The sequence below is a fragment of the Rhinoderma darwinii genome, chromosome 12, assembly GCF_050947455.1.
Source record: "Rhinoderma darwinii isolate aRhiDar2 chromosome 12, aRhiDar2.hap1, whole genome shotgun sequence".
In the NCBI taxonomy this organism is placed as follows: domain Eukaryota; kingdom Metazoa; phylum Chordata; class Amphibia; order Anura; family Rhinodermatidae; genus Rhinoderma; species Rhinoderma darwinii.
In genome coordinates, this window is record NC_134698.1 from 11429451 (window position 1) to 11501539 (window position 72089).

Here is a 72089-nt window from a genome sequence, read left to right on the forward strand (position 1 = left end):
GAAATGTGTTAACCCCTATCACCCTAGAACAATAACGACTTTAGCCACACCAGAACAGCAGGAATCAAAAGTATTAACCCTTAAACCACCCTAGACTCTATTACCCTTATAAAGTAATATGTCCCTGTGCCACGAGTCCATGTCTCTTTCAATACACAACATTATCCTGCTGGCCTTAGAAGCAGCTGATTGACATTGCTTTCTGTTATTTAGTCTATGATCTAAAAGTACACCCATATCCTTCTCTACAAATGACTCTCCCAGTCTTACTCCCCCTAGAACATATGATGCATGCAGATTATTAGTACCCAGATAAATTAATTTACATTTATCCACACTGAATCTCATTTGCCAGGCGGTTGCCCGTCTTTCTGAAAAGCGTCCTGGCTGTCACTTATAGTCCTATTATCTGTCACATACTCCTGTATCTAGTCCCCTAAATGGATATTCTGATTTCAGCAAGTAAATCTTGTTGGTTTTCTAAAGAAAAGTTATGCAAATTTCTAAAATATACCTGATTATTATTATTAGTAATTTGCATAACTTTTCTTTATACAATAAGGGGTATAGAAAAAAGACCACGGCGCCACATAGCGTAACTCAGTAGGGTAAACTGATGGAGTGAATAAATACCATGCTCACCAGAAAGCTTTAGGGTAAAAGCGGTTAAACCACGAGTGCTGCTGCCAGATCCAAAACCGGTTGCCGAAGGAAACCGCTGATTTGGTAGTAGGTTAGTGGAGAGAAAAACGGATCTATCTCGGCGCTGCTAGGTGGTACAAGACGATGGAGAAACAAGTAGTCTCTTGTGATATTGCTGAAACTTTTTATTGCAGTAGCAACGCGTTTTGACGCCGAACTGGCGTCTTCATCAGGCATAAAAATGTTTAAAACAGGACAGTATATATACACACACCACTGAGTGGTGATTGGCCCAATTCAGATGAGGCAGAGATTGACATGAAAAAAACCGCCAAAAACACTTTGGGGGTCAAAGTTCAAATTAAATAGGCAAATAACAAAGAAAACAATGTGCACTGAGGTTTAGGTGATAACCATAAAAAATAATAATACTAGAATCAAACATAGTTAAAATGTGTAACGGAGGATAAGTCGACAGGGAACAGCGTGTCACATCTGGATTTCGGAACTAATGAAAGATCGGCTTTTTATTAAAAAAGTGTGTATATATAGAAGAAGTATCTAAAACAGTGGTAGGACGCCAAGGATGGGTGTTTATTTTTATTTTTATTACTTGCTTTTTACTTTTAAAACCTCTCGGGATAGTCTGTCAGTTTCGGATTTTTATTGTGTAGAAAGTTGTCAAGGGGACCATGTAAACTACGGTGGCCGGTGGGGACCAAAATTGGAAAGCATGAGGTGGAACGCATGTGGTGGAACGCACGGTGGCCCGCATGATGACCCGCATGATCCGGCAGGTTAGTGTGGACGACATCGGAGAAAAACGAAAAGCTTCTGCTGGGGATAACCAGGTAGGGAAATACATCGTATGACATTAGTATGTGTGTACATGGGGGGTGTGTTGTTTTGACTTAAAATGTCCGGGTTTTGAATATCGGGAACGTAGTTAGTAGTATTTCCAGGCAAGTTAGCTATAGAGACGTGGAGTCTAGATGCTATTGGTATAGTTAATCCAAGCTTGATTCCGAAATATCATTTAGGCCCCTTGGATATAGTGTGTCCATTTTAAAAATCCAATAATTTTCCCGTTGTTTCAGTTTATTGAACCTATTTGGGACATCAGGAGGGATATGTTCTATAGGGGTGATGCTGATTAAATTAAATTGACATTTATGTATCTGGGCAAAGTGCCGAGACACACTATGTTTCACAAAACCTGTGTTAACGTTAAAGCGGTGGTTATTGACCCGGGTTCTCAAGCATTGAGTGGTTCTGCCAATATATTGTAGTTGGCACGGGCATTCAATAAGGTAAATCACATATGAACTCCCACAGTTAAGGAATGTTCTAATGGGGAAAGATTCATTGGTTACCGTGGATGTATATGTGTGTTTTTTATTACAGATGATGTTGCAACATAGGCAACGGGAATGACCACATTTATAGGATCCTTTCAGATCGGACATAAAATGCGTGTTGGATGACGATTGTTTTTTGATCCTACTGGGGGCTAGAATATTTTTAAGATTTAGGGACCGCCTAAAGGTGATGTTGGGTTTAACCGGGATCAGGTCTTTTAGAAAGGGGTCGCTCTTAATAATGTGCCAGTGTTTTCCCAGAATTGTCCTGATAATTCTGTTTCCTTTATTAAACGTTGTAATGAAATTGGTTTTGAAATTATTAGCAGGTACTGTTTTTTTGAGGGACGGATTTAGGCAGGAGTGTTGTGTTAATTCAGTGGCTTTTGTTCTTGCGCCTTCTATTAATTTCGGGGGAAAGTGTTTATCGATAAACCGTTTTTCTAAAACATTACATTCCTTTTGATAAAGTTTCTCTGTACTGCAGTTTTTCCTGATCCTCCTAAACTGTCCAAAAGGTATATTTAGGAGCCACGGGCGATAATGGGCGCTTCTGAAATCAATGTAGCTGTTAACATCAACCTGTTTGAAATGGGTTTGTGTGATGAATTGGTTGTTAACTTTATCATGGCTGAGGGTAAGGTCAAGGAAGTCAATGGAAACTGGGGAAAATGTGTGTGTGAAGGTTAGTTCGAAGGTGTTGCTGTTAAGGTTTTCAATGAATTGAGAAGCTTCCTCGTTGTTTCCTTTCCAGATTATGAATAAATCGTCTATATAACGCCTGTAAAGTAAAATGTTATTCTTGAACTGATGTGGGCTATGGATATATGTATTTTCGAAGGCACCCATGTAGAGGTTTGCATAGGCTGGTGCAAACCGAGTGCCCATGGCACATCCTTTTACTTGATTGTAAAATTTATTATTAAAACTAAACGTATTATGGTAGAGAATGAATCTGATACAGTTGATGATAAATTGGACTTGTGATTCAGGGATTGTAGTGTTGGATGATAAGAAGGATTCTGTTACTTCAATGCCTTTATTATGTGGTATCTTGCTGTACAGTGAGGTGACGTCGGCTGTCAAAAAACTGATTTGGGATGTGAGAGGATCAAAGTTGAGGTTATTCAGGTCTCTGATTAATTGCGCTGAGTCTTTGAGGTATGATGGCAGATTGAGTACTAGTGGTTGCAGGTGAAGATCGACAAAATGGGACAGGTTACTGGTGAGGGAGCTAATTCCAGATATAATCGGGCGTCCTGGGGGGTCAGTAAGTGACTTATGAATTTTGGGTAAGTGATAAATGAAAGGCATGTTTGGAAAAGGAACGGACAGAAAAGCTTTCTCTTTTTTAGTGATGAGACCATCGGTGTCGGCATTATCTATGAGGTTTTTGTATTCTGATATGTACGTGGATAATGGATTAGAGGCAAGTATATGGTAGAATGAGGTGTCACTTAGAATTCTTGTGGTTTCGTGGAGATAATTTGTTTTATCTTGGATCACTATGCCTCCTCCCTTATCTGCCGGACGGATGAAAACTCTCCAAAAAAATGCCGACATTGTCATCCGTCCGGCAGATAAGGGAGGAGGCATAGTGATCCAAGATAAAACAAATTATCTCCACGAAAACACAAGAATTCTAAGTGACACCTCATTCTACCATATACTTGCCTCTAATCCATTATCCACGTACATATCAGAATACAAAAACCTCATAGATAATGCCGACACCGATGGTCTCATCACTAAAAAAGAGAAAGCTTTTCTGTCCGTTCCTTTTCCAAACATGCCTTTCATTTATCACTTACCCAAAATTCATAAGTCACTTACTGACCCCCCAGGACGCCCGATTATATCTGGAATTGGCTCCCTCACCAGTAACCTGTCCCATTTTGTCGATCTTCACCTGCAACCACTAGTACTCAATCTGCCATCATACCTCAAAGACTCAGCGCAATTAATCAGAGACCTGAATAACCTCAACTTTGATCCTCTCACATCCCAAATCAGTTTTTTGACAGCCGACGTCACCTCACTGTACAGCAAGATACCACATAATAAAGGCATTGAAGTAACAGAATCCTTCTTATCATCCAACACTACAATCCCTGAATCACAAGTCCAATTTATCATCAACTGTATCAGATTCATTCTCTACCATAATACGTTTAGTTTTAATAATAAATTTTACAATCAAGTAAAAGGATGTGCCATGGGCACTCGGTTTGCACCAGCCTATGCAAACCTCTACATGGGTGCCTTCGAAAATACATATATCCATAGCCCACATCAGTTCAAGAATAACATTTTACTTTACAGGCGTTATATAGACGATTTATTCATAATCTGGAAAGGAAACAACGAGGAAGCTTCTCAATTCATTGAAAACCTTAACAGCAACACCTTCGAACTAACCTTCACACACACATTTTCCCCAGTTTCCATTGACTTCCTTGACCTTACCCTCAGCCATGATAAAGTTAACAACCAATTCATCACACAAACCCATTTCAAACAGGTTGATGTTAACAGCTACATTGATTTCAGAAGCGCCCATTATCGCCCGTGGCTCCTAAATATACCTTTTGGACAGTTTAGGAGGATCAGGAAAAACTGCAGTACAGAGAAACTTTATCAAAAGGAATGTAATGTTTTAGAAAAACGGTTTATCGATAAACACTTTCCCCCGAAATTAATAGAAGGCGCAAGAACAAAAGCCACTGAATTAACACAACACTCCTGCCTAAATCCGTCCCTCAAAAAAACAGTACCTGCTAATAATTTCAAAACCAATTTCATTACAACGTTTAATAAAGGAAACAGAATTATCAGGACAATTCTGGGAAAACACTGGCACATTATTAAGAGCGACCCCTTTCTAAAAGACCTGATCCCGGTTAAACCCAACATCACCTTTAGGCGGTCCCTAAATCTTAAAAATATTCTAGCCCCCAGTAGGATCAAAAAACAATCGTCATCCAACACGCATTTTATGTCCGATCTGAAAGGATCCTATAAATGTGGTCATTCCCGTTGCCTATGTTGCAACATCATCTGTAATAAAAAACACACATATACATCCACGGTAACCAATGAATCTTTCCCCATTAGAACATTCCTTAACTGTGGGAGTTCATATGTGATTTACCTTATTGAATGCCCGTGCCAACTACAATATATTGGCAGAACCACTCAATGCTTGAGAACCCGGGTCAATAACCACCGCTTTAACGTTAACACAGGTTTTGTGAAACATAGTGTGTCTCGGCACTTTGCCCAGATACATAAATGTCAATTTAATTTAATCAGCATCACCCCTATAGAACATATCCCTCCTGATGTCCCAAATAGGTTCAATAAACTGAAACAACGGGAAAATTATTGGATTTTTAAAATGGACACACTATATCCAAGGGGCCTAAATGATATTTCGGAATCAAGCTTGGATTAACTATACCAATAGCATCTAGACTCCACGTCTCTATAGCTAACTTGCCTGGAAATACTACTAACTACGTTCCCGATATTCAAAACCCGGACATTTTAAGTCAAAACAACACACCCCCCATGTACACACATACTAATGTCATACGATGTATTTCCCTACCTGGTTATCCCCAGCAGAAGCTTTTCGTTTTTCTCCGATGTCGTCCACACTAACCTGCCGGATCATGCGGGTCATCATGCGGGCCACCGTGCGTTCCACCACATGCGTTCCACCTCATGCTTTCCAATTTTGGTCCCCACCGGCCACCGTAGTTTACATGGTCCCCTTGACAACTTTCTACACAATAAAAATCCGAAACTGACAGACTATCCCGAAAGGTTTTAAAAGTAAAAAGCAAGTAATAAAAATAAAAATAAACACCCATCCTTGGCGTCCTACCACTGTTTTAGATACTTCTTCTATATATACACACTTTTTTAATAAAAAGCCGATCTTTCATTAGTTCCGAAATCCAGATGTGACACGCTGTTCCCTGTCGACTTATCCTCCGTTACACATTTTAACTATGTTTGATTCTAGTATTATTATTTTTTATGGTTATCACCTAAACCTCAGTGCACATTGTTTTCTTAGTTATTTGCCTATTTAATTTGAACTTTGACCCCCAAAGTGTTTTTGGCGGTTTTTTTCATGTCAATCTCTGCCTCATCTGAATTGGGCCAATCACCACTCAGTGGTGTGTGTATATATACTGTCCTGTTTTAAACATTTTTATGCCTGATGAAGACGCCAGTTCGGCGTCGAAACGCGTTGCTACTGCAATAAAAAGTTTCAGCAATATCACAAGAGACTACTTGTTTCTCCATCGTCTTGTACCACCTAGCAGCGCCGAGATAGATCCGTTTTTCTCTCCACTAACCTACTACCTTTATACAATAATTAAGTTTTATTTGTTGAAACTAAAATACCCTTTATACAGCCCCTCATATATTTTTCCAACAATACAAGATAGACATATAATTACATAGGAAAGTCCTCGATCACCTCTCCAGTAAAGGCCCAACCTTTGCACTATGCTAGTCTGTAAGTATTATCAATAAGGGTACCGCAATAGCTGAACTAAGCTCTTTGAGGACTCATGGGTGTATGACGTCTTGTACTGGTGATTGATCGGCATATTTATCTACAGTCAGCACCTATCTAGCTTATATTTTCCTTGGCATCCAAACAATAAATGAGGACTTACCCAGCTGAGCATATATTTCTCCAGTCTCACTGTCCAGCATCTTCACAAGTCCTCTGTTGTCAACAATGGTAACGCATTCAGTCAGCGGAAAGGCTAGTCTCACCGTTGTGTTACCACCATAAGAACGACTAGCACTGGATTTCATTTCAAATTCTCCATCACCTAAGGTGTATATACAGGAGTTGACAAAGGAGGATTTGCCATGTCCTGCATAACCAAATAACTGCAGGAGAACTCTCTTGTAGCCATTCACCGCCAAACAGTTCTCTTCAACCTTAAATTTCAGGATTTTGTTTCTCTTATCTTGGCCGTCCATTGCTAGAGAAATGTTGTGATGTCCTGAACTTCTGTCTTCGATCACTCACCTTGTGCACAGTCGGCTTTTATACAGTTTTACTTTACATTCACTTTCATATTTACTAAGCTGCTGTTCACTCCCTCCGGTGTTTGGAATTGTTTAAAGAGGCTCTGTCACCAGATTATCAAATCCCTATCTCCTATTGCATGTGATCGGCGCTGCAATGTAGATAACAGTAAAGTTTTTTTGTGTTTTTTTAAACGACAATTTTTGGCTAAGTTATGTGAAATTTTATATTTATGCAAATGAGCCTTTCTAATGGACAACTGGGCGTGTTTTCTCTTATTTCCAACTGGGCGTGTTTACTTCTTTCACTGCACAATCACACTGTGCTGTGGATCATGCTGGGCTGGAAGAATGTAGGACACTGATTGGTCACTGATTGGTCAGCCTCATACACTCCTCTGTACAACACCCAATTGCTAAATAGTAAAAACACGCCCAGTTGTCCATTGAGAAACTCATTAGCATAAATCTAAACTAGCTCATAACTTGCTCAAAAATGATCGTTTTTCAAAATAAAAACCACTGCTGTTATCTACATTACAGCGCCGATCAGATTATGTAGGAGACAGGGCACTTATAATCTGGTGACAGAGCCTCTTTAAATACTTGTAAAGTTACTCAACAATAATAGTTTTCTCGGTTTGTTCTTATTGACCCATTTACCCGCGCACGCTCGGGCCCGCTCTTAAAGGGGCAGCGCGCGCACCGGACTTTCATGATTAATTAGCCCATAGTACCCTGGACTATAAGAAGAGCTCGGCCCCTTCCTCCCACACCTGAGCGTTGTTGTCATACCCTAAGTTTGTCTATGCAAATGCTCTCCTAGTGTTTCCCAGTTCTCAGTGTTCCCTTCTCCTGTATCCCATGCTATCCTGGTCTAGTGCCGTGCTGAGCTGAAGTCGTGCTGTGCTGTATACCACGCCTGTCCTGCTTCACCACGCCTCACGTCTACCTGCTGCCTAGTCCCAGCCGAGCTTGCCTTGCTACTGTACGAACTAGAGACTAACCTGCGCCTCGACTGATATGTGGACGGTTTATCTACATTCAGTGGGGCTGCGGGTCATCGCCCCGCAGTACGCACACGCCCTCAAAGGTCACAGGGTGGTGTGTGTGGAGAGGGAGGGTTTGGGCATAGACCGGATATAAATAGGACAGGGAATCTCTCAGCACATTGACGTCAGACGCTAGGAACGGGCGTTGTTTCCGATTTCCCAGATGGGAAGCTTGATTTCTTGCCACTGCAAGCATGCTTTTACTGGAAAGCATCTTTCACAAAAAATAGACAGCTACATAAATCTTCAAACAGCCTCCAATGAACCCGGACGAAGCTGCTCTGTTGACCTATCTCCCCTGAGGAATCATTTGGTCAGGAGGAAACGCGTTGGGAGAATATTTACTTATCTACTATTTAAAAAAGGCTCACCACCATCTTGGCATTGGACATAATTGATGGAGGACTACTAACATCAGGAAAAGGGTAGGAGGGCAACAGCCCAAAAAAATCTTAATATTACCCCCATATGTATTTCATGCCACTTAAGAAAATAAACAAATGTGGTGAAACCTAGAGAAAAGAATAACAATAAAAAATACAGATTTAGAAACCTTATAAGGGGGGACTCTTTGCTGTCTTTAAAAACGTGACAAGAATGCATATCATAAAGAATATATGAAAAGTTGCATGCAGTATTGGCACATGAAATCCGCATGTGCATATGTCACTTTATTACAAATGTTTGTTTTTTTTTAAAAAACTAGTAAAAGTTATATTTTATATACACTCTGGATCTATTTTTTTCTTTTCTAATATTACGGAGAACAAATTTATAATTATCTTTGTCCAGGTGGTGGACTTCAAATACCACCAATATTTATTCTATGATATATACTTAGCAGTAAACCACCAGGGATGTTCGGTATTTAGCTTTTGACCACCAAGTATAATACAGCATGCATTAAATGGGTTATCCAACCATATCACGTATGCACAGGATAGGTGATAAGTGTTTAATCGCTATGGGTACCACCGCTGGGACACCCACCACTCAAGAGGACATTTATACTCTATGGGACTGCCAGAGATAGCCGAGCGCTATACTCATCTCTCGTCAGCAGTCTAATAGAGAATGGATGGAGTGGCAGCGCACATATGTGACCTCCTGCTCGTTCATACAGGGGACTTAAGACCCTTATCCTCTTTATCAGTGGGACCCCCAGCGATCAAACACATATCACCTTTCCTGTGGATAGGTGCTGAGTTGTGGTGAGATAACACCTTTAACCTAACCCACCCTAGACCACCAGGGATATGTTTTAAGCTCTAAACCAACCTTGACCACTAGGGGTGTGTATTAAGCTCTACACCACCCTTCACGACCATAGATTATATGTATTTGGTGCTAAACCATCCTACACCACTAGGAACATAACGATAAAGCCACACCAGAACACTAAAGAGGACACGATATGTAACAATATTAATAAATATACTATTGTAGGATTAGCAGATTTAATTTAGCTTCATCTAATGTCTACTTCAGTGTAGCTATTGGGTGGTTCACTTTCTTTCTTACCGTTTTTGCGTGTTTTTTTTATGCAGTATCTAGGCCATTATGGAAAATGAATAGCGATTCAGAACCACCGGCTTGAGGGGGGAGACATGGAAGGAGTTGGAGATCTTGAGGATGGGAGGCAGCCGAAGCTTGTAGATGACGGGGTTGATCTGCTGTAGGATCTCGAAGGGTCAGAGGAACCTGGGAGCAAATTTGTATGATGGCACCCTCAGTCGGATATTCCTAGAGGACAGCCAGACCTTCGTGCAAGGGAGAAATTGAGGAGGTTCTCTTCTCCTTGTGTCTGCCTTCCATTTCATGCGGTCGACTGCCAGTAGGATGGAGGATCGAGTCTGCTGCCAGATCTGCAGGAAGTCCCTAAAAGCAGTGTCAGCTGCTGGTACCTCGGACGTATCGGGTATCGGGAGAGGAATTCGTGGGTGTTGGCCATAGACCATGAAGAACGGTGTATTCCTTGTGGACTCGCTGGTGTGATTATTATATGAGAACTCAGCCCACGGAGCAGCTGCACCCAGTCATCATGCTGCTTGGAGATGAAGTGGCATAAGTAGTTCTCCAAGATTTGATTGATCCTCTTGACCTGACCATTTGACTGAGGATGGTAGGCTAGGGAAAATTAATAGAAATATAATTTTTAAAGCAGATCTTTTAATTAAATATGCTTCTCTGTTTAACCCGTTAGTGACCGCCAATACGCCTTTTAACGGCGGCCACTAACGGGCTTTATTCTGATGCATGTGCCTTTTTACGGCACTCCATCAGAATAAAGTAAACACAGCAGGGAGTGTCAAATCTCCCTGCTCTCAGCTGCTAGAGGTAGCTGAGGGCTGGGGGTGTACCTGCTCTGCCGGGAGAGATCGATATAAGTATCGATCTCACCCGTTTAACCCCTCAGATGCGGTGCACAATAGCGTGCACCGCATCTGAGTGGTTTTGGAGAGAGGGAGGGAGATCCCTATCTCTCCCACCGACACCCGGCGATACGATCGCCGAGTGTCTGTGTCTCCCATGGCAGCCGGGGGCCTAATAAAGGCCCGCTGGTCTGCCTGGAGCAAATGCCTGCTAGGTCATGCCGGAGGCATGACCTAGCAGATGTCTGTCCGTTTTAAATGGACAGGCATTAAGTAATACACTGCAATACAAAAGTATTGCAGTGTATTATAATAGCGATGGGAGAATCGCATATTAAAGTCCCCTAGTGGGACTAGTAAAAAAGTAAAAAAAAGGTTAATTAAAAAAAAATGTGAAAAAAAAAATGAAAAACCCAGCTTTTCCCCTTACAAAATGCTTTACTATTAAAAAAACAAAATAAAGTAAAATAGTTAGACATATTTGGTATCGCCGCGTCCGTAACGACCCCGACTATAATTCTATTACATTACTTAACCCGCACGGTGAACGCCGTAAAAAAATGTAATAAAAAACTATGGAAAAATTGCTGTTTTCTGTGAATCCTGACTTAAAAAAAATTTGATAAAAAGTGATCAAAAAGTCGCATCTACTCCAAAATGGTACCAATAAAAACTACAAGTCTTCCCGCAAAAAAAAAAGCCCTCATACAACCACATCGACGGAACAATAAAAACGTTACGGCTCTTCAAATATGGAGACACAAAAGCAAATAATTTTGAAAAAAAAAGCCTTTTACAGTGTAAAAGTAGTAAAACATACAAAAACTATACAAATTTGGTATCGTTGCAATCGTAACAACCCGCTGAATAAAGTTATTGTGTTATTTATATCACACGGTAAACGGCGTAGATTTAAGATGCGAAAAAGAGTGGCAACATTTTTTTTCTATTCCCCCACAAAAAAAAGTTACGTTAATCAATAAATAATATGTACCTCAAAATGGTGCTATTAAAAAATACAACTTGTCCCGCAAAAAACAAGACCTTATACAGCTATGTCGACGCAAAAATAAAAAGGTTATAGCTCTTGGAACGCGACGATGGAAAAACGTAAAAAATGGCTTGGTCATTAAGGTTTAAAATAGGCTGGTCATTAAGGGGTTAATGGTAACTTAGTATGGAGACAGATACACTGCACTATTAGCACATTTTGTTTGGGCTAACAGAGCCTAAGAAAGAATACAGCAGAATCATAGTTAGCAATCCACTGTTAAATGCACAAAGCCATCCCCGGCCCCTCGCATCAGTGACTGGCGTCCGCCTGTATATATGCAGATATGCATCAGTGGTCAGTCAATGGTGAGGGAGAGCTTCCCTCATGAAAAATCTAGTTTGGGATAATAGTGCAGTGGACCTGTACCCATACTTTGCTGTCTATTTTAATCCGATATTTTTTTATTCAATTTTTTAATTTTTAAAATAAGGCACAAAAGAAAAACAGCAAAACAAGAATAAAATGTGCAATATCAAAAGCGAATATACTTCTATGACTTGTCAAAATCCATATATATTGCTAGTAGAGATGAGCGAACCGGGACAACCGAACCCGGTTTCGGTCTGAACTTCCGGAAAAGTTCGGTTTGCAGCGAATCCGAACTTCACCGGGTTCGGCCGAACCCGTTTTGACCGAACCCGGTCAAAAACATTATACAAATCGGCAGCCACTTGTCTCTATCAATCACTGATAGAGAAAAGAGGCTGCTGATTAAAAATAAAATAAAAAGCATTTCATACGTACCCGGTCGTTGTCTTGGTGACGAGTCCCTCTTCTTCCTCCAGTCCGACCTTTTCTGACGCGGCAGCCTGTGATTGGCTGCAGAGGCCGCGGCAGCCTGTGATTGGCTGCAGCGCTCACATGGGCTGCATCGTCATCAAGGAATGTCGGGCCGGATGTCGAGAGGGACGCGTCACCAAGGCAACGGCCAGGAGACCGGACTGGAGGAAGCAGGGAGTTCCCGGTAAGTATGAACGTCTTTTTTTTTACAGGTACTGTGATCGGTAGTCACTGTCCAGGGTACTGAAACAGTTACTGCCGATCAGTTAACTCTTTCAGCACCCTGAACAGTGACTATTTAGGGTATGTGCACACACACTAATTACGTCCGTAATTGACGGACGTAATTCGGCCGCAAGTGCCGGACCGAACACAGTGCAGGGAGCCGGGCTCCTAGCATCATAGTTATGTACGATGCTAGGAGTCCCTGCCTCTCTGCAGGACAACTGTCCCGTACTGTAATCATGTTTTCAGTACGGGACAGTAGTTCCACGGAGAGGCAGGGACTCCTAGCGTCGTACATAAATATGATGCTAGGAGCCCGGCTCCCTGCACTGTGTTCGGTCCGGTACTTGCGGCCGAAATACGTCCGTCAATTACGGACGTAATTAGTGTGTGTGCACATACCCTTACTGACGTCGCCTAGCAACGCTGCCGTAATGACGGGTGCACACATGTAGCCACCCGTCATTACGGGGCCTCATGCACACGACCATAAAAACACCCGTTATCACGGGTCGTAATTACGACCCGAAATAGCGGGCCCATAGACTTCTGTTAGTCACGGGTACCTTCCCGTTTTCTCACGGGAATGTGCCCGTGCCGTTAAAAAGATAGAACATGTTCTATTTTTTTATTTTACGGGCCGTGCTCGTAATTACGACTCGTAATTACGAGCACGGCCGGCCACGGGCAGCCGGACGCTTTTGCGAACCGTGCTGTCATTATAATTATAGCAGCACGGCCCGTAAAATAGAAAAATAGAACATGTTCTATTTTTTTAACGCCACGGGCACCTTCCCGTGAGAAAACGGAAAGGTACCCGTGGGTAACAGAAGTCTATGAGCCCGTTATTGCGGGTCGTAATTACGACCCGCAATAAAGGGTGTTTTTACGGTCGTGTGCATAATGGGAGCACGGCTCGGAAAAACGAACGGGTGCTCATCTCCTGAAATACTCTGTGCTGCCTTAAGCTCTGTGGACAGGTCAGGATCCTGTTTCTTTTAAATGCTGTTAGGGAACCCGCTCGATCCACTATATAAGGCTGCGCTACAGTGCAGCATTTAAAAGAAACAGGATCCTGACCTGTCCATAGATTTTAAGGCAGCACAGAGTATTTCAGGAGATGAGCGTGCAGATTCAGTGCTGCTGTGAACTCTGCTCTTACCATTACGTAGCTCTGTCTGTTACCTCTCCTCCACTCCTGTCCTCAATAACACCTTCACATGATTGGCAAGTCACCACCCCGCACAAGATCCGCATGCTCATCTCCTGAAATACTCTGTGCTGCTGTGAACTCTGCTCTTACCATTACGTGGTGACTTGCCAATCATGTGAAGGTGTTCTGGAGGACAGGAGTGGAGGAGAGGTAACAGACTGAGAGCTACGTAATGGTAAGAGCAGAGTTCACAGCAGCACTGAATCTGCACGCTCATCTCCTGAAATACTCTGTGCTGCCTTAAACTCTATGGACAGGTCAGGATCCTGTTTCTTTTAAATGCTGCACTGTAGCGCAGCCTTATATAGTGGATCGAGCGGGTTCCCCAGCAGCATTTAAAAGAAACCGTGTTTGTGTATATATGTGTGTTTGGGTATGTGTCTTTGTCTGTTTTTGTTTTTATATGTGTGTTTGTGTATATGAGTGTGTGTTTATGTGTGTGTGTGTTTGTGTGTATATATGGGTGTGTTTGTGTATATGTGTTTGTGTATATGTGTGTGTTTGGGTATGTGTGTTTTTGTTTGTATATGTGTTTGTGTATATGTGTTCGTGTATGTGTGTGTATAACTGTGTGTGTGTTTGGGTATGTGTGTGTTTGTTTGTATATGTGTGAGTTCGTGTATATGTGTGTGTGTTTGTCTGTTTATGTGTGTGTGTGTGTGTGTGTATATCTTGTTGTGTTTGTGTATATATGTGTGTGTTTGTGTATGGTTGTTTGTTTGTGTGTGTGTGCGTGTATATATGTGTGTAGGTGAGTAGAAGTATTGTTATTGTTCACATTGATAACTGTTTTTTTATGTTGTTGCAGATTTTGATGTACCGATTGGACTACATCTTCGATTCGTTGGACTACTGCGTAGATCTACGTTTTTTCAAATTTTAATAAAATGGTTAACGAGGGTTTTGTTGGGGATTTCTTATTTCAATAAAAAAGAATTGTCTTTGTGTTTTTTTTAAACTTTATTAGTGCCTAGATAATGGCAGTTGGCTGATTGACAGCGTCCATTATTAAGGCGGTACTTAGTGTTAGCCGGTGCAGAGGCTAGCACTAAACACCCATTATTACCCCGGTACCCACCACCACCAGGGGTGCCGGGAAGAGCTTGGTACGATCCAGTACCCGACCATCTGTTGTGATGGTCGGGTACTGGGGCGGGCGTAGGCTGGTATTATGAGGCTGAGAAGGGCCAAAAACAGTGGACCTTCCCACCCTTGTAATGCTAGGCTGCTGCTGCTGTGTTGTATCGGGCTGGTTATAAAAATGGGGGGGACCCCCACGTCGTTTTTTTTTTTGAATTTAACAAATTTAGCAATAGACGGGTCCCCCACATTTTTAATAACCAGCCATATACAAGGCCGCAGCAGTCTGGCATTACATGGGTGGGAAGGGCCACTGGTTTTGTCCATTCCCAGGCTAATAACACTGTTGTATCTGGCTGGTTATGATAAATTGGGTGGAACCCCATGTCTGTTTTTAATAAAAAATTAAAATAAATAAATAATTTAAAAAAATGACGTGGGGTCCCCCCCACTTTCATAACCAGCCAGATACAACACAGCAGCAGCAGCCTAGCATTACAAGGGTGGGAAGGTCCACTGTTTTTGGCCCTTCCCAGCCTCATAATACCAGCCTACGGCCGCCCCAGAGCCCGACCATCACAACAGATGGTCGGGTACTGGATCGTACCTGGCTCTTCCCGGCACCCCTGGTGGTGGTGGGTACCGGGGTAATAATGGTGGTTAGTGTTAGCCTCTGCACCGGCTAACACTAAGCCTCGCCTTAGTAATGGATGTTGTCACTCAGACAGCGGCCATTACTAAAGTGGTAATAATAAAATTTGAAAAGACAAAGATATAGATAAAATATTTTATTGAAATAAAGCACCCCCAACACAACCCTCATTAACCATTTTATTGTAGAAAAAAAAACCGTCATCTAAGTAGTCCTCGAAACCGACGTAGTCCAAACACCAAACCTGTAAAAAAATAAATAAAAAAAAATGAAATAAAACATGTCGTAGGCTTAGATTCAGTTTAATGTGTGATACTGACTGTTATACCATGTATAGAAGCCTGCCGTGAAGTTGACTTAGATACAGGGCGCCAGCAGACAGTATCATACATGGCCATACAGACATATATACAAACAAACATACATACATATATACAAACATACATACAAGCATGCACATATATACATGCAAATATACATACATGCAAACATACACACATATATACATGCAAACTATCATACATACATGCATACACACACACACACATGAAAACATACATACATACATACATATATACAAGCATGCACAAATATACATGCAAACATAAATACATGCAAACATAATTACATACATGCACATATATATAAACATACATGCAAACATACATGCAAAAATAAAAACATGCAAACATACATACATACATACATACATGCAAACATACATACATACATACATGCAAACATACACACATGCAAACATACACACATGCAAACATATATACATGCAAATATACATACAAACATGTATACATACATGCCAACATACATGCAAACATACATGCACATATATACATACATACATACATTACAACATACATACATACATACATACATGCAAATATATACATGCAAATATACATACACACATGCACATATATACATACATGCCAACATACATGCACATATATACATACATGACAACATACATACATACATACATACATGACAACATACATACATGCCAACATACATACATACATAAATGCAAACATACATACATATATATATATATACACACATGCAAATATACATACAAACATACAAACATGCATACATACATACATACATGCAAACATACATTCATGCAAACATACACACATGCAAACATACATACATACATTCATGCAAACATACATACATACAAATATACATACACACATGCACATATATACATACATACATGACAACATACATACATGACAACATACATGCAAAAATACATACATGCAAACATACACACATGCAAACATACATACATACATGCAAAAATATACATACAAACATGCACATATATACATACATGCCAACATACATGCAAACATACATGCACATATATACATACATACATACATGCCAACATACATACATGCCCAAAAATAATAATAATACGTTCATACTTACTTTCCTCCTGTCCGGCCTCCAGCGATGACGTTTCATCCATGTCGCCGCTGCAGCCTGTGATTGGCTGCAGAGGCGGTCACGTGGGATGAAGCGTCATCCTGACGTGCGTGACCGCCACTACAGCCTGTGATTGGCTGCAGCGGCGAAAGGGATGAAACGTCATCGCTGGAGGCCGGACAGGAGGAAAGTAAGTACGAACGTATCATTTTTATTTTTTTATTACATTTAAATTGTATTTTCCGCGTGCCGAGCATGTACTGTCAAGGTTGCTGAAAGAGTTAGTGCAGCCCATTAACTATATCAGCACCCTGGACAGTAGCATGCTCGGCGCACGGAAGTGACAGGTTCGGTCCGAACCGAACTTTTTTGTGAAATTCGGCGAACTAGCCGAACTGAACTTTTGATAAGTTCGCTCATCTCTAATTGCTAGATTAGGATATATTGTAGAAAAAATTCTCTCTATATACATATACAGTGAAGGAAATAAGTATTTGATCCCTTGCTGATTTTGTAAGTTTGCCCACTGTCAAAGTCATGAACAGTCTAGAATTTTTAGGCTAGGTTAATTTTACCAGTGAGAGATAGATTATATATATATAAAAAAAAAAAGAAAATCACATTGTCAAAATTATATATATTTATTTGCATTGTGCACAGAGAAATAAGTATTTGATCCCCTACCAACCATTAAGAGTTCAGCCTCCTCCAGACCAGTTAAACGCTCCAAATCAACTTGGTGCCTGCATTAAAGACAGCTGTCTTACATGGTCACCTGTATAAAAGACTCCTGTCCACAGACTCAATTAATCAGTCTGACTCTAACCTCTACAACATGGGCAAGACCAAAGAGCTTTCTAAGGATGTCAGGGACAAGATCATAGACCTGCACAAGGCTGGAATGGGCTACAAAACCATAAGTAAGACGTTGGGTGAGAAGGAGACAACTGTTGGTGCAATAGTAAGAAAATGGAAGACATACAAAATGACGGTCAATCGACATCAATCTGGGGCTCCATGCAAAATCTCACCTCGTGGGGTATCCTTGATCCTGAGGAAGGTGAGAGCTCAGCCGAAAACTACACGGGGGGAATTTGTTAATGATCTCAAGGCAGCTGGGACCACAGTCACCAAGAAAACCATTGGTAACACATTACGCCGTAATGGATTAAAATCCTGCAGTGCCCGCAAGGTCTCCCTGCTCAAGAAGGCACATGTACAGGCCCGTCTGAAATTTGCAAATGAACATCTGGATGATTCTGAGAGTGATTGGGAGGTGCTGTGGTCAGATGAGACTAAAATTGAGCTCTTTGGCATTAACTAAACTCGCCGTGTTTGGAGGAAGAGAAATGCTGCCTATGACCCAAAGAACACCGTCCCCACTGTCAAGCATGGAGGTGGAAACATGTTTTGGGGGTGTTTCTCTGCTAAGGGCACAGGACTACTTCACCGCATCAATGGGAGAATGGATGGAGCCATGTACCGTCAAATCCTGAGTGACAACCTCCTTCCCTCCACCAGGACATTAAAAATGGCTCGTGGCTGGGTCTTCCAGCACGACAATGACCCGAAATATACAGCCAAGGCAACAAAGGAGTGGCTCAAAAAGAAGCACATTAAGGTCATGGAGTGGCTTAGCCAGTCTCCAGACCTTAATCCCATCGAAAACTTATGGAGGGAGCTGAAGATCCGAGTTGCCAAGCGACAGCCTCGAAATCTTAATGATTTACAGATGATCTGCAAAGAGGAGTGGGCCAAAATTCCATCTAACATGTGTGCAAACCTCATCATCAACTACAAAAAACATCTGACTGCTGTGCTTGCCAACAAGGGTTTTGCCACGAAGTATTAAGTCTTGTTTGCCAAAGGGATCATATACTTATTTCTCTGTGCACAATGCAAATAAATATATATAATTTTGACAATATGATTTTCTTTTTTTTTTTTATATAATCTATCTCTCACTGGTAAAATGAACCTAGCCTAGACTGTTCATGTCTTTGACAGTGGGCAAACTTATAAAATCAGCAAGGGATCAAATACTTATTTCCTTCACTGTATATGTATCCTAATTAATTATTTTTTATATTTTATATAGAACCTTGTGGATAAACAATCAAATCTTTTGTAATTTTACAGCTAACACCCAAAATGTAGATTAGCAATAGGTGGGGGGAGGGAATTGTTGATCTTATGTGAACTCTTCTGACTCACATTCACAGAAAAACAGGACTCCTAGAATACCGTGGGTTCATTTTACTCAGAGAAAGACAGCAGAACCGGGAGCTTCGTACCTTATTTTTGAACTGGTTAGCAGCAGTGTAATGGCTGTGGGCCGTCAGGCTCACTCACCTCCTGACGCCCGCAGCCATGGATCTGTGAGCGCTGGCCCCAGTCTCCACCTCAGGAGACACCAGCGCTCACTTCCGCTCACCTCGGCCGGGTCCCGTAGGGTGCGCGCACGCTCGGGCCCGATCTTAAAGGGGCAACGCGTGCGCACCCGACTTTCATGATTAATTAGCCCATAGCACCCTGGACTATAAGAAGGGCTCAGCCCCTTCCTCCCACGCCTGAGCGTTGTTGTCATACCCTAAGTTTGTATATGTAAATGGTCTCCTAGTGTTTCCCAGTTTCCTGCTCCTGTATCCCGTGCTATCCTGGTCTAGTGTCGTGCTGAGCTGAAGTCGTGCTGTGCTGTATACCACGCCTGTCCTGCTTAACCACGCTTGACATCTACCTGCTGCCTAGTCCCAGGCGAGCCTGCCTTGCTACTGTACGAGCTGCCAGAGGTACCCTATACGAACTATAGACTGTAACCTGCGCCCTGTTGGCCAGCTGCCATACCGCCAAGGCGGTATGGCCCAGTGGGTCCACGAACCCAACGTGACAGTACGCTCAGGCCATGGACCCTGCTGGTCGATCCAAGACCAGGATGACGTCACAAGAGATGCGGATGGATATGCTGGACCTCCGGTCTCGACAGAACCAACTCCTCCAGGCCTTGAACATTTTCGCACGTTGGCAGGAGGCACAAGCTGCCGTTCCTCCTACTACACCTCCTGGCAGTGTTGATCCCCGTTTTTCTTTGCCACTTCCTGACCGCTATGATGGAGACACAGGTACCGGTCGTGGATTTTTGAACCAGTGCCAGATCCACTTCAGCCTGTATGCAAGGGCATTTTCATCTGATGGCGCAAGAGTCGCTTTCATCATCTCTTTCCTCACTGGCAAGGCTCTTGCATGGGCGAATCCTATCTGGGAGAGACAAGGACCAGAGACCTGTGACTTCCAGGGCTTCCTCCGGACTTTTCGCATGGTGTTTGAGGAGCCTGGACGAGTCTCACCTTCAGCGGCTTCCTTGCTAAACCTACGCCAAGGAGACACCTCCGTGAGCGAGTACGCCATCCACTTCCGCACCCTGGCGGGAAAACTGTTGTGGAACAATGAGGCCCTGGTAGCTACATTCTGACAGGGTGTGTCTCCTAAAATTAAGGACGAACTTGCCGCTCGAGATCTACTGTCTACCCTGGATGACCTCATCCTTCTGTCCGCCCGGATTGATATGAGGATCCGAGAACGGCTCCAAGAGGCTCGTTGGGAGGGAGGCCTTCCTAGTCCAGTCCCACCCTTGCTGCAACCTCTGCTGTTCTCAGGTGCTGATCCTCCTAAGGAGTCTGTGAGGATAGACCAGTGTAAGCTATCTACCCAGGAGAGACAACACAGACGCACTTCGGGACTCTGTCTATATTGCGGCCTCGGAGGCCATCTTGTGCGTCTGTGTCTCCAAAAGTCCCAGAGCCTAGGGTTGCTAGGAGAGACAACCTTGGATAAAAAAGCACTTCCATCTAAATTGTCCATACCAGTGACCATGGTGTCCAGCGAGAGAACGCATCAGGTCTCTGCATATCTGGACTCTGGATTCGCTACTAATTTCATTTGTAGAGACCTGGTGGATCTTGTTCAATTACCCACTACCCCTCTGGAGAGGCCGTTGACCGTTGCATCTGTGAATGGACTTCCTCTGCCAGATCCAGTAATTGCTGTGACCATGCCGCTGAGGCTCTAAGTGGGAGCTCTTCACTCCGAGCTGTTATCGTTGTTTGTCTTGTCCAAGGCTGTAAAACTGTGTGCTGCTGGGCCTGCCTTGGCTCCGATTACATGCCCCAGTCCTGGAACTCTCGAGAGGTTCTCCATTGGGGTCCCGAGTGTCACAACCGTTGCCTGGGACAGATTCGTTCGGCTCAGCCTCCTCTGCCTCAGTCATTGGCAGGATTGCCTGGTCATTATTCTGCATTTTCGGATTTCTTCAGCAAGAGAGAGACGGAGACGCTGCCGCCACACGGGGCATATGACTGCCCTATTGAGCTGATTCCTGGTGCATCCCTTCCCCGTGGTAGGGTACATCCTCTCTCCTTACCAGAGACTCAGTCCATGTCTGCCTATGTTAAAGAGAAATTGGGGAGGGGCTTGATACGGAAATCCTCCTCTCCGGCAGGAGCTGGGTTCTTCTTCACTGATTTCTCCCATCTCTAACCTCACCAAGAAGGGCATGAACTCCAAGGTGTGGACTCCTGAGGCAGAGTCCGCATTCAATAGCTTGAAGAATGTCTTCACGTCAGCCCCTACCCTTCATCATCCAGATGTTTCCCTACAGTTCTCGTTGGAAGTGGACGCATCCTTTGTCGGTGCTGGCGCACTCCTGTTCCAGAGAGGTTCCAAGGGCAAGTCAATGGTAAGTGGATATTTCTCTAAGCTCTTCTCTTCCGCAGAACGCAACTACTCGATTGGGGATCGGGAGTTACTGGTCATCAAATTGGCTCTGGAGGAGTGGAGACATCTACTAGAGGGTGCAGCTCATCCTATCCTAATTTTTCCGGACCACAAGAACCTCACTTATCTCCAGACGGCACAACGACTGAATCCTCGTCAGGCCAGGTGGTCGCTGTTCTTTACCAGGTTCCAGTTTGAGCTCCATTATCGCCTGGCTGACAAAAATGTGAGGGCCGATGCCTTGTCCAGGTCTTTCGAGACAGAAGACACCATGGAGATTCCACAGAACATTACTGATCCATCTTGCATTGTCTCTGTCAACCCCCTGCAAGTTGGGGACATTCCTCCAGGGAGGACTTTTGTGCTCCTGGCTCACCGAGGGAGAATTCTCCGCTGGGGACACTCCTCTAGACTGGCAGGTCACGCGGGGACCCGTAAGATCCGAGATCTGATTGCCCGTCATTTCTGGTGGCCCACGCTGCCCAAGGACATTTTGGACTTTGTTTCCTCCTGCTCAGTGTGTGCAGCTAACAAGGTCGCTCACTCCAGACCTGATGGTCTGCTCCAGCCATTGCCTGTGCCCGATGCTCCCTGGCAGCATATGGACTTCATCACTGACCTGCCTCTCTCTGCGGGATGCAGTACTGTCTGGGTGGTGGTGGATCGATTTTCGAAAATGGATCACTTCGTTCCTCTGACCGGTCTTCCTTCTGCTCCTCAACTGGCCAAGCTTTTCATCCAACACATCTTCCGCCTGCACGGCTTGCCGCAGCATATTGTTTCTGATCGGGGTGGGCTTCAGTTCACCTCGAAGTTCTGGAGAGCCCTCTGCGAATGCCTAGGTGTAAAGTTGGACTTTTCTTCAGGTCGAGAGGATCAATCAGATCTTGGAGAACTACATACGCCACTTCATCTCCGAGCAGTATGATGACTGGGTGCAGTTGCTCCCGTGGGCTGAATTTTCTTACAATAATCATACCAGTGAGTCCACAAGGAAGACACTGTTCTTTATTGTCTATGGCCAACACCCACGAATTCCCCTCTTGGTGCCTGATACGTCCGAGGTACCAGCTGCTGACATTGCTTTTAAGGACTTTTTGCAGATCTGGCAGCAGACTCGATCCTCCATCCTGCTGTCGGTCGACCGCATGAAACGGAAGGCGGACACAAGGAGAAGAGAACCACCTCAGTTTCTCCCTGGCATGAAGGTCTGGCTGTCCTCCAGGAATATCCGACTGAGGGTGCCATCTTACAAGTTTGCTCCCAGGTTCCTCGGACCCTTCGAGATCCTGCAGCAGATCAACCCTGTCGCCTACAAGCTTCGGCTGCCTCCTACCCTCAAGATTCCCAACTCCTTCCATGTCTCCCTTCTGAAACCGGTGGTTCTGAACCGCTTTACCAAGACTCCTAGCCCTGCGGTTGCCTCCAGCGGCTCTTTAGATACTTTTGAAGTTAAGGAGATCTTGGACACCAAGAAAGTAAGAGGAAATACTTTTTATTTGGTGGATTGGAGGGGGTTTGGTCCTGAAGAGAGGTCCTGGGAGCCAGAGGAGAACCTCAATGCTCCTGCCCTTCTGAAGAAATTTCTCTCTCACTCTGGTCCCAAGAAGAGGGGGCGTAAGAGGGGGGGATACTGTCATGCTCATGGTCGCGGGCCGTCAGGCTCACTCACCTCTTGACGCCCGCAGCCATGGATCTGCAAGCGCTGGCCCCAGTCTCCTCCTCAGGAGATGCCAGCGCTCCTCCACTCACCTTGGCCGGGTCCTGAAGGCCCCATAGCACCCTGGACTATAAGAAGGGCTCAGCCCCTTCCTCCCACGCCTGAGCGTTGTTTTCGTACCCTAAGTTTGTCTATGTAAACATTCTCCTAGTGCTTCCCAGTTCCCAGTGTTCCCTGCACCTGTATCCCGTGCTATCCTGGTCTAGTTCCGTGCTGAGCTGAAGTCGTGCTGTGCTGTATACCATGCCTGTCCTGCTTCACCATGCCTGACGTCTTCCTGCTGCCTAGTCCCTGCCGAGCCTGCGTTGCTAGTGTCCGAGCTGCCACAGGTACCCTATACGAACTATAGACTGTAACCTGCGCCCTGTTGGCCAGCTGCCATACCGCCAAGCGGTACAGCCCAGTGGGTCCCTGACAGTGGGTCCAGCCCAGTGGGTCCACGACAAGCAGGCAATGTCTAGTGCAGAGTTTCTCAACCTTTTCAGGCTCGAGGCACCCCCGGAAAAAAAATAAAATCTTTAGGGCACCCCTACCAAAAACTGTCTACAAAACAACAAAAAACAGCTAAAAACAAGTGCTACACTCTTAGGGTATGTTCACACGGCGTTTGTTTGCGTTTGCGTTGTTTTGCATATGGTCTGATGAAGACGGCAGTTCGGTGTCGAAACGTGTCACCCCATCAAATTTAATAAAACTGAATTACGCATTACCTACTGAGGACGTCTTAATTTGTGATGAAGTAGCGCTTTTTGGCTTCCACTTTATTCTGGACTTAATCCAGAACTATGCGATGGAACCCTGTTGTCCCACCGGCTAGGAAGCAGCTGCAACTACATCAATTAATGCTTCTAAACAGTGTTGTGCCTGGACATCGCACAACCTGCCCAGGTGAGGTTTACACCTACACTTGTATTGTCTCTTCCAAACTGTATTGGGATTTCTGCACCGTGGGGCGCTTTTCTCTTTAATTTTTTACAGATTATCAAATGGCATACACACATTGTCCTCCACCGACACCACCCTGAGTTGCAACATTCTTAAAGATGTTGTTTCTTAACAGCTGATTTTGCCGGGGAACGCCATGAGTAGCAAGACATTAGCCTTGTAGCGTGTTATACTTGATTTATGTAGTCTGCTGTAGAAGGATGGCTCCCACCCCTATCGAGGAGGCATCGACTTCAAGGAAAAATGGCTTGCTGGAATCGGGGTGGTGAAGAACCGGAGCCGTAGAGAAACAGGTCTCCAACACGGGGGTTAGATCCTTGCTGAGTTAAAGCCGTGAGGAGGGTGAGAAATCCAGGATAAATTGTTGATAGTAGCTGGCAGATCTGGGGAATCTCTGAAGCATCTTAAAAGGTGTTGCCCAGGCACGGACAACTGATGACCTATCCACAGGAAAGGTCATTTGTATATGATCGGTGCGGGCACCGGATGTCCATGCCGGAAGCAGATGGCTCCAGTCACAGAATAGCGGCTGAGCTGCAGTACTGCTCCTAGTCAAATGAATAGGAGCAGAGTTGCTTTTGTGCAGCACGGCCCCTATGCAATGGTCGTAGACAACTGCCTCTGGCTCCAAATACTGCATGCCCTTCATAACATTCGGCAACCGGAGCAGCTGATCGGTGCGAGGTCTGGCTGTCGGACCAGCACCGATCATATACTGATGACCTATCCTGTGGATAGTCATCAGTTGTGTCATCAGCTGTCAGTGCGTGGACAACCCCTTTAAATCCCACTAATTGGGGACACTTTTGGGTGACAGACTTTTTCTGGATCCATTCGAAGTCCCCCTGTGGAAATAATGTATCCAAGGAATGGAAGTTCCTGTCTTTCAAAAATTCACTCCTTCAATTTGGCAAAGAGGGAAATATCCTGTAAACAGTCTAACTTTCTAGAGGAGATGAGAATATCATTTAGACCAGGGGTGCACACTTTGTTCTGTCTGAGGGCCATATTCCTTAATTGTAGCACTCCCAAGGTTCACAATAAAACGTAAAGGTTATTTCCATCTGAGATACTTATGGAATATTTGTTGTAAAGTGAAGGAAAAAATGAACAGGGATTTTCTGGCGCTGTCACACAAATAAAATGGACATCTTGTGACAACTTCTGATACCTTAGGCTAAAGAAAAATATCTAATAAAGCGTCACCTTGTGTCCAAGCATCAACATTACAACCAGCTAATTATATCTAAAATAAGTTTTACTCTGCTCACACAGCTCCATCTATCGGTCCACTACGAACATTACATTGTGAAAGTGGTCTACGTACCTTCTCGATTCAAGCTAAGCTTTTGGTCACACATAGGCTTCTGTAACTTTAACCCCTTGGGTCCCAGATCTGTCTTCTAACTTTTAAATCACTAATCTATATTTTGGATGACATCATATATCACTGAGATTTTTTATATCTTATATTTAATATGAAATCAAATCAGTCTCCTCGTACAACAAAACCAGGAGAGTGCATTGGCATTTATGGTATATCCAGTGGAACACTCTAAGTAAATCTGATGTACTGTGTTATGCCGAGTGCCACAGGGATTCCAATATAGATCAGCAGTCATGGTCTGCATTAGGTATAAGGCCTTATTCACACGGACGTGTCCGTTTTGCGCACGCAAAAGGTCCGTGTGGCATCAGCATATGGTGCGTGGCTGCGTGATTTTCGCGCAGCCGGCATCATTATGACACTCTGTTTTTATGTTTACAAAGCACGTGGTGCTTTTCTGTTTTCATTCATTCTTTTTACTACTGTAGCGCGCATCATGCGCGGCACCCGGAAGTGCTTCCGTGTGCCGTGTGCGACTTGCACGCATCGATCGACTTCAATGGGTGCGTGCTGCGCGAAACACGGGCAAGTATAGGACATGTCATGAGTTTTATACAGCGCACATACCTTGCGTGAAACTCACTGACAGTCTGATCGGCACCATTCACTAACATAGGTCCGTGCGACGCGCTTGAAAATCACGCGCGTATCACGGAAGTATAACACGTTCGTGTGAATAAGGCCTAAGACTAACAATTCGGCCCTTAAAATTGCTTAAAACAGATTTCATAAACAGAATTTCAAGGTCTAGTCAACACCTTGAACTCTTTGTCATGTTCCTCAGACCATTTCTGAACAATTTTTGCAGTGTGGCAGGCGCATTATCCTGCCGAAAGACGCCACTGCCATTAGGGAATACCATTACCATGAAGAGGTTAACTTGGTCCGCAGCAATGTTTAGGTAGATGGTACTAGTATACGTGCGATATGCAAATAAACAGGCGCATATACCTATAGATGAGTGATGTGTGAATGAGATTTTAAGGACACAATCCCCATTCCCTAGGGTCATTCCGTACATTTATTTTTTTTAATGGACAGTGAAGTGAGGGACTTCTCCTGGAGCCGTCTCCTACAGGAAGGAAGGGGGGGGGGGGGTGCCTATGTGAAAGGGGGCTGTGTAGCACTACCTACAGGGGGCAGTGTGGCATTACCTACAGGGGGGCATTGTGGCATTACCTACAGGGGGGCAGTGTGGCATTACCTACAGAGGGGGGGTTGTGTGGCATTACCTAGAGGGGGGGCTGTGTGGCATTACTTACAGGGGGGGCTGTGTGGCCGTACTTACAGGGGGTGGGCTGTGTGACACTACCTACAGGGGGGCTGTGTGGCATTACCTACAGGGGTGGCTGTGTGGCACTACTTACAAGGGGGGCTGTGTTGCACTACCTACAAGTTGGGCTGTTTTGCACTACCTACAGCGGGGCTGTGGCAGTATTTACAGAGGGCAGTGTGTGGCAGTATCTACAGAAGGAAGTGTGTGGCAAAAAAATTACAAATTAAATTCATCCGATTTTAAAATGGACAGGGAAAAAGACGGATGCAAAATGGGTCAAAATCGGCCGTTGAAAACGAAAACACAGCCCGGAATGGATGCAAAACGGCCAACACTCGGACCCTGTCGTGTGTATAGAGACTTAGCCATCAATATCTGATTGGTGGTGGCCCGTCTCCCCGCTGATCAGCTGTTTTAAAGGGGCCGCGATGCTCGTACCATCGTTGCTTTCCAATCATTTCCTTTACTGCTCACACTGTGAATCGAGGACACACTTGTAGCGGCGGTTCACAGTATTACAGTATACACTTGAATGGTAGAAGGCTGTAATACTGTGAACCACCGCTACAAGTGTATCTGCGATTCACAGTGTGAGCAGTAAAGGAAATTAAGTGGAAGCAGCGCTCGTATAAGCACTGTGGCCCCTTCAAAACAGCCGATCTACAGGGTGTCGGTCCCTGACCGATCAGATATTGCTGGCCTATCCTGAGGATAGGCCATCAGTTTTTGTGGACTGGAAACGCCACAACATTTGTAATGGTCGTATGGTGTCACGAATCAGCTTTGGAATTTTTTTTCTCTAAAAGCCAGTTTGCGCACCATTCTTTGTAAGCACCACCTTGCGCCCAGCGTGTAAGAAATGTGCACATATTTGGTATTGTTGAAGTCGGTAGAAGTTGCCAAATATGTATTCAGGTGTGTTTACTCAGTGGCATGCACCAGATCTAAAAAAAAAATCACCTAAAATCACACATTCACATTTTTCCCAATTTTATTTTCCATTTTTCCTTCCATATTTAAAAAAAAAAGTAAAATACACTACCGTTCAAAAGTTTGGGGTCACCCAGACAATTTTGTGTTTTCCATGAAAACTCACACTTATATTTATCAAATGAGTTGCAAAATGACTAGAAAATATAGTCAAGACATTGACAAGGTTAGAAATAATGATTTCTATTTGAAATAATAATTTTCTCCTTCAAACTTTGCTTTGGTCTTAGAATTCTCCATTTGCAGCAATTACAGCATTGCAGACCTTTAGCATTCTAGCTGTTAATTTGCTGAGGTAATCGGGAGAAATTTCACCCCATGCTTCCAGACGTCCCTCCCACAAGTTGGATTGGCTTGATGGGCACTTCTTGCGTACCATACGGTCAAGCTGCTCCCACAACAGCTCTATGGGGTTGAGATCTGGTGACTGCGCTGGCCACTCCATTGCAGATAGAATACCAGCTGCCGGCTTCTTCCCTAAATAGTTCTTGCATCATTTGGAGGTGGCTTTGGGTCATTGTCCTGTTGTAGGATGAAATTGGCTCCAATCAAGCGCTGTCCACAGGGTATGGCATGGCGTTGCAAAATGGAGTGATAGCCTTCCTTATTCAAAATCCCTTTTACCTTGTACAAATCTCCCACTTTACCAGCACCAAAGCAACCCCAGACCATCACATTACCTCCACCATGCTTGACAGATGGCGTCAGGCACTCTTCCAGCATCTTTTCAGTTGTTCTGCGTCTCACAAATGTTCTTCTGTGTGATCCAAACACCTCAAACTTTGATTCGTCTGTCCATAACACTTTTTTCCAATCTTCCTCTGTCCAATGTCTGTGTGCTTTTGTCCATATTAATCTTTTCCTTTTATTAGCCAGTCTCAGATATGGCTTTTTCTTTGCCACTCTGCCCTGAAGGCCAGCATCCCGGAGTCGCCTCTTCACTGTAGACGTTGACACTGGCGTTTTGCGGGTACTATTTAATGAAGCTGCCAGTTGAGGACCTGTGAGGCGTCTATTTCTCAAACTAGAGACTCTAATGTACTTGTCTTGTTGCTCAGTTGTGCAGCGGGGCCTCCCACTTCTCTTTCTACTCTGGTTAGAGCCTGTTTGTGCTGTCCTCTGAAGGGAGTAGTACACACCGTTGTAGAAAATCTTCAGTTTCTTGGCAATTTCTCGCATGGAATAGCCTTCATTTCTAAGAACAAGAATAGACTGTCGAGTTTCACATGAAAGCTCTCTTTTTCTAGCCATTTTGAGAGTTTAATCGAACCCACAAATGTAATGCTCCAGATTCTCAACTAGCTCAAAGGAAGGTTAGTTTTATAGCTCCTCTAAACAGCAAAGCTGTTTACAGCGGTGCTAACATAATTGCAGAAGGGTTTTCAAGTGTTTTCTAATCATCCATTAGCCTTCTAACACCGTTAGCAAACACAATGTACCATTAGAACACTGGAGTGATGGTTGCTGGAAATGGGCCTCTATACACCTATGTAGATATTGCATTAAAAACCAGATGTTTGCAGCTAGAATAGTCATTTAGCACATTAAGGGTATGTTCACACGTAGTCAACAAAAACGTCTGAAAATCCAGAGCTGTTTTCAAGGGAAAACAGACCCTGCTTTTCAGACGTTTTTTTACCAACTCGCATTTTTCGCGGCGTTTTCACGCCGTTTTCGCTGCGTTTTTTACGTCCGTTTTTGGAGCTGTTTTCATTGGAGTCTATGAGAAAACAGCTCCAAAAACGTCCAAAGAAGTGTCCAGCTGTCAAACGACGACGCGTAAATAACAGGTCGTCTGCACAGTACGTCGGCAAACCCATTCAAATGAATGGGCAGATGTTTGCCGACGTATTGTAGCCCTATTTTCAGACGTAAAACGAGGCATAATACGCCTCGTTTACGTCTGAAAATAGGTCGTGTGAACATACCCTAACAATGTATAGAGTGTATTTCTGATTAATTTAATGTTATCTTCATTGAAAAAAACTGTGCTTTTCTTTCAAAAATAAGGACATTTCTAAGTGACCCTAAACTTTTGAACGGTAGTGTATATCTATTATTTTTATACACAATATGGAAGCCCAATATGTTCTGAAAAAAACAAGACCAAATACATGTAGGTTGGAAAAATAATAGAACAACAATCTGCTTTTATATTGGCACATGGCTAAAACTTAAAAATGGGCCTGGTCAGGAACTGGTTAAAGGATACGTTTTAATTTAGCCACAGCCTCTTTTTCTCTTATAGTTATTATCATTGTGAACACCAGGTGGGGCTCTGCAATTGAGGAGCGCTTGTTCTTTATGTGATTATTTTTATTTAACCCCTAAATGCCGCGCATTTGTGGCACAGATTTCCGGCGCAGATTTCCGGCGCATGATGCTAATTTTCAAATCATGGCAAATCTGCAGCGAAATCCGGCACTTCTGAACTCAAATCAACTTTGGCCTAAAGGACTGAATTGTTCAAAATGTCTTGGAATGCTGAAGCATTAAGATTTCCCTCCTCCACCAAAATTTACAGCTGGCACAATGCAGTCAGGCGGGTGACGTTCTCCTGGCATTCACCAAACCCAGACTCGTCCATCAGACCGCCAGATAGAGAAGCGTCACTCCACAGAATAGGTTTCCCCTGCTCCAGAGTCCAGTGGCGGCGGCTTTGCATCGCTCCATCCACTCAGTGTAAAAATAAATAAACATAACTGGTATTGCCGCGTCCGTAAATGTCTTAACTATTACAATATAATGTTAACCTGAATTACTGTTTTCGGTCACCTCACTTCCTACAAATAGTCTCATGTACCCCAAAATGGTACCAATAGAAACGGCAGCTCTTCCTGCAAAAAACAAGCCATCACACCGCTCAATTGACGGAATAATAAAAAAATTCTACCTCACAATATGGCCATGCAAAACTAATTTTATATTTAACAACGTTTTTTCCTTGTAATCGTAATAAAACATAAAACAACTATATCAGTTTGGTATCGCCGTCATCGTATTGACCTGCAGAAAAACGTTAACATCTCGTTTTTACCAGATGGTAAACGACATAAAAAGGAAAACCCAAAAAACAATGGCGGAATAGCTGTGTTTTTCCTATTCCACCCACAAAGAATTTTTTTTCCAGTTTCCCAGTACATTAAATGTTATAATAAATGGTGCTGTTAAAAAATACAACTCGTCCCTTAAAAAACAAGCCCTCGTACGACTCTACCGACGGGAAAAAGAAAAAAAGTTATGGCTTTTGGAACGTGGGGTGGAAAAAACGAAAGGGGAAATCCGAAAAATGGCTGCGGTGGGAAGGGGTTAAATGGCACACATTTTTTAAAATGTAACAGCGGGTTTTTTTCCCCATTTTTAATCCGTTAGTGACCGCCAATACGCCTTTTCACGGCGGCCACTAATGGACTTTATTCTGATGAATAAGCCTTTTTACGTCGCTGCATCAGGATAAATAAACAGAGCAGGGAGCGTTAAGTCTCCCTGCTCTCAGCTGCCAGACGTAGCAGGGGGAGTCCCTGATCGGCCGGGTGAGATCGATATAAGTATCGATCTCACCCGTTTAACCCCTCAGATGCGGTGCTGAATAGCGTGCACTGCATCTGAGTGGTTTTGGAGAGAGGAAGGGAGCTCCCTCTCATCCCACTGACACTCGGCAATAAGATCGCCGAGTGTCTGTGACTCCGATGGCAGCCGGGGGCCTAATAAAGGCCCCCAGGTCTGCCTGTAGAGAATGCCTGATAGGCTATGCCAGAGGCATGTCCTAGCAGATGCCTGTTCGTTTTAAACGGACAGGCAGTAATAGACTGCAATACAAAAGTATTGCAGTGTATTATAATAGCGATCAGATGATCGCATATTAAAGCCCCCTAGTGGGACTAGTAAAAAAGTTAAAAAAAGTTGGATAAAGTTAATAAAAAAAAAGTGAAAACAAATGAAAAACCCAGCTTTTCCCCTTACAAAATGCTTTACTATTAAAAAAACAAAATAAAGTAAAAAAGTTACACATATTTGGTATCGCCGCGTCCGTAACGACCCCGACTATAAATCTATTACATTATTTAACCCGCACGGTGAGCGCCATAAAAAATAATATTAAAAAAACAATTGAAAAATTGCTGTTTTCTGTGAATCCTGTGATAAAAAGTGATCAAAAAGTCGCATCTACTCCAAACTGGTACCAATAAAAACTACAAGTCTTCCCGCAAAAAAAAAAAAGCCCTCATACAACTGCATTGGCGGAAAAATAAAAACGTTACGGCTCTTCAAACATGGAGACACAAAAACAAATAATTTTGAAAAAAAAGCGTTTTTTACAGTGTAAAAGTAGTAAAACATACAAAAACTATACAAATTTGGTATCTTTGCAATCGGAACAACCCGCTGAATAAAGTTATTGGGTTATTTATACCACGCGATAAACGGCGTAGATTTAGGACGCAAAAAAAGAGTGGCAACATTTCTGGGTTTTTTTCTATCCTCCCCCCGAAAAAAAGTTAATAAAAATGAATCAATAAATTATATGTACCCCAAAATGGTGCTATTAAAAAAATACAACTTGTCCCGCAAAAAACAAGACCTTATACAGCTATGTCGACGCAAAAATAAAAAAGTTATAGCTCTTGGTACGCGACGATGGAAAAACGTAAAAAAAAATACCTTGGTCATTACGATTTAAAATAGGCTGGTCACTAAGGGGTTAATTTAGTGTTTTGTTTTTTCACAGGCCTGCTACGCTTGGGAAAAAAAGAGATACTGACTATAAAAAAAAACCGCCACAAAGCAAAACGCAGTGCATGTAGTGCAGTTTATATTTCACAACATCTGGCCGCACTAAAAACACCATTAAAACTGTTACAAAAAACATGCAAAAACGCGGTGTGTGAATCCGACCTTAGAACGCAGCATTCCAAAAGGCGAAATTTTGCTGCGGAGACCCGAAGAGCCCCGATCATGAAAGGGTTCATAAACATTTCGTGAAGGAGCAAATAGCAGGGAACAGAGGTCAGACAGACACACAGAACAGAAAAATTGCCAAAACTGCGCTGGGATTTTCCCGGCTATTAGTCATACAAGGAGTTCAGATGTCAGGCAGCTGCTGATTTCATCACAGAGGAGGGCGCAGGAAACCCAGAGCTGTTCCGTTCTAGAGCCATTATTTCTGTGCTGAGCCTGTGGGCGACTCGTCGTGAGCCCTGTGTCTGGATCACCCTGAGGGGGCACCCAACATGATGATTCTACCTCCTGGGGATGTGGAGGTGCTGCAGCAGGTGGGATCTGGAGGGTTTGGACTTGTATACAGAGGATGGAGCAAGCTGCTGAGGAAGGAGATCGCACTGAAGATGATCCAGGGGTCACATGGGTAGGTAACAATAGTATATATATTTATGCTGCGTTTTAGTTGATCTTCCACTGTGGCTTTTTTCCATTGAATTCAATGGGGAGGCAAAACCCGCAACAGAGAGCCGTGTGTTGTGACTTTTGCGGCGTATTCACAGCGATTACGCCGCAAAAGTCGCAACTACGGAAAAAGAAAAGAAAAAAAAAACATACTTTGTATGTGTTTCTTCGTCCAGTCCGGCCTCCTGGGATGATGTTGCATCCCATGTGACCGCAGTAGCCAATCACAGGCTGTAGCGGCGCGCCGCCATAACAATGGCCTAGGTAAGTATGAGCGTTTTTTTACCGCTGCTTTCCGCAGTGGAAAATCCGTCTGACAAAACGCACCACAATGTGGTGCGGTTTTTCAGACAGAATGTATTGCGGGTTCCAGGTCGGACACTGCTCAGTTTTTACTCGGCGTATCCGTCCCGTGGGAACCCGGCCTTACGGTGTGTATTAAGATGTTGCATTTTTACTGCTTTTTTCGATGCAGTTGCGGTTTGGGTCTCATATGTACAAAACGTGACCGCTTCTAAAAACCACAGCTAATTACGGTAAAACAGCGAGTGTTTTTTTTTTTTAAATGCGGTTTCCGTCGCACTTTCATCACAGTGTCTAATTACACCCTTAGGCCATGATCACACACATAGTTTTGATGCAGTTTTTGAGCAAAAGTGGATCTTCGTACATTTACTTCCTTTTGGATCCACTTCTGACTTCGGCTCAAAAACTGCAACAAAAACTGTGTGTGATCATGGCCTTAGGACACTTTCACATGAGCGTAATACGGGTGTTTTTTTTGCGCCCATATTACGGACGCCACACCCAGACCTATGGCGCTCTTACATCCCTTCTGATAAACCACGGGAGGTCAGGATGTTGCGTTGATAAATCGGGGCAAAAAAAAGCACCCGTATTGTGCCAGTGTGAATAAGGCCTTAGGCTGATATTTCTTGCCAAATCCAATTGATTATTTTTAGTAAACAGCATTACAACTCCCATTCCTGCTCTCACTTTCATTGCTTTGCATGGGTGTCAGTCTTTACTGCAGTGCTTGCATTCTATTCATGAACAGAGTTATGGGACATTGCAGATACAGATAGAAGTGTGTGTGAGACTGAGATCCAGTACATCAAACAGCGAGATAAAAATCGGAATTTTGCATTACTATCTTTTGCTTTGTATAATTTGGTTGAAAAAACATTGTGGTTGTAGCTGGACATTGAATAGGAAATTGACTGTTTATGCAATCGCAGGAAATTCCCAGCATGAACAGGGCAGAGAATTGTTTCCTCATGAGTCAGTCTTGCAATCTTTTACAATGCGCAGAAGTAAAAATGTGTTGGAGTAAATAAACCACTTTCACTTTCGAGCGCACAGGAAGCTGCGGCTAAATAAAACCGAATTGCAGAACACGATATAGAAGGAAGGAAATGAAGCAGCAGCCAAGAAACGTGTGGAGAGTCACGTCACCGAGATACATGTATTACCTGCAGTACCTCTTTTTACACGATAATTAGGACCCACGCACGCGGCCGCTATATAGACTCAACGCACGCGGCTCTGCTGTCTGCATGAAAGAAGATCTGTCGCCTCTCCTGACATGTCTGTTTTAGTAAATACTTGTATTCCCCATGAAATAACAATTCCAGAGCATCTTTCCTTAGAATTCTGCATGGTGTTGTTCCTCTGTTATTCCTCCTGGAAATGTATGAATACATTGACAACTGGGCATTACCATTCTTGTCCTTATAGTCTAACACTGTCAGCGCTGATTAGATAGTGTTTGGGTATGTGCGCACACAAAATCAAAAATGTCTGGAAATACGGAGCTGTTTTCAAGGGAAAACAGCTCCTGATTTTCAGCTTTTAAGCAAACTCGCGTTTTTCTATAGAGTCAATGAAAAACGGCTCAATAAGTGACATGCACTTCTTTTTCGCGGCCCTTTTTCAAAATGGGCACGTACAAAAACACCCCGTCGGAAAACAGAACGCCGTTTTTCGTATTAAAATCAATGGGCAGATGTTTGGAGGCGTTTTTTTTTTTTTCCAAAAAACGGCCGAAAATAAGCCGTGTGAACATACCCTAAGAGTGTTTAGGGACAAGACCCATTGAAAAACGGCTGCTGCAGAATTCCGCTACAGAATTCTACTGTGGACTGTCCGCAGCTGAATTCAACAACAATTCTGCCACGTCTGAACGTGGCCATATACATCTCACTGCAATGGCCTCGATTGGAGGTAATGCCGATCCTGACTTTTTTGACCCGATCAGATACCATCATCAATAGTAAAAGTGCCATCTAAGTGGATTACAAGGGCACCTAGGTCTGTCATGTTTGTGAGCCTTGAGTGCTATTAGACGACCCAACATAGGCCGTGTAAATGAGTGCCGATCAACGGGACAGCTCATTGATCGGCGCTCGTTTGGTCCTTTCACAAGGAGCAATGCATGGGTACTAGCGATCGTTACTACGATCGCTCGTCACCATACATTTCTATCATGTCGTCAGCACATGTTTACACAAGGAGATTGTGCTGCCGACAACTACAATATTTATTGCTGCATAAATTATACAATCAGCCGATGAACAAGCAAACGCTCGTTCATCGGCTGATCGTTACCCTGTTTACACAGGACAATGATCGGGAATGATTGTTCATATGAATGCACGTTTGCCCGATAATTGGCCAGTTTAAAGGGGCCTTAATAGGTTTGCTGGTCAGTGATCCAAGCAAAAGCAGTAAAAGTGAAACGTCCCCATAGCAATTTGAAAATGTATTGTTACAATATTTTTACCCAAGCTTTGTGTGCTGACTGCTATTAGTTACGGGCCTTCCAGTGACATCAATGACATTATTTTGGCCCATATACGTTAGCCTTATTAGTGTTGTTTAAAGGGGCATTCCCATTTTAAGCATTCATGGCATAGTCACAGGAAATTACATAAATGCCTGAAACACGCGGGTCCCACTATCGGGAGAGCTTTCATCCGGTGACCCGTTTGGTAATTGCCAGCTGCTGCAGTCTCATCCCAGATTAAGGGACAGTTGGCCATTTTGGAGTGATTCCCTTTCTATTAAAGACGAAGGCCTAATGCACACAAACGTATTTTTGCGGCTGCAATTCACCAGCAAATCTGCGGGTGAATTGCGGTCCCATTCATTTCAATGGGCCCATGCGCATGACCGTGGTTTCCACGGTTCGTGCCTAGCCCAGGAGCCTGGACCACAAAAAAACGGACATGTCTTATTACGGTCGTGGTTTGCAGTCCAGGCTCATAGAAAAAAAATGCACACGGCCATGTGCAGGGTCCGTGATTTACGGGAGGCCCGCGGGTGACGCTACGCGGTCGCCCAACCCGAAAAGCACGGCCGTGCACATGGCTACAGTCGTGTGCATGAGGCCTAAGGAAGTTAGGGAAAGGGGCGAGAGCTCCAAAAATAATATTTATGCTAAAGCAAAAACCGGGGTGTGCCTTCTCCCCATTAATCGGAAATATATGCCATTTAGTGTTCTGATGGTTATCCGGCCCATATGTATTACTCTATTCTTTTATTCCAGCTCCAACTTGGAAAAACTGGTAAAGGATCTAAAGAAGGAACGAGACGTAATGCAGAAGGCCAGCGACACGTACGTGCTCCGTCTCATTGGTGTGTATGAGAAACCTGAAGGAAATCTTACTGAATATGGACTGGTCATGGAGTACATGCCCTATGGTTCTTTACGGTCCCTCTTTGACAAAATTTTTGATGTTCCCTGGGCCCTGAGGTTCCAGATTCTCGATCAGGTGGCCCTGGGAATGAACTATCTCCACAGCCTTGACCCACCAATCATCCATCGTGACCTGAAACCCTGCAATGTACTGTTAAACAAGAACTTAGATATACAGGTAACTACCCAATGCCATGTTACAAAGCCTATGCGTGATGAGTGGCACATACATACATTTCTAGAAGACCTTAAATCTATGGTGGTAATGGAGGTGCAGATAGGGCCATAGTATGTTCTGTATAAATTTCATACAGGATTTTAGTATTCAGCTTTAGCCACCTTATAAAGTAAGCATAGAAACATACCACCAACTAGCAGTATATATGGTACACGTATGATTGGACCAGGTATGGCCTGAGGGAACAAATTTAATAAATTATTGGGGCATGGGTTTTCCCAAGATGTCTTAGACATGTAGATGCTGTATGGTAACATGATGCCACTTGCTGCCAAGCAAGTCTTACTGTGCTCAGCCACTTCCACCATATCCAAAAGATGCTTGGCGAATGCTGAGGTTTAGGAAATGTGTAGACCACTGAAGAATAGTAAACTTGTCAAGTTCCCAGATCCACAACTGTTTGTTCCTGTTGACCATATGTTTAGAGCCTAGGTAAACAGATATGGCGATGATCTCATGGTGTAGCGTTGGGTCATGACATGCTTCTTTCAAAGCCATGGCCTGTTCATCCTGGCTCAGTCTCTCGCATGAGGACCTTCGGATACCGGTGGTGGTTGTAATGGACCTTCGGATACCAGTGGTGGTTGTAATGGACCTTCGGATACCTGTGGTGGTTGTAATGGATCTTATCAGTGTTTTACAATGATGCCGGTACAACACCAACTTTCATTGTTTTTTACACATTTTTATCTTGGAGAACCATTAAGAGTCACCTGGTACCTAGATTGAGAAACATTACTATTGAAGATTGTGATGATAATTATTCTTCTATATAAGATAAAGTTGATATGTCTATTTTCTGTCTTTCTTAAGATCACAGATTTTGGATTGTCAAAGATTGTTGGGGCTACTAGTTCGGCAGCTCCTTCATTTGCTGGAACCTTGTCATACATTGCACCAGAATCTCTGAATGACATCAACTATCATCCTGTCAAATCTTATGATGTTTACAGGTAAGAGAAGTCTGATATTGGGACTGGAAATTAAGTCCCCCAACCAAAAACATCCTATTACTGTATACTTATACATGCAGCTGCCTGAAGGCAGACTAACCGTTGGCACTTGGGTGGATGGATTATTATATAAATCTCCTAAAGCTGTAATCTGTACCGACCACGGTGTCTCCCCCATATTCCTGCTGGGAAGAAGTACCAGACTAGGTTGCCCGCTCTCCCTGTTACGATTTACACTTGCCATTAACTCCCCAGTGTTAGCTATAGAGGTATTATACGCCAATCTCTTAATACTATAGGCATCTCCGAGGTATTGTAGTTGAGAAAGTTTCCTTATATGCTGATGATACCCTGGTTTATCTGGCAGATGATGGTCCTTCACTGGCTTTCCTTTTTAAACTGATGTGAGAATTCGGTACCATCTCTGATCTAGCGGTAAATTGGTTTAAATCGGCACGGTTCCCACTTTCCCCGACCTTATTGCCCCAGCTGACCTCTGCCAGTGGACTCGCCGATAGTAACTCAGTTTAAGTATTTGGGAATTGTGGTCTCTCCACTTAATTGCTCTTAATCTTGACCCCCTCTTAATGACCACGGAACGTCAATCATGGCACCGTCTCCCATTATCTGTTTGAGGTCGTATAAATCTATTTAAAGTGATTTATCTTCCAAAATTATTATAAATGTTTTATGCTTTGCCTGTTATGGTACCCAAAAACTGTTTAGTCTGTTAGATCGGTCTGATCTTTCTATTGGCAAGGTCAAATTCCCAGATTCAGTCTGGCCTCTCTTCAAGCCCGTAAACATCATGGCAACATGGCTGCTCCGAATATGTATCGCTATTTTTGGCCTGCCAGTTGGTTTATGCCCGCTGGTGGATTGATAATGACATGAGCAATGCAGCGACTGCGTTAGAGGGGGCTCTATTGGGATCCTTTTGAACGCCTTACCAATCTGTTATGCCACTACAAAAGAACACTGTTCTGTCTCCTTTTAGGACTGTAGCCGGGGCGTGGTGATTAGCTGAAGCCTTGCTAAAAGCCGTTGATGACCCTAAGTATTCTCCTACTACTCCACTATAGTCTAAATCTTACTTACCACATTTGTACTCTATCGGGAGCGCTTTTCTTGTTTCATTGTTTTCAAATGACTCGAAATTTCTCTCTTTTCATGCCTTAAGAGATGGCCATGGACGGCCTTCTTTGTTTACCTTCAGCTTTGTCATGCTCTCTGAGCCCAGTTTGGGACTTTAACTCTCCCCACTTGTTTTTCCAAACTGGAGAGCATTCTTAGGACTCCAGATATGTCTGCGATCGGCTGATGCCAAACCTTTTTATAAGGCCTTTAATAAGTGGTTGATATATATATATATCCCGGGCTCGACTTCTGAGGATTGGACAGAGGTGGAATTTTTTTTTTATTCAAACGAGATTTCTTAACAGGATATATTACACACCTGTCATTTTAAAAAGAATTGGAGCCAGTTCCTCTGATCTTTGTTTTCACTGTCAGGCAGCGGTTGGTACATTTCTCCATTCGGTGTGGTCATATTCTAGAGTCTCCCGCTCCTGGACTGCAGTTCTTACATGCTCACTTTGAATTCCCTAGAATAATTACTCCTCCGATATGCCTCTTGGGAATCCTGGACGGGGTTGTACAGGGTTTCTGTGACGAGCTTTTCTTTAGATTTCAGTTTATTTGTGCACGTATGGTGATCTTTATGACTTTGTGTCAATGGTCATTGCTTGAATGCATGTACATAGCAATAGTTTTAGTTGCTGGGAGTAACCCAGTGTACTATGATACTATATCTTCTGTGTTCTTTCTATATGCCCTTTGTTCATTTCACAAGTATATATTATCTCTGATGTAACCGTTGTCATTTAATTACTTGAATACTCTGTACATTGAATAATGTCCACAAGTACACTGGAGTGTATGTTTACTTTTGATTCTCTGTATGAATTTGCAGAATGCAAAATTACAAATAAAGCCTTTAAAAAAAACATGCGGCTGTCTGGTAATGCTCAGAAACTAGTTAACATGTTACAGGCATTTTCTTGTACGTTTTAACTATTCAAGTTCTCGTTTTGAAGACAGGAAGTAGCTATCTCACTGCTCTCGTGGGGCTGCTTTTTCTGTCACAGTGTCAAATCCAACGCTGCATTGAACCAATGTTGAAAAGGGCTGCTTCGCTTTTGCAAACAAGTCAGGAAAGATTGGGATTCTCCTTTAAATGGGTCCTCTAGGGAGACAAATAAGGCTGACGACCGATTATTGAACATTATTATTATGCTTATATTGAAAGCTATGTCGTTAATTTCTCTGTTCTCTTTTTCTAAATTACAGCTATGGAATCTTAACATGGACAATGTTCTCAAGAGAAGAGCCCTATCCTGGTAGGTCCTAGGATGTAGCCTACGCCACATTTATAGAATATATTTCATTCCTAGTTTATGATGATATACAAAAGATGTCATGATGGTTTGCCTCCTCCTCTTGCAGGTATACATCCAGCTGTAATCCAGCGCTGTGTGAGTGAAGGCCAAAGACCTAAAGAAAGTGTTCTAGACCAGTACAGAGATGTCAAAATGGTGCTTGAAGCTAAAGAATTAATGATTAGATGTTGGAACCAAAATGCAGAGCACAGACCCAGCTTCCATGGTGAGTAAGTGAAATACTTCCACACAACGCTGATTTGTTTTTTAGATCACTTTCCAATACCCAAAAGCTTTTTACCTGTGTTTTTTTGTAAAGGTGATAAGTGAGGTTCTAGGCAGGGGAATAGCAACAGGGAGTGCAGAGTTAGCAGTCTCACCCAGGCCACGGTGCCTGAGGGGACCCCAAGGATCCTCTGGGCCATTGGTAGACACCAGTATTCTAAATCACACATGGTAGGTGAGGGGCCTGTTACAGATTTTATATTGGGGCCTAGGTGCTTCAAGTTACGCCTCTGGTTCTAGGTTAGTCGTGCACTCGTTTCTGGACCATCCATAGTCTGTAATTCTTTTAGAAAAGTGCAGCTTGACACGCAACTTTTCCCCCATACTTTTGTATTTGTAATATTACTTACTGGTCCTAAAAGATATTCATTAAAAAAAAAGCCCAGCATATGGCACTATCCACCTAAAGCACCCCCTTTACCCTAAAGGCCCTTTTACATGGGCACACAAGTGTTTATACAAACGCTCATTCTCCTGTGTAAACAGGGCAACGATCAGCCGATTGTTTGCTTGTTCATCGGCTGATCTGCTCGCTTACTCGGCCAATAAAATGTTTGCTAGTCGGTCGCACATCTCCCTGTGTAAACAGGTAGATGTGCTGCCGACATAATGGAAATGTATGGGGACGATAGATCGTAGTAACGATCGCTCATTCATACATAACCAAAGATTAAGAGAAAAACGAGCACCGATCAACGAGATGTCTTGTTGATCGGTGCTCGTTTTTACGTCCCATATTGGCACTTTTAAAAGGATCCTTAGATTTCTGTTTTGTCTAATCTGCTGACTCAAAGAATTGAGTGTGAGGCAGCTTTTCCAAATCTTATAGGCGGATCTTAGTCAAGAATAGGCAATTAGTCAACAACAACAAAATTGTCAGACATAGGAATCCAGGAGTTACAAGCAACGGGTTTGTAGACACATTGTGCCACCAAACCGGTTTGGCTTTGGGCCACTCCTAAGAGCATTGTCTAAGTAGCCACCCTGGTCTTCACCCTTTAACCCCTATACAGGGATCTGGTCTTCGCTGCAGGGAGACTACCAAGTGGCTAGCTCTTGGAGTTGTCCCGGTATAGGTGACGGCTGGCACTGGGCCAGGGGACACTGGTGCGAGACACCAGGGGTCAGGCAGAGTGTGTAGTCAGGTGTAGGACTAGGTCGGGACTGGAAAAGTTTGTGCAGGGTCAAGTACAAGCAGGTAATCCGGACAGGCGGCAAAGGTCTGGTGGTTAAAGGCAATCTGGTTCAGACAACAAGTAATCAGAGTAAAACAGCAGACAGAGACAAGGTCGAGGATACAAGTTGGGGTCAGGTACACACAATGTCAGCAAGAAGCAAGATACCAAACAGCAGTAACTAGACAGGACTAGTAACCTTTCCTCAGGCCTCTTCCTGTGAGGAAAGCTGCTTAAAATAGCACACATGTGCAAAGGAGTGGCTCGGAGCAGACAGCAGAGTTTTTAGTCTCTTAAAGGGCCAGTACACTCACCCTTTGGATAGAGACTGGAGCACGGCACCCATGGCCTGGGAGAACAGTATGGCAGGCAGAGAGAGGACACTGGCGGCCATTCGGCGTTACACCAGGATAAAGGTCAGCAACAAATCTTTAGAGAAGACACTAGGACAGTCTGATGAGCAGTCAAGATTAGGTATGAGGTTAAATGTTCATAGAGCTGGACAAATGGTAGCTAGAAATCATTAAAAAACAAATCACAAACCTAGCGCATACCCTGCAAACATCGTGGCCAAGCAAATTTATTAGGCCCTGTTAAAAATCTGCATTACTGTTTTCGTTGTTCTGCTCCGTCATAGGAGAAAAACAACAAAAAAACCAGTGGGAACGGATCAGTCGCAGGATTGTATTTTTGCATTTTGGACCGGAACTGCGATGAAGGCTCCAGCGCAGACATGAACAGAGCCTTACACAGTCAAGGTGGATCTTAAGCCCTTATTCACACGACAGGGTTTCACGGCCGGGTGACGGCCATTCATAAAACGGCTGTCACCCAGTTGCAGTAGGAACAATAGACCGCTAATGGGGCTATTCACACGACCGATTTTTTGACGGGCCGGGAAAACCGGCCGTCAAAAAATGGGACGTGCCCTATTTTCGGCCGTTCACCCGGCTCTCATAGAAGTCTATGGGGCCGGTTAATACACGGCCATCACCGGAATGTGTCCTGAGTGACGGCCATGTCTACCGTCGCTCGATCTCTCCTCACAGCGCAGAGTGCATGTGAGGAGGAGTTTATGCCATTCGAACTAATCGCTGTATGCTGCAGGTAAGTTTCTACAATGTGGGGGTGCTATCTACAGGGGTACTGTGTGGCAGGGCCCGGGTGTACAGCAGGTGGAAGGGAGCACTGCGCTGGCTCCCTTCCCCTGCTTGTTTTAAAAGCGCCCTGGCCCGGCAACACCTCCCATGGCCGATGGCGCCGCTAGCAACTGCTGCGGCTGCTACTGCTGTAGCGACGCCACTATAGCAGAGCAGGGAGGTATCTCCCCGCTCTGCTATGTGCTAGCCCCACTTTAGCTCCCTGAAGGAGCGGAATCCCCGTGTGAATCGGGGATTCCGCTCCTGGACAAAGCGCTTGATGTCTCTGTCCATATATGGACAGTGACATCAGGGGAAACTCCTGAAGCGGAATCCCCGAACACTCTGTGACCGGGGATTCCACACCAGGCGAAGCCAGTAACGTTCAGTGTCCATAAATGGACATAGACGACAGGGCCTTTTCCTGAAGTGGAATCACCGGCCACATGGGGATTCCCCTTCAGGAGTTGCCCCTGATGTCACTGTCTAGATATGCCCGGCCCAAAATGGAATCGGAACGGATGCAAAACGGATGCAAACCGGCCGGGAAAAACGGTCGATTTTATCGGCCGACACTCAGACTCGGTCGGGACCCTGTAGTATGAATAAGACCTAAGGGTGCACAATGAGAGCTTGGATTTGTATTTACCTAAAAATCAAATAGTAATGTAAAAATCCAAACAAAAAAATGATTTGACTTAAAAACCCTTACGTAACATGACAATTCTTTGGTCTGATCATCATCATGCCGCATTTAAAATCAGCGGTGAGTAGTGTTATTATTAAAAGGCTTTACAAACTAAAATAAGCATTGTAAATAATTTGTTATTTTCTACTACTGTGAAACCTTTCCAGAAGACCACCTCTTTGAGAAGAGAAGACCACCCTTGATCTAGACCAGATTTTTCAGTGACAAATATTTAATTTATATCTTATAGAAGACTGTTTTTCACTGAGATTTTTGGTGGTTGCCTTAAGGAGGTTTCACTGAATATTGGTTAAAGGACCTCAAAATGTGGTTTTGCTTCGAACCATCACCTATTTAAATATAGCATGCATATTGAGCAAGAAAATACATCAATATTTGTTGGTCATAATCAGGACACAATGACACCACTCCTTATTGTCACTAGTTCTGCTTTATAATGTTCATCTTTTATGTCTGTTTCTCCCATAAGACTGTAGTGGATCTACAGCATTGATGTTTGATGCATATAAAGAAGAAATAGTCGATGTTGTTCGAAGTGTGCAAGACCTTCTACGTGAGATGCCTTACCAAGATCAGGTAAAAGACCCGTAGATGGTACTTATAGCTGTGAACTTCTACATGTTGGTGGTTACTTTCTATATGTACAGTCCTGGTCAAAAGTTTTGAGACTGACACAAATTTTGGTTTTCACAAAGTTTGCTGCTTCAGATTTTATAGTGGCAATTTGCATAAGCTCTCGATTGTTATGAAGAGTGATCAGATGAATTGTAAAGTCATTCCTTGCCATTAAAAATTAACTTATTCACAAAAACCCCATTTCCACTGCATTTAAGCCCTGCCACAAAATGACCTGCTAACATAATTTCAGTAATCTTCTCATTAGAAAGTGTTAACAAGGACAAGGCAGCTGATATCACTCTGTCATGCTGATTGAATAATAAGAGCAGACTTGTTGCTTTAAAACAGGGATGGTGCTTGAAATCGTTGTCTTCTTCTGTTAACCATGGTTACCACCAGGGAAACATGTGCAGTCCTCATTGAATTGCATCAAAAAGGATGTACAGGCAAGGACAATGCTGCTTGTAAGATTGCCCCTAAATCAACCATTTATCGGATCATCAAGAACTTCAAGGAGAGACGTTCAATTGCTGTGAACTGTCTCCTAAAAAGGATTCCGCTACGGGATCGGTTCAACACCAGTGCAGATCTTGCTCGTCAATGGCAGCAGGCAGGTTTCAGTGTATCTGCACGCATAGTGAGGCGAAGGCTTTTGGAGTCTGGCCTGGGGTCAAGAAGGGCAGCAAAAAAGCCACTTCTTTCCAAGAAAAACATTAAGGACAGACTGACAATCTGCAGAAAGTACAGGGATTGGACTGCAGATGACTGATTTAAAGTTATTTTCTCTGACGAAGCCCTCTTCAGACTGTTTGGGACATCTGGAAGAATGATTATCCGGAGAAGAAAAGGAGAGTGCTACCATGAGTCATGTGTCATGCCAACAGTAAAGCATCATGTGTGGGGTTGCTTTTCCTCCAAGGGAGTGGGTTCACTCCCAATTTTGCCTAAGAACACTTCCATAAATAAAGAATGGTATCTAAACATCCTCCAAGAGCAACTTCTCCCAGCAATCCAGGAGCAATTTGGTGATGAACAAGGCTTTTTCCAGCATGATGGAGCACCATGTCACAAGGTAAAAGGGATAACTAAGTGGCTCGATGAACAAAGAATTACAATTTTGGGTCCATGGCCAGGAAACTCAGAGATCTCAATCCCATTGAGAACCTGTGGTCAATCCCCAAACAGCGGATGGACAAGCAAAAACACAGAAATTGTGATAAACTCCAAGCACTGATGAGACAAAAATGGGTCATCAGTCAGGATTTGGCCCAGAAGCTGATATCCAGCATGCCAGAGTGAATTGCAGAAGTCTTGAAAAAGAAGGGTCAACACTGTAAATATTGAGTCTTTGCATAAACTTGATGTATTTGTCAAAAGTTTAAAAACTTATGAAGTCTTTCTAATTGTACTTCAGTATACCATAGATACATCTGACTAAAAGATCTAAAAACACTGAAGCAGCAAACTTTGTTAAAACCAAAATTTGTGTCAGTCTTAAAACTTTTTACCAGGACTGTACGGTTCTGTTGGTTTTTCTGATGGACATCAAGGTTCATATGAAATATCACGTCAACTAGGTTTAGAAAAGACTCAACTAATAATATTGTACTGTTGTTTTACAACTGTAGGCTCCATGCATGCATGTAATAATGGTCTTCCATCGGTTATTATCTAGTATACAGTATCTTCTGCACATACTATCAATTTAGTCCATATGTGTGCCATATACAGTTGCCACTTTCGTGAATAGTTTGGAAGTATCCATAGCAATGTACAGAGCAGATTAAAATGTGATAGTAGCAATGTATGTACAAACGACCATAAAAAGATATCCTCTGACTTAACTTTATCTTGTTTTACAGTTCTCAGAAACATCAGGAACCTTAGAAAGTTGTAGCACTGACATGAGGAATTTCATCGAAGGTTAGCTAAACTAATTTGTTAAGACCCTCACCTATCGGGAGAATGGGGATCCCATTGAAATCAATGGAGAGGTGCTTGCTTGGTCCTTTACTCTCATAAACTTATAGGGGTTTTCTGACACTTTTGCTCATTCCTTTTAACGCTGTAGCCGGATCACATACAATACAATAAATCCCCCAGATACCTTTTTCACAATTTTAATGCTGTGTCTGGACGATCGCGGGTCCCCCTGAAGTACGCCCGTTTTTTACATCCGGTCTGCGGCACTTTCTGTTTTCACAAACTGCCAGGTGCTGGCATCTCAGCCAGCTCCAGATAATATACGCCCAGTACACCTCCCTACTAGATAGTAAGCCAGCCCCGGCCACCTCCATCTTGCTACACTTGGTACTCCTCCTGCACGATATCCACCCTCCACTTGTGCTTTGGGAGAAGCTTCACGCAGGCTCACTGGAGGCATTGGACTGAGCATGCGTGGAGAAAACAGTGTTTTCCAACCGCACATGCTCAGTGTATCTCTGGGTAATTTCCGGCAGCCTTGTACTATCCGTCATCCATGCCGATCCGTACATTGAGCTGGCCAGAAGGAGCAGAGGAACGGACGAGATGTCAGTGGAAGCCAGGAAAAGCAAAGGGACAGCATCATGTGAACCACGGTGTGATCTCTAAATCGGCCGCAATTCGGGACAGTAAGTAAAATGAAAAGTGCCTTTTATGGGATGGGCTAGGTGATTGGGCTTGTGTAAGTCTGGCCTGGAAAACCCCTTTAATGGACCAACAACGTGGCAATCTCTCTATTGAGTTCAATATGAAAACTGTCCAATTTGGATGGGCTAACGGGGTTCACGGGACCCCCTTTCTCCCAACATATGTGAGGGAACACCCTTTTAAAGTCTATATTCCATGCTGCGACAAAAAATGCTCCAAAAGGGCATGTACATGGTAGCTGTCCACTCAACAAATACAAAAAATAGGCCTAGCCTAGATCCTGAACCCAAGGTTCTGTGATGTCCTATTTAGTGATGTTCAGACACAGTTCTGGCACTATTTATCAGCCAAAGTAGAGGCTCAAAGTGGAAAGGTCCACTCCATACATTCATAAATATAGCATCCAATACATGCATCAAGTTCCTAGTAAAAACGAATGCTCTACTAGAGTACCATACCAAGGTTGTATTGTATCTGGTGTCCAAATCAAGAACTCTTCTTATACAAGTGTCTTATTTTAGTTTTAGGAAGAGCTGGACAAACTAAACAAGAGATAAAAGAGTCATGTTCAGTAGACGAAGAAACAGAAGACGAAGAAACAGAAGACGAAGATCATGAGAATGACAATATGGTGAGTCTTCCCCACTCTACATCTCATCTTATCTCCATAGATGATAATGTCCCACATCCTTTTTTACTCCTTGTAGCATTCTGGGAAAATCAGATGAATAATCCGACATACATCAATAGTAGTAGTAGTAATAGTAGACCAATACAGTACACATATACACCAATATATTATTATTATTATTATCTATTCTAAATTGTATTGATTTCATCACTTTCGGACACCAAAAACCTCAGTTTGTTCTCAGAGTATTTTTTTTTGGGGACTAAAATTCGCTAATAAATAACTCTTACTCTATTTTTGTTTTGTTTTCTCAGGCCATTGCTTTGCCTTCAAAAGTCAAGCACGATAAAGAGGATATTTCAACAGCAGGTTGTTAATGATGTTTTATGTGTTCATAAGCAAAACAGATTAGATCTTAAAAATCAAACCCTAAAGTTTAATGCCGGGTTTCCACCATGACACTCGCTGATAAACTATAGATATATTGTTGTGATCCCGAGTCTAAGGCAGTCATAAAAGGCTTTGTACAAAAAGGTTACTTCCTTACACGGGTACAGTAGCCCAGTCATTTAAGGGAGTTAAAAATCCCTTAGGCCCTGTTTGCACAGAGTTTTTGGGCACTGATTTTGACGCGGAAACCACGTCAGAATCAGTGCCAAAAAAAATGCTTCCTATTGATTTCATGGGGAGGTGGTTTTAGCCGCTCATAGGAAAAAAAAGCAACATGTTATTTTTTCCTGTGGTTCCGTCTCTGAGCTTCTATCAAAAACAATGAGAGGCAGAGAAAACGTTTTGCGCAGCGGGTTTTTGCCCGTGGCACTCATTGGCGGTGGCAAAACAATGCTGTAAACCGGGCCTTACAGAAAAATCTGGTCTAGTTCAGGTTTTCAAAAAGGTGGTCTTTTGGAGAGGTTTCATTGTGTATAGTATTTCTGTGCTCAAAATTGGTTCCTTCAGAAACAAGAGTATTTTGAGAACAGAGCAGGACTTTCATGTTTCCGGTCAACTGGCACAAGTAGTTTTATATCCAGGATATAAATTACACATTCTTTATTTATGCCCCGGACTGTAACTATAACAAGAGGGAATAAGAACAATAACACTATCAGATAACACTATCAGATCAATCAGATACAATGAAACTCTCTCCAAAATACCACCCCCTTGAGTAGACCATCCCTGATCTAGACCAGTATTAATGCCCTTATATCCTACGTGCATTGACCTTGAGAGGATCACCCCTCTAGAAGACCACTTTTTACTTAATTACCGTATGTAGTGGTCGTCTCATAGGGTCCACTGCATTATATTTTAAAAGCAAAGTATATGAACCCCTTCCCAACATAGACTTAAGTCATAGCTGGGTAGGGGAAGTATGAAGCGGGCTCACAGGGCTCAGCTGCCTCCTTACAACACGGGTGTCGGCTGTATGTAACGAGTGACATTGTGCTTGAGCGTGATCCTGCTCGTTTAACCCCTTAGATGCCGCGGTCGATAGTGACCGCGGCATCTAAGACATTAGAAAGAGAGGGGCGACTCCCTCTAACAGCCCATCGGCACCCCCACATTGCGATCGCGGTGTGCAGATGGCTGGCATTGCAGACTGGGGGCCCCCAGGTCTGCCATCTTTGTACTCTGATTAAGCCCTGCCTCCGGAGAGGCCTATCAGAAACATGATATACTACAATACATTAGAATTGCAGTATATAGTGCAAGCGATCCAACGATAGCTAGTTCAAGTCCCCTAAGGTGACTAGTAAAAAAAATTAGTAAAATAACGTTTTTTTTATGTATAAAAAAAATATTAAAAGTTGAAAAACCTCCCTTTTCCCATTTTCCCCCTAAAGCATTGTAAAAAAAGAACTAAAAATAAACATAATTGATATTGCCACGTCCGTAAAATTCGGAACTATTACAATATAACATTATTTAACCCGCACGGTAAACGCCGAAAAAAACATACTAGAATCACTAATTTTTAGTCACTCCATCTCCCTAAAAAAAAATTATAAAAATTATCAAAAACTCACATGTACCCCAATATGGTACCATTAAAAACTACAGGTCGTCCCGCCAAAAAATAAGCTCTCACACCGCTCAATCAACATAAAAAAAAAAAGTTATGACTCTTAGAATATGGCGACACAAATTTTTTTTATGTTTTACATTTAGTTTTTCCTTGTAAAAGTAGTAAGATATAAAAAAAAAAACTAATAAATTTGGTAAGGCCATAATCATATTGACCTGCAGAATAAAACTAACATGTCGTTTTAATTGATTGGTAAACGCCGTAAAAGCGAAGCGCAAAAAACTATGGAGGAATCGCTTTTTTCCCCATTCCACCCCACAAATACTTTTTTTTCCCCGTTTCCTAGTACATTATTATGGTGGTACTATAAATGGTGCCATAAAAAAAACTACAACTCGTCTAGCAAAAAACAAGCCCTCATACGGCTATATCGATAGAAAAATTTAAAAGTTATGGCTTTTGAAATGTGGGGAGGAAAAAAAAAATATTTAAATCTGAAAAATGGCTTTGGCTTCTCTCCAGAACGCCCACTTGGTCAAAAAGTAAAACACGCCCAGTTCTCCATAAAATAAACTCATTAGCATAAAACTAATATAGGTCATAACTCAGTCAAAAATTATCGTTTTTCTAAATAAAAAACACTGCTGTGATCTACATGACAGCGCCGATCACATCATGTACAAGATAGGGCACTTATAATGTGGTGACAGAGCCTCTTTAAGAAGAAGCAGATGTCCAAATAGTCAGTAGATTAGCCTTAAACTGAACAGAATAAACTGAATAATTGCTCTACAGTCTGATTCTAGGCACATCTGTTGTCGGAGTCCGATCATGTTTACTCAGTAATGCCTGTGATAAATGGCTCCCGTATATGCTAATGTATGGTCTTCGTTTCAGAAGTGTTAATGAACAATATTGACACCGCCATCAAGGGTTCGAGTGACTATCAAAAGATAATGAACAATATTGAGACAGCCATCAAGGGTTCGGGTGACTATCAAAAGATCATGAACAAGCTAGATAATGAAGGAATCTTAACTAAAGATGAAGTGGAGAAGCTGGATGGCTGCAGCAGTTTGAAGGACTTCGGGAACCAAGCTGGGAAAGTTATGATTACGAAATACATAGAGAATCCTAAAACAGTGTACTCTTTTCTCAAGAAACTGTTTTGAATATGACTTGAATAAAACTGAAGCATAATTGATGGTCCGCCAGAATTTCAAGAAAACAAGGGACAGTACATTACTATAATATTGCATTTATGAAGCTCATTACACCTGCCATATGGAGCATACGGCAATACAAAACTCTTAGATACGAGTGTACATGCTATAGAGCCTGCTCCTGTAGTCGGGATTTCAAGTCAGGATAACTCCATGCCCTTCAAAATACATGGTGCCAGCCTTCCGGGGCGCTCACAAGGATTGCAACACTGACAAAGACGTGTGGAACTGGTTCCATCATCCTCCGGTCCTACAAGGGAAGGAGACAAGAACCTGGCCTTCTTGCGTGATGATGGATAAAAAAGATGGATGGTGTGAACCAGCACTAGGATGGCAGCTCATTTTAATTACAACCTCTACTTTATGCATGCCCCTGGTGCAAGATTAGTTTCACCTACTAAGCTTGTGATTTAAGTTATACAGACATTTACCTATTTGTTGTCCTCACTCCCGCGCCTTTCTTCTGATACTCTCTTGTGGTACAACCTTAACCTTGAACAGACCAAGAAGTTAAATTTTTCACCCACCAGACCAAACCACCTTCTGGCTTTTGTAACACATGATATCTTAGTATTATAAGCCACATGAAACTGTTTGTTTGTTTGTTTTTTGTGTTTTTTTTTTTTGCTCGTTTCATTTTTGCATTTTCAAATACTTTACAATATAGGGAAACTGAACAAACATACAATCATCTGTATTTTGTCTATAACTAAATTTGTACTATAAATACGATAAACCCGTATATGTACAAGACTCTTAAAGGGGTTTTCCAGGGATACAACATTTTTGTACTAATACTCAAATAAACTTCCTAATATTATTTGTGTCAAAAATCGGAACTCATTTGTTCCTATTCCCCTTACCTCTGGCCGGCCGGAAGTTCTGCTTTCTATTCATGTTTTTTTTTACTTCGACACACGCTCATTCACGAGCGTTATTATGCAGACAAACCTGTGTCGATACCTCACTGAGTATCGAGACAGGTCTGTCATTGAAGCATAAGCAGAGAATGAACGGCGCTGGAATTGAGGAGGCTGTGGACCAATAGGATGCCTCAAACCCGGGTCTACGTCAGAAGTGACGGGTTTGAGGCATCCTATTGGTCCACAGCTTCACCCCGTTCATTCTCTGCTTATGTTTCAATGCTGGCACCATTTACTTTGCTTTCATGCTTTTCCTCCGTGCTCGTGCGCCGCTTACCCTTTCTGTGGCGGGCACCGCACGAGCACTTAGGAGTAGCATGAAAGCCAAGTAAATGTTGCCAAGTAAATGGCGCTGACATTGGAGGCGGCTGTGATCCAATAGCATTGCCTCAAACCCGGGACTTCTGACGTAGACCCGGGTTTGAGGCATCCTGTTGGTCCACAGCCTCAATGCCCGTCCTGTTCATTCTCTGCTTATGCTTCAATGCCCGCCCCATTTTCTTTGTGTGCTTTCTGATAACTGCGTGCTCGTGCACGGCGCATAGCAAAAATTGTGCCTCCCTAGAAAACCGCTTTAAGAGGGTGACAATATAGAACATTTTTTTGGGACTTTGGTCAATAAAGCAGCAATACTGGTGCAGATCAGTAGTGATATATATGCCTGTATGTGGAGCCCACAAGTTACTCAGTAGGGGCGGGAAAAGGGAACTATCAAATCAAAATGTCCAAATGTCGAGCAATTCTTATTGTCACAAGTGCTTAATATCTCTCCATACACGAAGCAATTCTCAGTCTGATTTTGATAGTCAGTTGAAGAACTGGACGATGTATGGTCAACATTACAGCCTTATAATTGAATCTTATACTATGTAAACGTTTGAGTTGTATTTTTTATTTTTAAATTTTTGGTTTTATTGTTTACACATTTTTCGAGATATTCCAATTGTTTGCATTCAAATGTAAAAAATAAAATGTCAAACTTTTTCCCGTATTTTGTATTCCATGTAAACTACCAGATGTAGGACAAATAAGGGGCTGTTCACATCTGCGTTGTCACATTCCGTTGTTCTGATCCATCAGAGGAGCAGAACAGGGGAATCACGGACAAAACGGTTTCAATGCAACAGGGACACCACCGGTGGCCGACGTAACCTATTACCGGAAACAATAGCGCAGCATGCAGCACTTGTTTCCGGCAATTTCTGCCAGAATTGTGACGGAGCCTCCAATGCAGATGGGAACAGGCCCTAAGATCTTCATAAACTATGTCGAGAATGTTTATAAAAATCACGAAAACATTATTTATAACAAATATATATATTTTTTACATATATTTTTATAGGAACTGTTCCTTCTGTGATCTAAGTTTTTTAGATTAATTTTACCTACAATTTTTACTGACATGTCATATAGAATTGTTGGAAGGTAACATCAGTAGGAGGGCAACTTAAAACTGTTCATGCAGCCATTCCCTAGAACAACTATAGGGGGAAGGTGTTCTCCAAGAAGAAGGTCAATATGTTTATGACATAAGTGAATTAAAAATCCCTTACAAAAAAATTTGGTCTTCTCCAAGGTGTACTTTGTTTTTCTCGTGACTGTAGTATATCTGTTACCAGAATTGGTTTCTTCAGAAACAAGAATATTCCAAGAACAGAGCCGGACTTTCACGTTCCTTGTCAACAGGCACGAGCTGTTTTATATCTAGGATGCCATACTTGTTATTCTCTATTTATACCCAGGACTGTAACTATAACAAAGGTGATTAAGAGCAGAGACGCTATGGAACGCTCTACCAGAGAAAATTGTCTCGGTTAATTCATTGAAAGAGTTTAACCCCTTAAAGGCTATGTAAGTCTTTTGTAGTCTTTTTAAAAAATACAAAAAACAAAAACTAAATATATGTATTTTATTTTCCTAAGATGAGGAAAATTAGCGTCTGTGTCGACACTGCTGCCGAATAGGCTGAACTGGATGGACTTTTGTCTTTTATCAACCTTCAACGAGTACTATATTACTATGTATAGACCTTTAAAAAAAATGAAGTAAGTCTGGTCACATAAAGCACCCTCAGACAACCGCTTCATTGAGCAAGATATGAAGATGATATAATAAAGGAAATTAAAGAATTTCCGGAACTGTTTTATAAATAGATCTCAGGCCTGCGCCTCCTCTGGTCTAGTGTCCTGTAATAATAATGGCAATGGACATTGAAGAAGGGGATTTGGACCCACACAATGTTCCTTTGACCAGGTTGAACTGCCACGGCAAATGGCAGAAAGTGTTGTTATGGGTACAATAGCTTCAAGCATCACATAGGAACTGCGCTTTGAATAAATTGTCAGTATAATCGAATATAAGAAACGTTATCGTATAATTAAAGTCCCCCCTCCAAACTGTTCACTCACTCTGAATTTACTGCTATCTACGTCTCCTGAAGACAAGACAGACAGATGGATCAGGTTACTGTTGCCCATAGAAGTTTATGGAGAGTAAAGGGGGAGCAGAAGTAAAGAGAGAGAGGCAGAGAGACACACAGAGAGAGCGGGATCTCACCCCACTGTTGGATTCACAGCTACACTGCTTCTTGCTGCTGCATGATGTGCTCTATGTTGCTGTTGCTACTCTGTGTGCTACAAAGAGCCAGGAGAGCAGGATTTTCTCTTCTCTATGTGTCTTCTGTATAGAAGACATGATGGCAGCTAGGCTCCACCCACTAGCTGTGTGAAAACTGAGAATTAGAGAAAAAGTCTGCAGAGGGGATATCTACTAAAAAAAAATGCAGGAAACAAGTCATATAATGGCCAGCAATAGTGTTATTTCTGATGTACACACATTTTACAGCTTATTCTGAAAAGTCACTAGAAACGGCAGGTACGCTTTAACAACAGTGATTAGATGTGAGTTATTGTTTTTTTCTTTAGTTCTCAAGTATACCAAACATTTATAGAAGTTCTTTTATCAAGAAGAAAATGGAGTAAATGGTTAACCACATAAAAAAAGGATATACTTAAAGCCACATATGGTTAGAAGTCTTTCCTTGAAACAGTCCATAAAAGATTGCCCTGCCTCCAGAATCCACACTGTGCTGAGAACGTGATGTCAAAAACTCTTACAAAACACAAAAGCTTATTTTATGATGAAACGACTACATCTGTGAAGGAATAAAGCAGAAGGAAGTATCAGTACAGCAGTAAAGTTCTGCTTTTCCAAGAAACATGAGTTAGGATTTCCACACATATCGCTATTGCTGGTAATTACTGGAATATCTGGGGCATATCACCCGTCAGCTATTCTTCCCTGGGCCTTACTACCCGCAATGCAACCTAGTCAAAGGTGAACTGGGGAGAGTTCCGCATTGTGATTACTTGGAACAATGAAATACTTTACGTTTTATAAATACTTAGAAATGGTGGTGCAAGTTATAAGTAGAGATGAGCGAATTTTCCCAAATGTGTTTCAGGTTCGATTCGGTCAAACCAGCCGTCTAATTCGATCTGAATATATTATTTGCGAATTGAAAATGCCGCGATTGCCCTGAAAAGTCGTGTATGACACTTTGAGGTCTTCTAGGATTGTATCCAGCCCTTTTCAAGCTCTATAACCCTTTTCCATTGCTGATCTGTAGATTTACGTTGGGAAAAAGTTTTTAAATATGGCGCCCGCTCAGAAGCAAAGCGAGCGCTATAGCCGCTGGGTCTCTACTGTGTTGCACAGCAGGGACCCAGCGGCAATGCATGCGAAGAGAAATTTCTGATCGCAAGCATTTAACCTCAGATGTTGGTGTCAGATGTGACCACCGGCAACTGAGGAGTTTTTACTGCCCCTTTTGCTTCCGGGCCAGTCACTAAGGGTATGTGCACACACACTAATTACGTCCGTAATTGACGGACGTATTTCGGCCGCAAGTCCCGGACCGAACACAGTGCAGGGAGCTGGGCTCCTAGCATCATACTTATGTACGATGCTAGGAGTCCCTGCCTCGCTGCAGGACAACTGTCCCGTACTGAAAACATGATTACAGTACGGGACAGTTGTCCTGCAGTGAGGCAGAGACTCCTAGCGTCGTACATAACTATGATGTGTACATAACTATGCACTGTGTTCGGTCCGGGACTTGCGGCCGAAATACGTCCGTCAATTACGGACGTAATTAGTGTGTGTGCACATACCCTTACTCCCGCGTGGCGAGATCACGGGAACCGGTGTATTGCTCTAGCAGCTGGGAGCCTTGTGAACGCTACCAGCCCTGCTATAGGAAAATTTCTATTGAGACATGCAATATTGTGATATTGCAGTCTGTGGCATAAGCAATCTAATGATCGCAGGTTCAAGCCCCCTAAGGGGGCTAAATAAAAAGTAAAAAAAAACAATGTACAAAAGTTTAAAAAAAATATATAAAAATTCAAATCACCCTAGTTCCCTAGATCACATATAAAAATGAAATAAACAGTAATAAACATAAACACATTAGGTATCCCCACGTCTGAAAAAGCCTGAACTATAAAAATATTTATCCAATACAGTGAATGTCGTAGCGGGAACGGGGAAAAAAGGTAAAAATGGCCGAATCTATAATTTTTTTTGTCACTTCGACCCCAACAAAATTTTTTTATAAAAAGTGATCTAAATGCCCGACATTCCCCAAAATTGTATTATTTAAAACTACATCTTTGCACGTACAAAAAAGACGGAAAGACTCAATGGTGACCGAAACCTAGCTAATGGTTTCCGTCTGTCACCACTGTCGACTGCGCTATTGGTTCTGTCAAGAACAATGTAACCCTGTGTCACGATGGGTGCGTGGACCCACTGGGCCGTACCGCCATAGCGGGATAGCAGCTGGCCAACAGGATACCAAATCAAAGTCTATAGTTCGGATAAGGGTACCTGTGGTAACTTCAGACAGTAGCGATGGTAGGCTCAGATGGGACCTTGGCAGCAGGAAGACACCAGGCGCGGTGTAAGGGTATGTTCACACGGCAGCGTCCGTTACGGCTGAAATTACGGGGCTGTTTTCAGGAGAAAACAGCTCTGTAATTTCAGCCATCATGGCATGTTGAGGCGCTTTTTCGCTGAGTCAATTACGGACGTAAATGGAGCTGTTTTTCCATGGAGTCAATGGAAAACGGCTCCATTTAACGTCTGAAGAAGTGACAGGCACTTCTTTGACGCGGGCGTCTATTTACGCGCCGTCTTTTGACAGCGACGCGTAAATTTACGCCTCGTGGGAACAGACCAACGTAAAACCCATTGCTTTCAATGGGCAGATGTTTGACGACGCTATCGAGCCGCATTTTCGAACGTAAATCGAGGCGTAAAACGCCCGAATTACGTCCGTAAATAAGCCGTGTGAACATACCCTAACACGGAAGGCATAGCATACAGCACAACACGACTCCAACTCTTTACGGCACAGGAACAAGGTAGCACGGGATACAGGTAGCAGGAATGGGAACACTGGGAACTGGAAAACACTAAGAGATCATTTGCAAAGACTAACACGGGTAACACAACAACGCTCAGGCAATAAAGGAAGGGGCAGGGCCCTTCTTATAATCCAGAGTGATCATGGGCTAATTTGTTATACAATTCAGGTGCGCGCGCTGACCCTTTAAGGCCGGGCACAAGCGTGCGCACGCACCCTACGGGTCGCAGCAGAGTGAAGCGAAAGTGAGCGCTGGCGACTCCTGAGGAGATGCGGGCCAGCGCTCACTGATCCATGGCTTCGGCCGTCAGTGGGTGAGTAATCCCCACGGTTCGCGGCCATGCGTGTCACACCCTGTCACAACGGTGAGAGCCGGAAACCATTAGCTAGGTTTCCGTCACCATTGATATCAATGGTGAGGGAAACGGAAGTTTAGGTTTCCATTTGCCTTTCTGTTGAGGGGTTAACCCAACGGAAACCTCAGACGGAACCCCTCACGAAAGGGCTACGGTGATGTGAACAGGCCCTAATCCACTATCTATCTGTATTTTGTGTTTTACTATCTCTCACTTTCCGTCTTACGATCTCTCTCTCCTATCTGTATCCCCACATAGCAGCAGCATTTCTTATGCTCCATGCCCACTTCCGTTTTTTCCTTTAGGGTGCTAGCCGTTTTTTTGACGGCTAGCACCCTGACCCATTCATTTTATTGGGGCCATGCACACTTCAGTTTGTCGGTCCCGTTGTTCCATTCCGACAAAAGTAGAGCATGTCCTACTTTTGTCCGAGATTACATGACCGTGTGGCCCATACAAGTCAATGGGTCCGTCAATAAAACTGAAGGCACACGGAAGGCATCCATGTGCCATCCGTGTGTGACGGAGCCGTTGCCTAGAAATGGCCGGGCGGGCAGAGGTACACAGGAAGACAGATATTGCACTGCACTAATCGGCAGCCCCTTCTCTCTATCAGCACTGATAGAGAGAAGAGGCTGCTGATCAGTGCTGGTACGCAGCGATAGAAAGAAAAATAAGTTCATACGTACCCCGGCCGTTGTCTTGGTGACGCGTCCCTCTTCTGACATCCAGTCCGACCTCCCTGGATGACGCGGAAGTCCATGTGACCGCTGCAGTCTGTGATTGGCTGCAGAGGTCACATGGTCTGAAACGTCATCTCAGGAGACTTGAGGAAGAAGCAGGTAAGCAGGGAGTTCTGGGTAAGTAGTAACTTTTTTTTGTTGCAGGTTTTTTAATGAATCATTAATCTATATTGTAAGCACCGCACATGGTACTCCCTGTCCAGCGGTAGTCACTGTCCAGGGTGCTGAAAGAGTTAAGGGGCTGCACTGATCGGCAGTAACTCTTTCAGCACCCTGGACAGTGAATACCATGTGCGGCGCTCACAATATCGTGTACATAGTGTGAACGGGTTTGTTTCCTCTCGGAAACTAAAACACGGAAGTGTACACGGGAAGCACACTGATCCAATCACGGACACACGGCTCCGTGAAAAACAGCCGTGAAAACAGTGATGGAAGTGTGCACGAGGCCTTAGTTAGGCTGTTTATAGTGGCTATGACTCTTATCCACTGAGTGAACAGTAACTCCCACCCTATAATCCCATGACTGGCTAGACCACAGGGAGGGCTGCCTGCAAGGCACTATGGGAAAGCCTACCAGGCTGCTGCCCGAGGTCATGTGATCCTTTTTCTCTGCCTTCTGTTTGGAAAATGGCGGCCGACATTTTGAGTGATTCATGCGGGACGAATCCCAAAAGTTTTGAATTCGATAAAATCCGAAACTTTTGGGAAATTCGGAACGAATTTGATTTGTGTAGAATTAATTTGCTCATGTCTAGTTATAGTTCCATCACATGCCATTTACTAACAATGGAATATTTTGCACCAATTAAATTGGAGCGGGTAGTTGGTGAGAATTGGTCCTAATTTATTTCGATACGCAGACCTCGTAATAAATCTGGTGCATTTGTAATGGAGTGTGGAGCCGTATACTTGTGCCTTTTATTTAACCTTTGCCAAATGAGTATAAAAGTACATTTACATTGGGCGTGGAGACGCAGGGTGCACGCTGAGCAGTAGTTGATGAGGCATTCGCACGACGCCCGGACTTTCGTGCATGGGTCTTAGGCCTCATTTACACGAACGTAATATACGCGCGTGCGACGCGCGTGCTTTGCACGCATGTCGTACGCACCTATATTAGTCAATGGGGCAGTTTACACGATGCGTGAATTGCGCTCAGCGCGTGTGCGCAGAAAAAAACTCACGACATGTTCTATAATCGTGCGTTTTTCGCGCACTCACGCACCCATTGAAGTCAATGGGTGCGTGAAAACCACGCATGCCGCACGGAAGCACTTCCGTGCGAACTGCGTGATTCGCGCAAGAGCTGTCAAACTCCTGAATGTAAACAGAAAAGCACCACGTGCTTTTCTGTTTACAAACATCCAAACGGAGTGTCAAATTCGAGATGAGCGCACCGAACTTCACCGGGTTCGGCCAAACTCGTTTTGACCGAAACCGGTAAAAAATGTTCGGGTACGCGACGTCAGGAGACAGTCACTGTCCACGGTGCTGAAAGCGTTAAACTGGTTCAGCACCATGGACAGTGACTTCCGCTCCGAAAATCCATGAACCTGTAAAAAAAAAAAAGACGTTCTGACTTACCGATAACTCCGGTCCGACCTCCCGGGATGACAGTTCAGTCCAAATGACAGCTGCAGCCAATCACAGGCCAAGCACAGGCTGCAGCCAATCACAGGCTGCAGCGGTCTCATGGACTGCGGCGTCATCCTGGGAGGTGGGGCCGGATGACAAGAGAGGGACGCGTCACCAAGGCAACGGCCGGGAGCCCGGACTGGGGGAAGCAGGAAGTTCTTGGTAAGTATGAAAGTCTTTTTTTATTCACAGGTTTCTCGATGTTGTGTTCGGCATTCACTGTCGAGGGTGCTGAAAGAGTTACTGCAGATCAGTTAGCTCTTTCAGCACCTTGGACAGTGACGGGCGTCGACTAGTCTCATCTCTATGATGGCGGCTGCGCGAAAATCACGCAGCCGCGCATCATACACGGATGACACACGGAGCTGCCAAGTGCCTTTTGCGCGCGCAAAACGCAGCGTTTTTTGCGCGCGCAAAACGCACACGCTCGTGTAAATGAGGCCTTATTGTAATTAATAGGAGCTGTCGTAGGGTTGGTTTGGTAACTACTCTACCCTGTGTGCACCGCGTCTCTCCCATACTTGCCAATGTCCTGGATGCCCTGCATCCTCCAAAATATACTCAACTCTCCTGCAGTGGTGCCCGTGAGTGTATAAGACTGCAGAAGCGGGGAGAGGTAAGTATCTGCAAGTCTGGTCTGAATTTAGGGGGTCTGCAATTATGGGGTTTGTATTATATAGGGGGTCTGCATTTGTTTAGGGGGTCTGTATTTAGGCAGTTTTCATTTAGGGGGTTTGTTGTCTGTATTTAGGGTATCCATTTAGCAGGTCTGGTCTGCAGTCGGTAATTATTTAGGGTCTGTATTCATTTTGGGGTTTGATGAAGGAGGTCCTATACACTGCCATTCGAATACAGTCGTTTTGGGGAGTGTCCTAAATAAATTAGCAGAAGTAGAAAAATGTGCCACCACTTCGTGCAACACTTTTAAAAATGTCCTTGATGTCCCTACTAATAAGTTGGCAAGAATGGTCCCCCCTGGCCAAATGTCGGATCGGGGAATGGTATTACAAAGGTACTTTAACCTCTTACCGACATCTGCCGTATATATGCGGCAGTCGTCGGGTGGGGTAGTTTGGTCCGGCTTACGGTCTGAGCCCGCTCCAAACAACGGCATGCCGGCTGTATGCAACAATCGGCACTTCACGAGTGATCCCGCTTGTTTTACACCTAAGATGATGTCTGTAATTGGCTGAATTTGAAATATTGTCACATTGCCTCTGATTGGTTAACCTCAAGCCGACACCCCTTTTGAATGATATTATTGTAATTGAGTTTGGCAATAAACCTCAGAGGATGTTGAGCATACAAAGCATGGTCTCTTGTGTCATCTTTTCTCTCAGAGATATATATATATATATATATATATATATATATCGATTACCTATGATTTGAAACTGGATAAATCACTGGAGGGCGGGTATCGGTTGACATACCCATTACACATTTCAGTCTAATATATTTTGGCTCAGTTGTTGCCTCAACACCATTCCACCCCACAAATAAAGTTTTTTTTCCAGTTTCCCAGTACATTATATGGTGCAAAAAATGGTGCAGTGAAAACTACAACTTGTCCTGCAAAAAAAACAAAAAAAAACAAGACCTCATACGCTATATCGATGGAAAAATAAATAAGTTATGGCTTTTGGAAGGTGGGGAGGAAAAGACGAAAGTGAAATTCCGAAAAATAGCTGTGAAAGGAAGAGGTTAAATAGCTTAGGGAAAAAAATAATAGCAGCTTAAGTAGCACTGGTATTACATAGCTAAAGCAGACTGGTCATTAACCCCTTCAGGACAAAGCCATTTTTTGATTTTTCATTTTCGATTTTCACTCCCCGCATTCCAAGTGCCATAACTTTTTTTATTTTTCCGTGAATAGAGCGGTGTGAGGGCTTATTTTTTTGCGGGACGAGGTGTAGTTTCTTTTGCTACCATTTATAGTTCCGTATAATGTACTGGGAAACTGAAAATGGAGAAAACAACGATTCCTCAATTGTTTTTTGGGTTTCGTTTTTACGGCTTTCACCGTGCAGTAAAAATGACAACTTATCTTTATTCAGCGGCTCAATACGATTACGGTGATACCAAATTTATATAGTTTTTTTTATATTTTACACTTTATTAGCCCCCCCTAGTGGACTTGAACCAGCAATCGTATTGCAGTATATCGTCATTTTTACAGGCATCTGTTAAAGGGAATGTGTTGATAGCAAAAAATGTTTTTTTTTTTTTTTTTAGTTAAACAATTAGTGTGTAGGTGATTAAACATTGTTCTAAAATTTTTTTTTTTTTTCACGAGTCAGGAAATATTATAAATTGGATTCAATTGGATTCTAATTTATAATATTTCCCAGTGCTGGTCACTAGATGGAGCCATTCCCAAAACTGCAGCATTGCATGTGGTAAAGCAACCACATTGCTTTATGCTGCAAAATTGGGAAAAAATCCCTCGCTCTAGTGAGCTCTCAGAATCCCCCCCTCCTTTATCCTGGCTAGTGCCGGGAGAAACGAGGGGATTGAACGGTCTAACCTCCTACACTATGTGTCGCCATTTTTTGAGCTAACACACAGTGTAGAAGGTTTACATACAGTAGTAAACACACTGAAACACGAACATACATAGAAATCACTTACCTGCTCCTGCCGCCACGGCTCCCTCCGGTCCGTCCGGTCCGTCTGCTGCCGCTGCTCCATGTGCACAAGTCCGGAAGCCGCGACCGGAAGTAGTAATCTTACTGTCCGGCCGCGACTTCCGGTCCACAGGAAAATGGCGCCGGACGGCGCGCATTTAAAATTGGACTGTGTGGGAGCGGCGCATGCGCCGTTCCCACACAGACGGCGTACACCATAGTGGATGGAACGGGCCCCGTTCGCATTCCCTATGGGACTGTGGCTGCCGTATTCCATGTCTGTATGTGTCGTTAATCGACACATACAGAAATGGAAAAAAAAATGGCAGCCCCCATAGGGAAGAAAAAGTGTAAAAATAAGAAAAAGTAACACACAAACACACAAATAAATATAAACGTTTTTAATAAAACACTATCAAACTGATATAATTTTTTTTTTTTGGTGACACTGTTCCTTTAAGCGCTGCCACTCTGGGGGGGGGGGGGGTGAGATGTCATAGGGGGTCACCCCCCTATTTTCAACGCCTCAGATGCTGTGGTCGCGATTGACCGCAGCATTTGACGGGTTAAACAGCCAGGAGCAGCACGATTGCCTCTCCCGGCTGTCCGCTGTCAAATACAGCTGACACCCGCAGCATATGGAGCGCGCTCCAAACATCACCCCCCGCACGTAATGGCACGTCCGGTTGTGTGAAGGGGTTAAAGGGCTACACATCAATCAGAATATATATGTCGACCAATCATATATTATTTTTCCTGCGCTATTTCTCCGAAAGTCAGGTCCCCCCTCCCTTAGGCCAAATTCAGATGATAGGATCCGTCCTTGTGACGGCAGTTAAAACGTCCGACACACGGGACGCATGTATTTCAGGCCGTTGTTTTATAGGACCGTGTGAAGTGTCCGTTGAAAAACAGAACACGTCCCAGCTTCTTCCGTTTTCACGGATCTCTCGAAAGACAAGTCTGTGGGGATCCGAGAAAACGGGACCCGCACTCGTGCAACTCGGACGTGAAAAGCGACCGTTTTTCACGTCCGTGTTCGCATGAATCCGGGAGACTGCGTGGACCTCAAAGCGTTCAACATGTGCGTCATATGCGCCACAAAAAATTGTTGTCAAAATGGCGGACACAGGGTTTCTGTTTTCTAGTCAAAACTGACAAATGACAGAAAAGGCGGCAGCTAATGGCGTCATTGCGGGGTATTCGTCTGTCAGCGCTTTGCTAGCACTGTATAATCTGCCGCACTTCCGCGTTTTCCCTCACTCAGCATTTCCCGCCTTTTGCACGGCAGCGCTGAGAGGGGACGGCGCCATTGTATTGTACACAGCCGGCCGTCGTCATGCAGCCTCTGCCGCCCGGGGACCTGTCGCAGCTGGAGCTGGTGGGCAGCGGGGGTTTCGGGAACGTGTATAGAGGGCGCAGCGCGACGCTGGGTATGGACATCGCCCTGAAAGAAACCTTCAGAGACCGAGTGTAAGTGTCGGGGTGGGCGGAGCTTGGAGATCACGTGGTCTTCCATAGTTAACCTCTCGTTGTCGTGGTCACTGGGTTGTTTCCTCTCCTAATTGTCATGCGTTTTTTTTTCCCTTGAAAATAAGAAATATTAATAGGCTGATTAATACTCGAATTGCAATTCAAATATTATTATTTTTTCAATAGGTAGGAGACAAGGGGTTTCATTTTTTTTTTTCTTAAAGGTGTATTCCAGCCAAAAACATATATCACCTATCCACTGGATAGGTGATGATTATGGCTGGAATATCCCTTTAATTGCTGCTGTAAATCACTTACTATTTGGGATTTTTGAGAATTTTCACTTTCATTTCTGTTCGGAAACTGTCATGGCTAAAAAATAATACTACGTGGCAGCGATGTGGCGTCCTATGTGCAGCTCGAGCTATTGGCTGCGGAATCCGTTTTAAAGTGTTGTCTTGAGGGTAAAGGCCCTTTTACACGGGCAAACGAGTGTTCCCAATCATTAACTGAATAAGGATGGGAGCACGGCCCGTAAATTTCGAAAAGTAGGACATGCTCCATATTTCCTGACACGGTTCTACGGCGCGGACACATTTCTGTAGCGCTACGGAAAGAGGTCTGCGGTCAATAGAACCGGGCAGGTCTGTAATTGCGGACCGTATTGATGTCCACGATTACGGAGTTTTTTTTACGGTCGTGTGAATGGGGCCTTACACTGCGGGTTTGCCCCAGGAAAATATGACCTGGCAAATTCGCATATAATACGTATCGTGTGAACTTGGCCTTACACAGCCAAAAAAACAAGTGCCGATCGTCGAGACCTATGGTTCTTTTACATGGCCCTATATGGCCCTCCCCTGGGTGCCACACAACCCCCGCCTTGTAGATAGTGCCTCCCTGTAGATTCTGCCACACAGCGCCCCCTGTAGTTAGCACCATATAGCCCCCTGTAGGTAGCGCCACACATAGCCCCCACTGTAGATGGTGCGACACACAGCCCCCACTGTACATAGCGCCACACACAGCCCCCACTGTACATAGCGCCACACACAGCCCCCACTGTACATAGCGCCACACACAGCCCCCACTGTACATAGCGCCACACACAGCCCCCACTGTACATAGCGCCACACACAGCCCCCACTGTACATAGCGCCACACACAGCCCCCACTGTATATAGCGCCACACACAGACCCCCTGTAGATAGCGCCGTACAGCCCCCTCTGTAGATAGCGCCGTACAGCCCCCTCTGTAGATAGCGCCATACAGCCCCCCTGTAGATAACGCCATACTGCCCTCCCCCTGTAGATAGCGCCATACAGCCCCTCCCTGTAGATAACACCACACAGACACCTCTATAGATAGCACCACATAGACCCCTTGTAGATAGCGCCATACAGCCCCCTCTGTAGATAGCGCCATACAGCCCCCTCTGTAGATAACGCCATACAGCCCCCCTGTAGATAACGCCGCACAGCCCCCCCTGTAGATAGCACCACACAGCACCCTCTGTAGATAGCACCACACAGCCCCCTCTGTAGATAACGCCATACAGCCCCCCCTGTAGATAGTGTCATACAGCCCCTCCTGTAGATAGCGCCATACAGCCTCCTCTGTAGATAGCGCCATACAGCCCCCTCTGTAGATAACGCCATACAGCCCCCCTGTAGATAACGCCGCACAGCCCCCCCTGTAGATAGCACCACACAGCACCCTCTGTAGATAGCACCACACAGCCCCCTCTGTAGATAACGCCATACAGCCCCCCCTGTAGATAGTGTCATACAGCCCCTCCTGTAGATAACGCCATACAGCCCCCCCTGTAGATAGTGTCATACAGCCCCTCTGTAGATAGCGCCATACAGCCTCCTCTGTAGATAACGCCATACAGCCCCCTGTAGATAACACCATATAGCCCCCCTGTAGATAGCGTCATACAGCCCCACTGTAGATAACACCATATAGACCCCTGTAGATAACGCCATACAGCCCCCTCTGTAGATAGCACCACACAGCCCCCTCTGTAGATAACGCCATACAGCCCCCTCTGTAGATAACGCCATACAGCCCCCTGTAGATAACACCCCCGCCTTGTAGATAGTGCCTCCCTGTAGATTCTGCCACACAGTGCCCCCTGTAGTTAGCACCATATAGCCCCCTGTAGGTAGCGCCACACATAGCCCCCACTGTACATGGCGCCACACACAGCCCCCACTGTACATAGCGCCACACACAGCCCCCACTGTACATAGCGCCACACACAGCCCCCACTGTACATAGCGCCACACACAGCCCCCACTGTACATAGCGCCACACACAGCCCCCACTGTACATAGCGCCACACACAGCCCCCACTGTACATAGTGCCACACACAGCCCCCACTGTACATAGCGCCACACACAGCCCCCACTGTATATAGCGCCACACACAGACCCCCTGTAGATAGCGCCGTACAGCCCCCTCTGTAGATAGCGCTGTACAGCCCCCTCTGTAGATAGCGCCATACAGCCCCCTCTGTAGATAGCGCCATACAGCCCCCCTGTAGATAACGCCATACAGCCCTCCCAGTAGGTAGCGCCATACAGCCCTCCCCCTGTAGATAGCGCCATACAGCCCCTCCCTGTAGATAACACCACACAGACACCTCTATAGATAGCACCACATAGACCCCTTGTAGATAGCGCCATACAGCCCCCTCTGTAGATAGCGCCATACAGCCCCCTCTGTAGATAGCGCCATACAGCCCCCTCTGTAGATAGCGCCATACAGCCTCCTCTGTAGATAACGCCATACAGCCCCCACTGTAGATAGCACCACACAGCACCCTCTGTAGATAGCACCACACAGCCCCCTCTGTAGATAACGCCATACAGCCCCCCCTGTAGATAGTGTCATACAGCCCCTCCTGTAGATAGCGCCATACAGCCCCTTCTGTAGATAGTGCCATACAGCCCCCTCTGTAGATAACGCCATACAGCCTCCTCTGTAGATAACGCCATACAGCCCCCTGTAGATAACACCATATAGCCCCCCTGTAGATAGCGTCATACAGCCCCACTGTAGATAACACCATATAGACCCCTGTAGATAACGCCATACAGCCCCCTCTGTAGATAGCACCACACAGCCCCCTCTGTAGATAGCGCCATACAGCCCCCTCTGTAGATAACGCCATACAGCCCCCTCTGTAGATAGCACCACACAGACACCTCTGTAGATAACGCCATACAGCCCCCCCTGTAGATAGCGCCATACAGCCCCACTGTAGATAGCGCCATACAGCCCCCCTGTAGATAGCGCCACACAGCCCCCCTGTAGATAGCGCCATACAGCCCCCTGTAGATAGCGCCATGCAGCGCCCCCTGTAGATAGCACCACACAGACACCTCTGTAGATAACGCCATACAGCCCCCCCTGTAGATAACACCATATAGCCCCCCTGTAGATAGCGTCATACAGCCCCACTGTAGATAACACCATATAGACCCCTGTAGATAACGCCATACAGCCCCCTCTGTAGATAGCGCCATACAGCCCCCTCTGTAGATAGCGCCATACAGCCCCCTCTGTAGATAACGCCATACAGCCCCCTCTGTAGATAGCACCACACAGACACCTCTGTAGATAACGCCATACAGCCCCCCCTGTAGATAGCGCCATACAGCCCCACTGTAGATAGCGCCATACAGCCCCCCTGTAGATAGCGCCACACAGCCCCCCTGTAGATAGCGCCATACAGCCCCCTGTAGATAGCGCCATGCAGCGCCCCCTGTAGATAGCACCACACAGACACCTCTGTAGATAACGCCATACAGCCCCCCCTGTAGATAGCGCCATACAGCCCCACTGTAGATAGCGCCATACAGCCCCCTGTAGATAGCGCCATACAGCCCCCTGTAGATAGCGCCATGCAGTGCCCCCTGTAGATAGCGCCATGCAGCCCCTGTAGATAGCGCCATGCAGCCCTTGTAGATAGCGCCATACAGCCCAGCTGTAGATAGCGCCACACAGCCCCCCCTTTAGATAGCGCCACACAGCCCCCTGTAGATAGCGCCATACAGCCCCTCTGTAGATAGCGCCATACAGCCCCCCTGTAGATAACGACATACAGCCCCCCTGTAGATAGCGCCATACAGCCCCCCTGTAGATAACGCCATACAGCCACTCTGTAGATAGCGCCATGCAGCTCCACCCCTGTAGATAGCACCATGTAGCCCCCACCCTTGTAGATAGCGCCATACAGCCCTCCCCTGTAGATAGCGCCATGAAGCTCCACCCCTGTAGATAGCGCCATGTAGCCCCCACCCCTGTAGATAGCGCCATACAGCCCTCCCCTGTAGATAGCGCCATGTAGCCCCCACCCTTGTAGATAGCGCCATGAAGCTCCACCCCTGTAGATAGCGCCATGTAGCCCCCACCCCTGTAGATAGCGCCATACAGCCCTCCCCTGTAGATAGCGCCATGTAGCCCCCACCCCTGTAGATAGCGCCATACAGCCCCCCTGTACATAATCCCATACAGCACACTCCCTGTAAAAAACGGCCTGTAGCCTATGGGTTGTCCCACAAAACACATGTATCCCCTATCCATAGGGGATCCTCATGCCGCGGGCCTCGTAGCAGCCGCTATGGCTGCTACAGTGATAGTTACACCACTGCAAAGGAAGTAATTACTTAGTAAATCTTCATCATTGATGAGGGATTTACAAACATGCTTACTCCAGTTTACTGGAATGTTTATTGTAAGCGGCTTATTTATGGACCCTAATATTAAAGGGTAACTAAACGTTCAACAAACTTCTGACATGTCATAGTGATATGTCAGAAGTTTTGATTGGTGGGGGTCCGAGCACAGAGACCCCCACCACATCTCTAAAACAAAGTGGCAGAAGCACTTGTGTGAGCGCTGAGCCGCTTTGTTTCTGTTCGGCTTTTTCCGGAAATCAATGTATCGGAGTACGGACTCAATAGAAAGTCTATGAGCCAGTACTCCGATACATAGGCTTTCTGGAAAAAGCTGAATAGATACGAAGCGGCTCAGCGCTCACATGAACACTTCTGCCGCTTCGTTTTAGCGATTGGTGGAGGTCTCCGTGCTCGGACCCCCACCAATCAAAACTTCTGACATGTCACTATGACATGTCAGAAGTTTGTTGAACATTTAGTTACCCTTTAAAGGGTTTGTCCAGGCATTGACAATTGATGACCTATCCACAGGATAGTCGATCAGTATATGATCGGTGGGGGTTGGCCACCCGGACCACGCACTGATCAGCTGCCCCGACTGCCTCCGGTGCGCCGGGTTTTGTGCAAGTTGTGCAGTATTCGAAGCCGGAAGCAGATGACTCCGCCCACTGTATAGCGACCGTGCTGCAGAACAGCAACTCTTCTCCTATTCACTTGAATAGGAGCAGTACTGCAGCTCGGCCGCTATTCTGTGACCGGAGCCATCTGCTTCTGGCATGGACATCCGAGGCAGCCGGAGCAGCTAATCGGTGCTGGGTTCGGGTGTCGGACCTCCACCGATCATACACTGATGATTTATCCTGTGGATAGGTCATCAGTTGTCTGTGCCTGGACAACCCCTCTTAGCTGGCCATAGGCCTAAAATAAAGAATCTCATTTTACACATTAATCCACCTGGTTTGGAGAAACTTTACATAAAATTATAGGGATTTGCATGAACTGCTTTTCCCTCATTATTACTATTAGCAGCAAAGGGTTGATCTAAGAATAGAGCGGGACTGTCGGAAGAATTCAGAATTTCTGGCCACCCCTTAGGTATAGACTATTTTTAGTGTACAGTCCAAGTGTGGGGTCTACAGGTAAAGAGGGAGCCATTGGTAATGGACAGGTATATTATTACAAACGGTAGTTTAGACCTGGGTCTAAGCAGGCTAGTCTGTAGGGGGGCAATCTGATCAAGGCCAGGTGGGCGGGTAGGTCAATTAAAATCCCATGGTGAAAAGTGACCCTTAAAAATCATGTGGAAGTGGCACTCTTCATATACACGTCTTTTTCATACTATTTTGAGCGCACCCCTCTTTTAGCCTTCTGGCGAGACTTATTTGAGTCCTTTTTAGGCCTCATTCACTGCAGATTTGGTCGGTATTTAGAATCCGTATTTTGAAGCCAAAATTAGGAGTGACTGCAAAGAAAAGAAGAAGGATAAATATTTGCATTGTATTTCCCCTGTGTTTAGGATAAACTCCTGGTTTTGGCTTCAAAATAGTGATGCAAAATATTGACCAAAACTTGTGAATTAGACCTTATAGTTCCGTATAGTGTCCCTCCAGATGATCTGGTGGAAGGGGGGTGTAATATTCTTGGGTCGCTGTTCGCCAACAGGTTCCTCACCTCCCTTGCCTCCTCTGCTTTTGGCTTCTGTGAGAGCCACCTAGTTCTTGAGGCCTGGTGGGACGCTTGGGTGGCAAACAGGCAGAATGTCTCGCTAAGCTCCGGCGAGGGGAGATGAGTACTTGTGCTACCAGGCTTCGAGTATTAGCCCTTATTCACACGACAGGGTTTCCCGGCTGGGTGACGGCCGTTCATAAAACGCCTGTCACCCGGCTGCAGTAGGAGCAATATACCCCTAATGGGGCTATTCACACGACCGATTTTTTGACGGGCCGGAAAAACCGGCCGTCAAAAAATGGGACATGCCCTATTTTCGGCCGTTCACCCGGCCGCCCGGCTCCCATAGAAGTCTATGGAGCCGGGTAATACACGGCCATCACCGGAATGTGTCCCGAGTGACGGCCGTGTCTACCATCGTTCGCTTTTCTCCTCACAGCGCAGAGTGCATGTGAGGAGGAGGAGTTTATGCCATTCGAACGAATCGCTGTATGCTGGAGGTAAGTTTCTACAATGTGGGGGTGCTATCTACAGGGGTACTGTGTGGCAGGGCCCGGGTGTACAGTAGGTGGAAGGGAGCACTGCGCTGGCTCCCGTCCCCTGCTTGTTTTAAAAGCGCCCTGGCCCGGCGACACCTCCCATGGCTGATGGCGCCGCTAGCAGCTGCTGTGGCTGCTACTGCTGTAGCTACGCCACTATAGCAGAGCAGGGAGGTATCTCCCTGCTCTTCTATGTGCTAGCCCCACTTTAGCTCCCTGAAGGAGCGGAATCCCCGTGTGTTCGTATATGGACAGTCACATCATGGCAAACTCCTGAAGCGGAATCCCCAAACACTCTGTGATTGGGGATTCCACACCAGGCGAAGCCAGTAACGTTCATTGTCCATAAATGGACACAGACAGAGGCTATTCCTGAAGTGGAATCACCGGCCACATGGGGATTCCCCTTCAGGAGTTGCCCCTGATGTCACTGTCCAGATATGCTCGGCCACGAACGGAATCGGAACGGATGCAAACCGGCCGGGAAAAATGGCCGATTTTATCGGCCGACACTCGGACTCGGTTAGGACCCTGTCGTGTGAATAAGGCCTTAGAGAATGTCAGGGACCCTCACTTTTTGGAGAGTGCTTACACTAGACCACACATCCTATGCACCTTTGTGTACCATGTTACGCTTAAGTTACGCAAAGTTTAATCTTTGGCTTTCAAAAAATTATATACTATATCTATTTATAGGGGTTTCCAGTCATAAGAAATTGATGGCCGATCCTCAGGATAGAACATCAATATCGACTCCCGGCACCCCCGCCGATTAGCTGTTTTGAAGGGGCCGCGACACT

General features: G+C 44.4%; 2 protein-coding genes across 5 annotated transcripts in view; both read left to right on the top strand.

The window, feature by feature from the left end:
* Nucleotides 1-33176: 33176 nt before the first annotated feature.
* On the top strand, nucleotides 33177-53110 carry LOC142665252 (receptor-interacting serine/threonine-protein kinase 3-like). Its single transcript, XM_075844888.1, has 10 exons — nucleotides 33177-33400; nucleotides 36986-37313; nucleotides 38187-38326; nucleotides 40676-40725; nucleotides 40832-40990; nucleotides 44542-44648; nucleotides 46553-46613; nucleotides 47843-47952; nucleotides 48267-48321; nucleotides 50879-53110. The coding sequence occupies exons 1-10, from the start codon at nucleotides 33267-33269 to the stop codon at nucleotides 51151-51153; spliced, it is 1419 nt and encodes a 472-aa protein (XP_075701003.1). The 5' UTR covers nucleotides 33177-33266; the 3' UTR covers nucleotides 51154-53110.
* A 10933-nt stretch (nucleotides 53111-64043) lies between these two features.
* The window catches only part of LOC142664278 (receptor-interacting serine/threonine-protein kinase 2-like), a 26428-nt gene continuing 18382 nt past the window's right edge, over nucleotides 64044-72089 (top strand). For 3 of the 4 annotated variants that reach the window (XM_075843297.1, XM_075843295.1, XM_075843298.1), the window contains exon 1: nucleotides 64044-64118. In XM_075843297.1, coding sequence (XP_075699412.1) covers nucleotides 64081-64118 — 38 coding nt within the window. In that variant the 5' untranslated portion in view covers nucleotides 64044-64080. Of the gene's footprint in view, nucleotides 64119-64450; nucleotides 64579-72089 lie in introns of those variants that run through there. The other variant, XM_075843296.1, reaches the window with a different exon arrangement.

Excerpts from the sequence above, each read along its gene's own strand:
- LOC142665252 (XM_075844888.1), top strand. The coding sequence starts at position 33,267 with ATGATGATTCTACCTCCTGGGGATGTGGAGGTGCTGCAGCAGGTGGGA. Across the intron at positions 33,401-36,985 it reads ATGATCCAGGGGTCACATGG|CTCCAACTTGGAAAAACTGG; the intron begins GTAGGTAACAAT and ends CTTTTATTCCAG. Across the intron at positions 46,614-47,842 it reads CATGAGGAATTTCATCGAAG|TTTTAGGAAGAGCTGGACAA; the intron begins GTTAGCTAAACT and ends GTCTTATTTTAG.